Source organism: Archocentrus centrarchus, chromosome 15 (assembly GCF_007364275.1).
Source record: "Archocentrus centrarchus isolate MPI-CPG fArcCen1 chromosome 15, fArcCen1, whole genome shotgun sequence".
Lineage (NCBI taxonomy): Eukaryota > Metazoa > Chordata > Actinopteri > Cichliformes > Cichlidae > Archocentrus > Archocentrus centrarchus.
In genome coordinates, this window is record NC_044360.1 from 14,532,556 (window position 1) to 14,583,854 (window position 51,299).

A 51,299-nucleotide genomic window follows, 5' to 3' on the forward strand; every position below is an offset into this window, starting at 1 on the left:
CAACAAATTAAAGAGGAAAAAAGTACAACTGTGTAATACCTCTATTAAAACGCTTGAGATGAAGGCTGAAGCCTTAAACGGAGGCTGAACGTGCCTGAAATGAAGAGTAATGCTTTTCGCATTAAACGAACCCTTCTCTCAATATTTCCTTAAATTTAACATTCTGAAGCTTTCTTTTCTTTCTGAAAGTCAAATCGACGCGCGCGACTTTTTTCCCGGTTTCCCGTCTAACGTTTCCCGGGAAACGGGAAATGGTTCTGATCGCATTTCCCGGGAATCCCGGATCCCGGGATTAAACCCTAACACACATTAAGAAAGCCCTCAAAACATGCGGTTACCCCAATTGGGCCTTCATCAAATCAGCTAAGATGCACAGGAATGATGGCCAAACACAAACTACAGAGAATGGGAAGGACAAGAGGAACAACATTGTCATCCCATATGTGTCAGGCTTGTCAGAGAAACTCAGAAGAATTTTCTCCAAGCATGACATCTCAGTATACTTCAAACCAAGTCACACCCTAAGACAAAAACTGGTGCATCCCAAGGACAAACCCGCCAAACACAAGATCAGCGATGTAGTGTATGCTGTTCAGTGCAGTGAAGAGTGCTCGGACCTCTACATTGGTGAAACCAAACAGCCTCTTCACAAACGAATGGCACAACATAGAAGAGCCACCTCGACAGGACAAGATTCAGCAGTACATCTGCATCTGAAGGAAAAAGGGCACTCTTTTGAGGATGCCAATGTCCACATTTTGGACAGGGAAAACAGATGGTTTGAAAGAGGAGTGAAAGAAGCCATCTATGTCCACTGTGAACAACCATCATTGAACAGAGGAGGTGGATTACGTCACCAACTTTCCCCCGCTTACAGTGCTGTCCTGAGCTCCCTTCCCAGACGTCTCAACCCCCATTCACACCTTTGTTCCAGTGACCTCAATAGGCCACAGGAAACAATGGAGCGGAGTCCTAAGTTGGTTTCAACTGAAACCACTGATTAAATATGACCCACGCCCCCTTCACACCTGGGCACATGTGTTCAAGCACATGATCAATAGAGGGTCATAACAACCTCCAGGGGACTACGCCCACAGGGGTTTAAATACCTGGGTCTCTCCACCATTTGGTTGAGAACTGAAGAAGCCTTTCGGATGAGAGGTGAAACGTCTTCAAGAAACAAAAAGAAGTCCAGTCGCCTTTTTCAAGCTCCAGAGACTACTATGACCTGGATAACTGAGAATCTACACAGACATATGTGTCTGAGTATACAACATAATAAAGGGCATGGTGAAAGCTGAGAGGAGAGTCACGCCTAGAATTCCTATTAATAAACAAGACATGCATGATTAGTATAATCAGGAGAGAAATGTTAAGAAAATAAGTTCTGTTTTAGTATGATAATCATTTAGTTATAATAATCATGCTTATGTAAGTTGTTGTCAGAATTGCTGTTGGTGAGCAGAAAGTGTCTGCATGAGGAGGAAGAAAACCTTGCATGATCTTTTAAAAACTGGCTAGAACAGACTGTACATCACCAAGGACTACTTGCAGCTGGTTAAACTGTATCACCTGCGAGCTTCTTTTTTTTTTCTGCGAGCTTCTAACTCATGTGCATTCCTTCTGTCATACAAGGTCATGTGTTTGCACGTAATCAAGTGTATAAAAATGCTCCTCGGACCTTCCCTGAATGAGCGTATGCAGACAATTTCTTTGTGTATGTATTCTGCTCCTTTCTTGAAAGAAATTAAACTTTTTACTATGAGAGCTGTTTGTGTGTGCCTGGTCTTTGATATCAGTACACTGTGGGTGCTTTGGAGCTAATTTCTCTACTTACTGCAAGTGCTTTGGTCTGTTTGAAACAAACAAACAACGTGAAGACACTGAATAGGGGTGTACTACAAAGCAAGACTAGTTGGTCTGTTGAGCTTAGTCGCAGTTTTAAGTTTAACTTGGCTAGATCACTTTGGCTGCTTATACTAAGGTGTAACATAGTAAGGAGCAGGTTATGTTTAGTTTAGCTTCAAAGCTGAAATGTGCAACTGTCAAGTTAGAGGAGAGCACTAGCAAATAAAAGATATTAACTAATGAATTTACAAGACTAGTGATTTTCTGCCAGCACTGCAACAACAATGTTGCATTTTGTTGTTGTATTTTAATGTTCTCATTTGGTCCGTTTTGGGCTGCAGATGAGAGAAAGAACACATCAAACGCCCTTTTAAGAGCCTGAAGAGGAAAGACTGACTTAACAGAGAAAGTTAAGCTAAGCATTACAAAGAAGAACTTAATCATCAACCATCATAATGATAATGGATATGATATAATGATGTGTTGACTGATACACAGCTTCAACTCACGTTCTGAATAACACACAATACCACCTTAAAAACTGTCGGTAACTGCTGGTTACATTTAGTGGCACGTTGAATTCAATTTCTCATTATTAGCTTTATTGTATGCTAACCAATGAAGATAAAAGGCTTCTTAACATGTAACGTGAAACTGCTAAACGATAAAAGTTCACTAAAACTCATTACAGTGTTTAAGCTTTCTCTCATATGGTCTGTGGGCTGGGAGCCAACCCAAAGGAAGCCATCCCAGTTACAATAAAAATGTGCCACCACTTCATTGTGCTTGTTGTTTTGCCAAACATAACCGATTTGACAAAAACAAAAAACATTTTCTGTACATGTTTTATTTATTTTGTTTCTTAGGTGCACACTGTTGTTTCAGTTGGTAGATGAGCGCTGCTGTATAATCTGGTGCATCTAAGCATGTATTGCTGATTAGATGCATCAGATGTCAGCAGAATGAGAGAAGGAATGAGGGAGATAGTAGCTTTGGCTAACAGCAGATCAGTTGTTGAATACTGTTTGTCTTTAATGGGAGTTTATAAAATTAACCCACATATATCACAGTTATACAAGGTAAACCTTTTTTTTTTTTAAATACTGTATACCTTGTCCTGAGTGTGCTTGACCACAAATGGTAGCACATTTAAAATAGCTTTCCATTGCAGAAAGCAGGCAGCCTTTTATGTAAAACATAAGTGTTTACACTGCAAAAATTATTTTTTTCATTAATGCATGTAATGCAGTGATGAAAGGTAGCTTTGCAAAAAATATTTATTATACTATGTTAACTTGAAATTGAAATTCATTTTGTAGGTTGAGGTCACTGGCTGTTTAAGAGACACTAGATTGTTAGAGTAAAAATCCTGCCGTATTGCTCCTATTCAGAAAAAAAAGGACCACGTTAAACAGTGAAATATTCATGATTTACACAGCAGACATATTCAGACTCAGATAATACCATATAATATTGCCTTCCTTTCTAGAAAATACCCTGCCTGCTTAAACTTCAACAGGCTGCTTGAAAAGCTGACATTCAGTCTCAAAGTCGCAGCCTTGAAGCAGATCCTTGTAGTGCTCTAAGACATCTCGATAGAGCGGCATGGAGGCCCGATCAGTCAAACCGGGGAAAGTTACAGACTTCTCATTGAGCAGTGGCTGCAGTCTGAGGTTGCCTCCCCCGCAGTCATAGAGCACCAGGAGCAAGTTAGCTGCATAGGGCAACATAAGGCTGGTGCGGAAGGAACGATGGGCCTGTGTAGCAAAGTTGGTTGACGTCAGCGTTTCGCTGTCCTTGAAGAAGCCCAGAAGTGTAAGCAGTGGCAGGAGCGTTTCCGCATGGCCCACCTGGACTGTAACAGCTTCGGCCACCTGTTGGCCTGACCTACAGAATATACAATACAGTTTCAGAATGAGCTCTGTGTAAAAACAAACAAAACAAAGTAAATTATCCATACTATCAGAGGACAAAAATCTTCAAAATGTAGTCCTGATCATTTCCTGAGCAATAAAATATAGTACTCAAACAGTTAGTCAGTTAATCACTTGGTTAATTATTTGGTTGATTGCCAGAAATCTCACACATGCAACAATTCTGACAATCTCTTAACAACTGATATCTATTAGAACTTATTAGAACTGGCTCCAGCTTATCAAATGATTGTGATCCAAAGTGGTTCGAGTGACCGGCTGACATAAGTACATTAAATTTGGCTGTAGCTAGTTTTTTGGTAATTTGTAGACAGATCAATTGACTAATCAAAAAATGATGGTAATATTTGCAGTTTTTATTTAGCTTAAGGAGCAAATTGAAATCTGGGTTGGAAATGAAAAGCAAAGTGTCATTAAAGGTCTTTTGCAACCAGATGATAGATTTGGGTTGATACAGATAAACTGCAATCTTTTCTACAGCTCACTTAAGATGATACCACGAAATGTATGATGCAAAACTGTAGACTGTCTGTACCTTGTACAAACCTTTTACAAGGTAACATTTTGAAGTGTCTGATATGACTGTGGAAGGTTAATTTAATACTCATACTAGTAAGGCATTAACTAAGGAAATATTTAACCAGGGTGTTTCACACCTGCTTGATTAAGGAATATTGAAAACTAAACAATGTCTCCATAAACACTGAAGTTTCTAGAACAAAAACCAAACCACCTTAGAGCAGAGATGGGGGAGGCAGGGTATACTTCATAAATGGGCACAGGGAACAAGACATATAAAGACAAGGACCAAAGATGTGGAACTGATGGAATGCTGATTAAATGAACAGCAACAAGAGCAACATCCACACTAACCACCTGATACCTCAGAGCCATCACGTAATAGCAAGGTACACTGTAACAAAATGGGATCAATACAGAGAAGCAAAGACATACAGAGCCTATAAAACTGTTTAAAAATGCAAAAAAATCACTTGCTGGGATGCCAAGGATGTACAATGCAAGATTTAGTCTCTCATATTTAGGCTAAAACTTGTTTCCTGTTACCAGTGTGTCTCATTGAGAGGCTGTTGCCTGCTCCACTCTTGTGTAGAAGGCGGGGTACACATATAAACAAACACATACATATACAAACACATACATATTTATTTATTTCTAAACCTTTTAAATCTAACTTTAACAATCACAATCAAGAGCCAAACTCTTACTGAACCCTGGTGTAAAAGTAATTTTACTTTTATCCCTAAAAGTCTTAGCCTTCAAACAGGCTTTTGATGTGCTGTGAAAAAAGGAGGGCAAGGCCAGAAAGCAGTTCCAGTTTTAAAACAGGAACTTTACGATTGCATGCTTGTGACACGTAACAAAACCACATTAAAATGCACCCTATTTAAGCAGGCTCTTCACTAGTTACACTCAGCGGCCACTATCCATGTGCTTCATAACGGCAATCTCTTATTGGCCAGTCACATAACAGCAGCTCATTATATATATATATTTTTTTTTTTTTTTTTTTTTTTTTTTTTTTTTTTTTTTTAGCCTGTCATGTCTGGCAGTTTTCGCACTCAGAATATGATCCGAATACGCTGGTGTACCAAACATATTTGCTTTTCCAAGAATAGCTCTTTAAGTTTTACAATAGGCTACTCTTGTTAGCATGTATTTAGTTTGTATTTTGATTTTATTTTATTTATTTATACCAGGCGTGACAGGCAGAAAGGAAAGGGTACAAAAAGGAGTGAGAAAGAAAAACAAAAACAAAACAAAGGTGAGAAAAGAATAATCAAAAAATGATATCCACATATCTACACCTGCACACACATACGCATACACCCATACACACACATAATCCTGCTGTTGCTTGCAAGTAATGTGTGTATGTGCCTCTGTCATGGAACGTACTCACCAATGGAGGCAAGAAACTGCAATCCTGCCCCTCGTGATCCAGAGGCGAACGGGAAAGGACCCAGGGGACGCGGCCTATCCACGGCCCACCAGGACATCAGAAGACGAGAGGCCACACATCCCGATGGCAACTGCGCACACACCCCAGAGGAGGAGGGAGGGAGACCCCAGACGGACCCCCCCACGGCCAAACGGCAAGAGTCCAGACAGCCAGAGGCAATGAGCAGCCAACCCCCGCCGCGGGCCGGCATCCCCCGCACGAGCCGCGAATGCGGCCCCAGGGCCCCCGGCGCCCGAGAACCGCCCGACACCCAGCAGAGCCCCCCCCCACGCCAAAGAGGCCCGAGCCACCCCCAGGCCACAACTGCCAAGGGAGCGGGCCAAGAACCACGCCAAGACATCCAGCCGCGAACCCCGGGACCCACGGGCACCCGACACTCCAGGGGCAGCAGTGGCAACCAGCAGGAAGCAGCAGGAAGCGATAGGGAGTGATAGGGAGGGGGGACTCCCACCCTCCGCAACCATGTCCCACAGGTGCCAAGGCTCAGTGAACCACAGGCCCAGGCCCTGCTGTCCATACACTCACACACATGCACACACACACACACACACACACACACATGTACCACACACATACATACGCACACACACGCACACACACACACACACACACGCACACACATGCACCACATGCACACATGCACCACACACACGCACACACATGCACCACACACACGCACACACATGCACCACACACACACACACACACAAATGCACCACACACACACACACACAAATCATATATTCATACTCACACATATGACTGTCACACATTCATGCGCACACACACACAGAACTTATATGGACACCAAGTGTGGGTGAGAGGGCACCAGCACAGAGCCAGTGGCACCCCGGCGAAGCAGCCAACCCGGCCCCAAACGACACTACCTGAGTATTCTTGCTGATCATGTTCATCCCTTTGCGACCACACCGTACCCATTTTCTGATTGCCGTTTCCAGCAGAATAATGTGCCATGTCATAAAGCGCAAATAATCTCAAACTGGTTTCTTGAAGATGACAATGAGTTCACTGTGCTCAAATGGCCTCCACTGTCATCAGAGCTCGATCCAAGTGAAGCTCTTTTGGGATGTGGAACAGGAGATTTGCTGCAGATTTGTCGGCTGCACATTCATGCCGCAAATGTGTGATGCTATCGTGTTGCAATGGACCAAAGTCTCAGTGGAATGTTTCCAGCAACTTGTTGAATCTGTGCCATTGCCATTTTTCCAAATGGTTTTATTAAAATGAGGAAAAATATACATGTAGCGCAACACCATTTAAGTTGTACTTACTTGTTTTCTTCGACTACTTTATCCAGACGGCTGAACACATCGTGGAAGAGAATACAGCTTGACTTGCTGTTAATGTCATAACCATAGCCTCTTTTCCAGAAGTGCTTCAAATCATTTGCATACTCCAGTACCTGTTGAACCAAATAGTCAGTATCGATGTCAGTTCATATAGCATATTTCATTCCACATGAACTCAATGTGCTTATGTAGGTGTACAGTGCCTTAAGGCAATAAAAACAACAAAATCTTAAAATAAAATATAACACACACACACACACACACACACACACACACACACACACACACACACACACACACACACACACACACACACACACACAGAGGTAATCCCAAAGAACAGGACCACAGTAACAGAAAACATCCTCAGCACCATCAGGAGTCAAAAAGCATCCAGTTTCACGAAATTACGCTGTATATGCATATAGTCAATATGACAGCTATTACCATGGCCACGACCATCTTAAGTTGATTGGTAACATTACAGATACATGTATTCTTTGATCTTTTATCAATTACAAATTATATTTATACATGTCATAATTATTTAGAATAAATTTATGTAAATAATGTATTGTGGTCATAATGACCACATATGGGAGTTCTAGGTAGAAACACTCATAACTCTCTTGTGTCTTGTAATTTTTAAAAAATTACAATGTTAGAATAAAATATACACATATTTAGTAAAGTCAGGGTACTACAGTTACATGGGGTTAATAGCAAAAAAGATATTGCACTGCTAAATTTGAAAATGGTCAAAATGACCACCATGGGAGTTCTAGTGTTAAAGGGTAATTCTTTGTTGGACTGGCAGCCAATGAAGTGATTTCAACACTGGGGTAATAGTGCAAAACTAGTCTGCATGCAAAGAGAACTTTGTCACTTAAAAAAAACAAACAAAAAAACCGTTAGAAACAAGTTGATCTTTCACTGTGCATGTGGCATTTCAGACTGAAGTCAGATTGCAACACCAGCCACTGTGTTTGGGAAGACTGTGTGGTGAGGCAGGGGAAGCATTAGGCAGGACCCGTGAAAGTTTGGCCCATTATTTGACTATATTTATTCATTTATAAAACAGACTACACAAATTGTATAGCAAAACTAAAAGTAACCGCTGTAATACAGGGTGTCTCTTTTAATTTGACTGGTTTTCTTCTTGCTTTCTATTTTATTGGTAGATTGGAGCCAAATTCAGCAAGTTACTGCCATCAACTGGATAAACAGGTTATATCTTTATTATTACCCCGCCCCCTGGAGGGAGGAACCGGAGTATTGTTTTTGGTACGTCTGTCTGTCTGTTAACAATATTACAGCAAAATCACCAGTCCAATCCATGAGAAATTTGCACGAAAGATGGCCAGTGACCCCCCTAGATTGTTTTGTTAAATTTTTGGCAGTTACTTCACCTATTTAAGCTTGAGTTTGTTAGTTCAGGTCTTGCCTTATGGTAACTAAAAGAGGTGTTTATAGCCTTTGATGGAAAAAAAATTTAAATTTCTAATAGAATTTAATCTTTAATTTCCAAGAAAGCATGGCTAAGGATATTTCATTTGAAATTGCCTTTCCTAAAACATAGAGTCTTTCTTAATTAATACAGAGCCACATCATCATCATTAGTGAGACTCCATCTTTTCATTCAGTAATATATCAATATATCATCTATCTCGGTGCTTGCTAGCACTAGTTAAAAAAAAGGAAGCTGTAAATAAATTTGCAAAGTATAAAAATTGAAAAGTGCTAAAGATGTAGCAGTTACTATTTTTGGATTCTGAAACTACGTGTACTTGTGGGGGGAAGCATCATGTTTTCCCCATTGTGACCGATGATTAACACAAATTAATCTGAAACATGTTTTCTGATTAATGTGCCGCCCTAATGATTGGATCTTCTTTTTTCGTGCTCTTATAGACATGCGATACCACTGCCACATCAAGTCTAGCTGAGGCCCACACCTGTGCGTCGACCTCATCGAAGAGACGACACCACGGAGAGTTCACAGTCTTGATGGCAAACTCATAAGCGCACAAGTAAAATGCAGCTTCAGCCATATCTGCAGGAGAAAAATTTAAACAAAATGTTAATAATCTTTCTTTTTCCTTCTCCTTTCCTCTCCTTTCCTTTCCTTAAATAAAAGATATGAAGTTGTAAAATTATTACCAGACAGGAAAGAAGAAAAAACAACTTTTTTTTTTTTACTTTCTATAATCTTATCTTGATAGATACAGGTTTTATTACCTCTGGAGAGGAGGCTATGCTTTTGGTAGTGTTTGCATTCATGAAAACCATCAGTTGACTCTTTTTTTTTTTCACATTTTCATGTAATAACAAAGTTAAAGTACAGTCCTTCTCTGGGAAATATGGAAATGAATTTTCCAACACTGTCCTTGGGATTGTGACTCTGTTTCAACCAAGCTGGGAAATTTCTACAATAAGCATCAAAGCTAAAGCTCAGTGAACTCATAATTTGATGGAGCATTATTGTTTTTAAGTTAAACAACAGCTCCACCTAATGTGCAAATGATTGCTTTAATAAGTCCAATAATATGTCATAAACAGCATTCCCTCTAATTTGAAAGTTTCAAAATGGATGGATGGGAATTAGAGTCTAATAAATGCCCCTCTCATAGTTTACTGTTCCATGACTTCTTGTAATTTCCTAGAAAGGGACTGGTATGTAACTGTGAAGTTACAGAGAGGTTCCCAACCGGGACTATGTTTGGTAATAATTATTGGTTACATGTAGGCAGTATTCAACTGGTAAACCAGTCAAACCAAGATTTGAAAAGCTTATAAAAATGAATTGTAATTAGATCAGATCTGTCTGTTCTATGCCTAACTCAACAGCTGTCATCTGATCTACCTGAAACTGAGTGAATTGATAGTTTGGGATGTGAGGAAGTGTACTGCTGAACTTTCTGATGAGTGATGGATTCATTTTTGTGGCCACAGTCCTCTGTGACTTTATAAGGATGTCACCAGTTCAGATGAGGGTAGTTTATAAATGAACCTCCACTGAGTGTGACTTCTACATTTGCGGGTGCCTGTAACAGCTGGAACTACAAAGGTAATGTATAATGACATAACACCAAGACTGGACTTAGTGTGTAAGGTATTAAACATGCTTAAGTTGTGCTTTTTGTCAATTTCATTATTTGTGAATTTGCTTGTAAGAAAAAAAAAAAAGTCAACTTGGTCTTGCCTTTTCATGTAATTTTAGCTGCACGTTGTGCATTTTCTGATGCAAATTTACACACAGAAAACCGAGGGTCAGAAAATACGCCTGCTGCCACGTTTAGATGCTGTGTGCACTGAAATCAGCTGGTGCTTAACATTTAAAAATACCTTAATCTGACTGTATAGGACACACTCTTCCTTGATTTAACACTGTCTTAATATTCTGTATACTTTTATACAACACTGACCATCTGTGATGAGACTGTATGAGATGTTGAGGTGGTCTGCGATTTTCTGCTGGACCCTCCTCATCTCTGGGCCCTGCTTGAACATGTCCACTTCTGTCATAGCTGATGGGTTGTTATCAACTTCCTCCACAAACCTGGTGCACGTGTCAAAAAACCTCATGAGAGCATCGTTCACTGCATGATCAAACTCCATATCTGCACAGAAGAAAGTCACGGGTTACAATGATCAACAGGTTATGCATGTAAGTGGTCATCACCATCATGGTCATACCTTTAATATTCCAGTGCTCTGTCAGTCCTGCCTTGAAGGACAGCGTGCTGTTGACACATCTGTGCTTTGAGCTGGTTATGAATTTGATGAATCCACCCCGCAGCTTCTCCTCTGAAATCAGCGAGGGGAACAACTTTGACAGCCTGACAGCCAGATGCTTGTGATCGTTCACACCTTTCTGGACGAGTCGGCCGTCCATGTCCTCAGTGTACCACATCGTCCACTGGGTCTGGAGTTCACGCAGCCAGCTCTTTTTGGAAGGGTTACTGCTCCGGACCAGGTCGTAAAGCTTCTGCATTTTTTTGACGTTTTTGGTCGTCGGGTACCTCGTTCCGTGTCTTATTATGGCTGTCAGATGGATTTCGCGACATTCTGCAGATGGAGGCTGTAACATAGATCTGTTTACAGCAAATATGTCCTCTATGAGGTACGGGTTCACTTCCTCATACCTCCCTTTTGTGCTGAAATATTTGGCGATCGCTGGGATGTCTCGGTTGTCCTCCGGATTCAAATCGTTGCGAAAACAGCTGGAAATGCCCGTTATGATGGTGAAATAAAAAAGAATGATTTTCCGTAAAGTGATCTTCATGATCAGTTACTTGCGAGGCCGTGCGCACACCCGAGAATGACGTCGTTCATGTGGGACTGTTACAACCAATGCCTTACAGAGGGAGCCATACGAAAATGACAAGCTCTGCTTATTCATTAATATTCATGATGATCAGATACCTTAAGACGATGACATGTCACTGCGTCTATCACAGTTTCCAAAAGTTATGCGATATATTTGGACACATATACTGTAAATCGATTTTTTCAAATGAAACCCTGACAAATGTAGCTCACTGTCTCAGACTAAAGCATGTGAACGTATGGATAGATGTTATGTGTAGCTTTAGGTATAGCTAATGAAGAATCATTTAGGGTAGAGGTCCCTGATCTGAAGTGCCTCCGTTTTCTCTTCTTGCCACCTTCCCCCATAATTCAAAGCAAACTCTTTATTTACTCCATTAGGCAGGCCTCAGCTTAGCATATAAATAAATGCAATCTTTACACACGACCAAGGTAACCTACAGTTTTAAAAGTGACTACAACTTTGTTTCATTATTTAGAGTATTTGTGTTCAGATATTCTGTAGGAATTTGTGTTCTCCCTTGCCAGGCAAATTCATTCATTCATTCATTCATTAATAATAATAGAAAAGACATTATTGTATGCTATTGCAAACTTTTATGCTGGATTTATGACTTCACAGATGGCAACTCCTATTATGTTAACATGGCTTATTACAGTTGGGGCTGCTCTAATTTTCAATGAATCATACAGTATCTATAGTCATGGAACTTTCCAAGCTTAAAACTATTTAGTGGGACTTTATTTTAAGAGCATTTCTTTTTATTTTGTAAAACAAAATAGGGCACATTTACTCCTTATGAAAACACATTAGTGCTTTTATAAAATTGCGATCACTTTAAAATTTAACACTCAGAAAGCTTTTTGGGTCAATTGTGTTTTCACTGGAGGAGCCTATCATTTGTTCCACTGTGGAAATATAAGATAATAAGTCCACTGTAAATGTCTGTTTAATCTTCAGCTGGCTGTTTGAACACCTGACACTCAGTTTCAAAGTTGCAGCCTTGAAGCAGATCCTTGTAGTGTTCTAAGACATCTCGATAGAGCGGCATGGAGGCCCGATCAGTCAAACCGGGGAAAGTTACAGGCTTCTCATTGAGCAGTGGCTGCACTCTGAGGTCGCCTCCCCCGCAGTCATAGAGCACCAGGATCAAGTTAGCTGCATAGGGCATCATGTGACTGGTGCGGAAGGAACGATGGGCCTGTGTAGCAAAGTTGGTTGATGTCAGCGGTTCGCTGTCCTTGAAGAAGCCCAGAAGTGTAAGCAGTGGCAGCAGGGTGTCTGCATGGCCAATCTGGACTGTTACAGCTTCAGCCACCTGCTGGCCTGACCTGGCATATACAGGACAAAGATAACTTTGATAACTGGTTTGTATTTCTGTGACCATAACTATTTTATGTATTCCTTTAATCGAGGGCATCAGCAACCTACATTTAAGGAGACTACAAGTCATTAAAAGGTCACCTACATGTTCTGGGCGGCCACTTTGTCCAGTCGGTTAAACACGTCATGAAAGAGGATGCAGCTCGCCCTGCTGTTAATATCATGACCATAGCCTCTTTTCCAGAATTCCCTCAGGTCACTTGCAAACTCAATAACCTGTTATTCAGAAAAAATATATATAAAATAAACCAACTTGAAACAATAAGTTTAACTATTTGACCCACAGAAATCTCCTGGTTTCTGTAATCACCCTCATAAGCATGTACACTATATATATAGCTGATCACGACCTCCTACCTTTGCATCATCCTCATCAAAGAGCTGACACCAGGGGGACTTCACTGACTTAATTGCAAATTCGTAAGCACACAGGTAAAATGCAGCCTCAGCCATATCTGCAGGATAAATGTCAAGTGGTTTAGTCACGCAGGCTGTGCAAACATTGATTCTTCTCTTTGAGAGAGATGGCACTCTTACAAAAATGAACTAGAAAGCACTTAGAGAGCACTTCATCTGGTTGCTCAGAATACCACTGAAGCACCTAGGTAGATAAGGTTGCTCAATTTAGTAAATGGTTCTAAAGCCCATAAATGACAAGGCTTGCTGCAGCCAGTTGCAGAGGAGTCATTACTTCCAAATGAGAAAACAGCTCCATCCATTGTAAAATACTGTATGATCACCAAGATGTTCAGCACACTGTCCTGCCCAGCACTGAATACAAAATATGCATTAGATTGGATTAATAGCTAATTTACAACAAAATAAATTATACTTCATAAATTAACATAGAGTACTATTATAAGCAAGAAATTGCTTTGTTAATACAGGAACCTGCAATAGACCCGGAAGACACCTCTACCAGTCATTTTAGAAGGCTTGTTACTAAGAGTGCACATAATACAACCATATGTGATGAGACTGTATGGGATGTTGAGGTGGTCTGCCATCTTCTGCTGGACCCTCCTCATCTCTGGGCCCTGCTTGAACTTGTCCACCTCTGTCACAGCTGACGGGTTGTTATCAACTTCCTCCACAAACCTGGTGCACGTGTCAAAAAACCTCATGAGAGCATCGTTCACTGCATGATCAAACTCCATATCTGCACAGAAGAAAGTCACGGGTTACAATGATCAACAGGTTATGCATGTAAGTGGTCATCACCATCATGGTCATACCTTTAATATTCCAGTGCTCTGTCATTCCTGCCTTGAAGGACAGCGTGCTGTTGACACATCTGTGCTTTGAGCTGGTTATGAATTTGATGAATCCACCCCGCAGCTTCTCCTCTGAAATCAGCGAGGGGAACAACTTTGACAGCCTGACAGCCAGATGCTTGAGCTCATTCACACCTTTCTGGACGAGTCGGCCGTCCATGTCCTCAGTGTACCACATCGTCCACTGGGTCTGGAGTTCACGCAGCCAGCTCTGTTCACCTGAGGCATTGTGCAGGATGATATTATAGAGCTGCTGCATCTCCTTAATATTTTTGGTTGTCGGGTATCTTGTGCCATGTCTTATTATGGCTGTCAGATGGATTTGTTGACACTCTTCTGATGGAGGCTGTAAAATAGATCTGTTTACAGCAAGTATGTCCACTCTGAGGTACGGGTTGACTTCCTCATACCTCCCTTTTGTGTTGAAATATTTGGCGATTGCTGGTATATTTGGGTCATCTTCAAGCATCACGCAATAAGCTAAAAAGCATGAGATGTAAAAAAAAAAAACAGTAAATTTCCAAAGAAAAGTCAACATGCTGCAAGCTTGAAGAAACTCGTTTGAAGGGACCAAAACAAAATCCATGTGATTTCATCAAAAATAGGACGGAGTAAAGTCCACTGCAGTTTATTTACCTTCATTTCCTCAGAGCACATTCTGAAAGTAAATATGCTTTGTGTAACACAGTCACTGGCAACATAAAAAGAGTGGAAATTGAAAGAATACATATTAATCTTGTCAGTATCTTTAAAGCATTTGCCTCCTTATATGTTATTATTTTGTAAAAAGCTTATTAGAAAGTCCCACCTTTACAAACAAACAAAACAAATAAAACTATAGCTAATGAGCTCTTAATATTTCAGTGATCTTTCAAGTGTCTTACTGGAAGGCCCTCCTACCACAGCCTTCCGGTTTGATGACACGTATTATAGGCCTATGTGCACACAGCTAAACACTGAGCACTGTTGTGCAATTTCATGAACTTTCCATTTGCCTTTTATTTCCCAAGTGACTTCCGGCCATTACTGATGAGTCACTGTTTTGTTTTGGGGGTTTTTTTTTTTGTCCCTCCTTATTACAATTCATTAAATACTCCCCCAGTACTTGTCATAAGATATTAAAATTTTCAGTTTTGAGCAAAGAGAAATGAAAAGCATATTCACTGTTTGTTGAGATTTTTATGACTTGTTGGAGCTTAGAGCAAAAAAAGTGCTCCGTTTGATATTAGTTGTATATAATTGACAACTATGCAGCCATGCTTTGCATTTTACAAATTAGGATTAGGTTCTCAGAGATGAATAAAAGACATTCATTAGTATAAAGAAAAACTCACAAATCTGTTAACACAAAGTTTCTTATAAAATTTCTGTTTAAGGCAGATCAGGATGAAAAGGCAGTAAATGCCCTGCCAGGCTAAACTGGAGAAAATCTATTCATTTACTATGCCAAAAGAAGCATAATTAAAAACCATAATGAGAGCCAGTACGTATCAAAATATGCTAAGTCTAAGGCTCCCATATTGGGGCTTTATAATCCTTCATCAGTGGTAGAATTGTATCAGGGTGATTATTATTGTTTATGTTCTTGTTTTAAGGGAACCAGCTGGATCAAATTATTATTTTTAATCAGATTTTAATGCATTACTGATGAATTTGATTTAGCTTTTTTTTTTCTTATTTATGTTTTAAATTATGATAAACTCTAACAACACTACGCAGAACTCCACCGCTAATCCAGTGAGCCAATTTTCAAAACTAATCAACGATTTTGACACAGAATTTTTTTAAAATTAACCGTGGCTTATTTTCAGAAGTAGTGTCAGTGTTAAAATATTTACTGCGGTCAAACTATTACCAATAGATGGCATCAGATGAAAAGAAGTGGGTTTAGCGTGGTCTTGTGTACAATATCGCAGTTTCACATAGTGTAGTTGTGTTCAAATGCTCCCACTGACATGGGAAATCATACAGTAACCAAGTAAACACGTCTTGTTGTGCATTTTTCTGGTAAATTAAAAAACATAGAAATGTTCTGTGGCTTGCCCAGTTTTGTTGTTGTTGCTTGCTGATTGATGCTGAATGGGAGTCGAGTGTGTTGCTGAGTCTCACATCGTAGGTGACGTTGCTGTGGAGACATGAAGCGACATCTCCCCAATATGTGGAAATTTCTAGTGGTCCGTGAAAGCAGCACTGGTGAAGGCGTGTCGGGAACTCCCTACTAACCCGCCTACCCCACAGACTGAGGAGGGATTCATACCACATTGCGGCATAAAGCACTGCGACTGAGAAGTAGTCCTTAAAATTTTCAACGGTAAGGATTTTGCAATACACATATCTATTGTAGAAAACTGACCTAGCTATCAACAGAGTACTCTCTGTTCTGTATGTAATTGTTAACACTTTGTCTTTGAGTCGTGTGGGGATAGCCGTAAGTTAATGTGTTAACTGCAAACTCCGAGATAAACACCGCTGTATTGCAACAGCTGCTGTCTTATGTGCGACCACTTCTTATCTTTCCATGTATTTCCAAACGTAGCATTAGCTCACTAAGCGCTCCTTGGCCTGGCGTTGAAACATTTTAGCGGTTCCCCTCGACTAAACGCGTCCCGTAGTCTTTTATCTGGATCCGGGCTACACTTGGAGTGTTAATTTTAACCCAGGCTGGTTATTGTTGTGTAGTTTTCACACGCATATCCACGCTCTGCGTTTGCTGATTGCTAACGGTCTTCTCAGACTCACGCTTTGAATACAAGAGTGAAGCTAGCATGTTAGCTAGCGAAATACTAAAGACGCCAGCTTGTCTATCTATTTTAGGTGGTCAGACTATAAGCTTTTAAGCCACACTATATACAGCGGCTGCTAAGGCCTCGGTGTGAATGAAAGCGGTGTTTTTAGCACACTAAGCCACCTGAGCCAACCGTTATTTGGATGTAAAGCGAAATCTCTCAGATGTGTCCGTTAACGTTACAGGGATGTATTTCCAGACGATTTATATCTCACTCTTTCTGTGTAAAAATTAACCGAGCGTAAAAGATAGACAAACATTGGTTTTAGCGCTTCTTGGCTGAATTAACAGTCTCCTCTATTCCGTTTTTCTATCAAGAACAGGGCGGACCTGATATAGCACTGTTTTCCAGTTACAGAGGCGCCTCATTCATTTTAAGGGGAGGACGGGAAAAAATTAATCAGAGGTGTTTAAAATGGAATTTATTTGCTGCCAGTATCTACCTAGGACACAGGGAAAAGCTCTTGAAGACTTTCAGCAGTCAAAAGGGACAGTGAACGAAGTCAACAGGGAGATGTCTGTGCCAAGAAACTGTGGAGAAAGCAGCCCTTCACTGGCATAAACAGTGTGACTGCAGCCAGTGTCAATAGGGCAAAATGTTAAATGGGGTTTATTGTTGTCACTGTACGCTGAGCCTTTGCGGAGAATGCCTCATTGCACGAGGGAAGCTTGCTTAACACTGAACACCCATTTGACAAGCAAGAAACAACAGCATTTTTTTCTTCCTTTAGTGGGGAAAAAAAAACCGATTCCTCCAGGCACAGCCATGAAAAACAGATTGCCCAACAATATCTTAGATCATCAAGTTCCTCATTCCTCGAGAACTGGGAAGGAAACGGTGTTTCCATGCTGTCATTGTCTATTGTCTGTCACCTCTCTTTTTCAAGTTTTTCGTTTTTAATCTAGAAATTCACCAAGCCGTTATTTGACAAACATGCGCAAATCGTTCTTTGTTTTTGTTTATTGAGGTTCTCGGTTACTTCCAGTGGCTGCAGATTACAGGATGCAATTACAGGTGTAATTTATCTATTTATTTATTTTTACTTTTTTTTTTTTTTTTTTAATGACTGATGGCAACGTTTTTCTAGGCTGTCACGTTTAACTTTTCAAATCTAACTGACAACCTTTATGAGTGATGTTTGCACATGCCTGCAAGTGCTGTTAGTGGAAGCTTAGGGGGATTTTTGGTCTAGTCTTCGAAGAAGAGAGAGAAGCGGACAGCAGCAGGAAATGAGGGAAGAGACACACATAAACGGGGCAGGATGAAGAAGACGAGTGAGACATAAACTCCAAGACAAGAAAAAGCAGATGGGGTGGGTGGGGGAAATAAACCTACATGTGCACTCAGTACAGCGTTTTTTAAATAAAGGCTTTTGTGAAAGATATATTGGGAGTGCAAGCAGTGTATTTTCAGTGTGTAGTCATCTGGGTGGATTTGTTTTGTTGTAATAATCTAAATATCAGTCATGCTTGCAAATCCTTTTTTTTTTTTTTTTTTCCTAGATTTAAATGACAACTATTTATCAGTTATTCTACATTTAAATCTGTATCCATTCGTCAAAAATATACCTAATATAATAACATTAATGTGTAGAAGATTAATATTAATACATGGAGTTAGGGTTGGGCAACGTGTTAAAGTTTTACCACCAGTCCACATCACTCTGTCCCCACGAGTCATTTCTGGTGTATTTGCAGAAGCAAATGAGGTTATGAGTTAACAGTTAACCAAGCCGTGACAGTAAATGCCTGTTATTTTTACTTTCTCCTCCAGAAATACAATAATTTGCTGCTTGTGTTTAAGTTATGGGTAAACTTTCAGTTGGGCCAAAATGCATGTATCTTCAGCTTTTCAGAGGATCCTCTTCACAAATTTTAATGTTATCTCAGACCAGAGACTATTTCATGGCAGAGTTTTGTGTCTTACTGGGATAAGTTATAAGTTGGAAGCTTGTCAGGTGCCACAGGCCCTGTGTCAGTGCTGGTGAAGTTACATTAAAACTGTGACACATTAGTAATAAATGGCCTTCTTTCAGAATAACTAATTGTGAGGGACCACAAAAGTTTGTTTTTCATGGGCTTGAAAATGATTAATGGGGACTTGCTGACGTACTGGCTAAGTAAACACAAACGGGAAGCAAACACTAACACCTTGAATAATTGCAAAGATAAAAAACCAACACTGATATTATGAGTCATTGTTTAAAAATATGTATATGTGCACAAACCAAGGTAACTAAATATGTTGTGAATGACTTTATACATTGCCTGACTACTAGTCCATCACACTAATAACTCACGTTAATGCATATTGGCTAAGCCTAGGGATTACTAGGCATGGATATTGAGCACTAGTATTAAATTCAGGAGTATTGCTAAGTGCCCTGATAAATGGTACCTTTCTGTCAATATTTATATGATATTTATTGATTCTAAGATGGCTGACGTTTTCAAATTCATAACTGCCCTGGTGTTGCTGTGTGTTTATGTCCTGTGCTCTCTGGCCATGATTCACAGGCTGGACTGTTTACCCTTCTTATCTGCCTGAATGATCTTTTTCTGTGGCTGATTTTAAGTTCAGTGTGACTTTGTCCTCACATACCCTGGGAATCTTTGGTAACTTTTGACTCACCTTTCACTTTGGATGCTCATGCTTTTTTTTTTTTTCCAGAATCAGAAGGTTTTATTGCCATATGGGTGAACAGGTTCACAGCATTAGGAAATTGCTGCGGTACTTCGTGCTTACATAAAAAACAATAAGTATAAAAACTATAAGACAATGTTACAAATATACAAATTACAAATATACAGAGGTATTAGAACTATAACTATAACACAATATTACAAAATATACAGTGCAGAGAATAATTAAAAGATAAAAGAATGTAAACTAGTCCAGTAATATGTACATCAGTGCAAACAGACAGGTGCATAAACATAGGGTTCATCAGCGTTTGTGGAGGGTGGTGGTAACAGTCTTAGGGTTATTGTTCATGAGTCCAACAGCAGAGGGGAAGAAACTGTTCTTATGGCGAGAGGTTCTGGTCCGAATGGACCATAGCCTCCTGCCTGAGGGGAGAGGGTCAAAAAGTCTGTGCCCAGGGTGAGAGTGGTCGGCTGTGATCCGACCTGCACACCCCAGTGTCCTGGAGGTGTATAGGTCCTGGAGAGGTGGCAGCCAATCACCTTCTCAGCAGAGTGCACAATGCGCTATAGTCTCTGTTTGTCCCTAGTGGTGGCTCCAGCGTACCACACAGTGATGGAGGAGGTAAGGATGGACTCGATGATGGCAGTATAGAACTGCACCATGGTCCTTACTGGCAAGTTGAATTTCTTCAACTGCCGCAGGAAGTACATCCTCTGCTGGGCCTTTTTGACGACAGAGGTGATGGTGGGCTCCCACTTGAGGTCCTGGGTGATGGTAGTTCCCAGGAAGCGAAATGAGTCCACTGTGGTGATGGGGGTGCCAGTCAGGATGATGGAGGGTAGAGGGGCTGTGTGCTTCCTAAAGTCCACTATAATCTCCACTGTCTTCTGGGCGTTCAGCACCAGGTTATTTTTTTATCACTTAAAAAAAAATATAGGCAAGTTGAATTCCATTGTGTCACACTCTGAGTTGGAAATTATTATTCATGCCTTTATTTCATCACTTCTGGATTTTCCAATTCACCGGTTCACTTGTCCTAACAAAACCTCTGCAAGATTGTTCTGAACACTGCTGCGAGGCTTCTGAGCAAGTACAGATCACACAATTGTTAATTCAGTTGCACTGGCTGCCTATCAGCTTCAGAGTCCACTTTAAGATTCAGGTTTTGACTTTTAGAGCTCTGTATAGACAAGCACCACCGTGCATAAGTTAACTTTTACATCCATACGTCCCCTGCCCCTCCCTGAAGTTTTGTGATCAAGACTGCAGCTAAAAACTCATCTTTTAAAACTTGCTTTCTGGTAACTTTTTTTTATGTTCATTTTTGTTTTGATATTTATCTTGAAAGGTGCCTTCAAAATAAAATTTGACATACTTGCTTACTTATTTTTCCTACATTTAATGACAAAGCAGCTAAATACAATGTAGTGTATATGAAATGGTAGTTTAGCATGGGGGAAGCAACACCAGCAAAAAAAAAAAAAAAAACAGGTCATTTGTTATGAGAGGCATGCTTCAGCATATTTTACTGCTTTAGCAAAATGCCTGCTTTACCAGCTATTTCAGCGCAGCCTCTCAGCTCCAACACTGCTTAACTAAAAATGCAGCTACTTTGACCTTAAGATCTGTTGATTGCTATCAGTATCAAAATAACTCAGGCTCAGTTGGCATGGGTTTTTAATACTCTTTAAAATCTTCCTAATTAGGGCTTCATCCCTGCTGTGTACTCCCTATGGGTAGTTACAACTTAGTTAGCCTAGTTTGAACTTAGTGTAATCTGTCCTAATGGCCAGAGATAATTAATTCTGTGTTGTGAACTGTTGTCAGTCTTCAAGTTTTATTTTTTATTTCATGTTTTTTTTTTTTTTTTTTTGTCATGCATGCTTAAAAATTGATAAGCATTTGATGGCTGGAAATAGGATATATGTGCCTCAATATGCAAACTATCATGGTTTAATGCTAATAGCTAATGGCCTTGGCTTGTTTGTTGTTTTAACATATTATTGATCCAACTGCCATTGGTTATTTGAGTGTTGTTTTTTTGTTCCTCTAGAGAGGGGATGTACAGAGGGCTTCAGTACTGTTTCTGCCATAATTAGAAATGCACAAAATTTTACCGCCACTCATATGATGTCCCAGTTTCCTGTGGCCTACAACAGCTTTTACAGATCTGGGCTAGTAGCGCTTTGCTGTAGCCTATTTTTCACATGTCAGAAAAGAAACTATGTCCAAATACAAGATGACATTTTAATAAGGCTGTGACAAAAGGGCAATGCATAAGTTGTGTAATGGTGTCTTACTAAGTTGGTTTTAGTTTTTCATTAGGCCAGATGATGCATGTAAATGACACATGCATGTGGACAAGTGTGATGGGTGGGACTCTCGGTAAGGAATTTGAAGTAATAAAAGCTACCCCCGAATGCCTTTGAGCTGCTATGTTGCCTGTTTATTCCTGAACTAGGTATTTCCCTTTCCCAGTTTGTTTATGGTAGCTCTGATTTCTCTCTGAATTACACAAATGCTGTTATAATCTCTCTTTGGTTTGCAAACAACAAAAGCCACTTATATAGCACCCAATCACAACAGTCACCCCAAGGTGCATTATGCCATAAGGTAAAGATTTACAGTGTGAAAGAAAGCTCACCACAATCAGGTGATCGGCTATAGACAAGTGCTAGGCGACAGTGGGAAGGAAAAACATCCTTTTAACAGGAAGAAACCTCTTGCAGGGCCAGGTTTAGTGCACCATTGGTCATTGCACCACTGAAGCAGTCACCTGACTCAAAACAGCTGGGTATAAGAGTAAAGAAGAGAAAGAGGAGAATATAAATGATGTGGAATATAATCACCTGGGTGTGTGGAAAGAGGTGAGTCAGTAATTTCCATCCACCCTTTTGCTCCTCCTGTCATATGGAGTGCAGCTGGCAAATGCACCAGCAATGCTTGATTGATTCATTTGTTTAGTTTAGGGCTGCACATCACCACCAGGAGCCATCATAGTCTCATTCTGCTATGATGGTGCTATGATTTTGCATCAAATAGTAAAACAAATTTGCTGTTTCCATCTTTAACAGTACCAGTTTTCTTGCATGTTTTGCAAAGTATTGTGCTTTGGAGTTGTTGAAGTGGCTCCTTTTTTAGGTTCTGTATTTTCATTGGAGGCTGGCAGTCTCAAACAAGAGCTTGTGTCATTGTTGTGCATACTAGCAGTGTTAATTTTGACAGCAAATTTTGATTTAGTTTTAGTCATAGTCTTTTGACGAAGATGTAATTTAGTTTTAGTCATAATTTAGTCATCTGAATAGTTTTAGTTTTAGTCGATGAAATTATAAGAATTTAGTTGACTAAATCTACAGTCGATTTAGTCGACTAAAATATAAAGGTTGTAAATTATAAATGCTTTTTCTTCTTTTCCCTTGAATTAGTCATTATACACACTTAATAAAATTAAAATTTTTTTAAAAGTTATGCAATATTATTAATAATAACACGAGCGTTTCACCTGCTACCCACACACCTGATCATTAACACCACCTTACTGAGATAATATGAGCGTTTTACAGCAGGACGCACTCTGAAAGGTACAGGGCAGTGTTCAGGACTAAGATTAGGAAAGGCTGATCCACCGCGGTGTGGAGATTTTCTCTAAACACAAACGCTAAACTGGGAAAAACACTTTACCCTGCATGACATTAAAATGCTTACCTTTGCATGGAGATCTGGGTGACTGGTTTGCAGATGTCGTTTAAGATTTGTCGTGTTTTTACCCGAGATAGTCGCCCCACATGGTTTACACATCGTTTTGTTTGTCACGGCATCAAAGGACAAGTGTGTCCATACATCGGCTCTTCTCTTTCTCCCTGCTGACATTGTTTACATAACTTAGTTCTATCGGAAGTAACGACAAATCACAGGCTAGTTTGGTCTTCCCGGGTATAGGGCAAATTTGTGCATCTGTGCGTTTGATTGGATGTTTTCCTAACTTGTCCCGCCCTTTCACAAAATTAAACAAGTTCTGATTGGATTTCTTCCCCTCCAAGCATTTTTGTCTCGTTTTCATTCGTTGATGAAAGTGTCAGTTAATTTCGTTATCGTTTTCATCATTTTAGGTAGTTTTTATTTAGTTATCGTCTCGTTATCGTCATGAAAAAAGGTTCGTCGACGAAAACTATGACGAAAATATTTCGTCAACTAAATTAACACTGCATACTAGGGAAGATAAATGCATGGCATTTCTATATTGTTATCACAATATAACACTTTATCACATAAAAATTTATTATATTATTATGGACAATATGATATGGCACAGCCTTATTTTAGATTTTAGCCTATTTTGTATGGAAAAATGAACACAATGCTATACTTAGGGTGGCTAGTGTATCAGTGGCCAAAGGCAGACTAGTAGATTAGTGTTGCAATATATTTAAAAAAAAAAAAAAAAAAAAAAGCGTAGCCACAAAGTTTAAATGTGAAGCAAAACTGGGCTAGGAAGTCGTGTAAGAGGTAATTTCTTTACATTCTTGTGCTTACAGGGAACCTACATCTCCTTTAGTTTATGTCAGTGCCAATCTTAAATGTAGAAAAGCCACACCACACTACTGTGGAAAAGAGGAAATGGTCTGCAAAGGCACAGATTGAGCCTACATGGTAATGGACTTTATGACTAGACATACCTGTACAACTTTTTCTGGTTCTGATTGTTGCCTGGTTTCACATGACTAAACCTGTAACTTACACTTGCGGTTAATGGATTAAGGAGGTAGCACACATGATCTAGACAAAATAATATGTTAATATGGAGCAATAATATGGAGTAGTTGTTTTCTCCTCCATTTTCCCTTTCTTGCCATGGAACTGTAAGGTTATTAAAAGGGTGCACTGATTGCCTCTTCACATAAAAACTGTGGAGGTCAGAGTAACCCAGACAACAAGGATCCGGAGGACTCTTGAGTTCAGCATGAGTAAATTGACCTTAAACACATCAGGGTCCAGGCTAGGGGAGAATCATCATGTTAGTTTGTAGTGATTTAAAGTGTAGTTCATTTATACCCAAGAAATGTGTATATTTTGTGAGTTGTCAACATTACATCCTCTGTGATATGCCCTCAGTGTTTCAGCGTTTTATTCAGAAGTGCATTAAAGCATATTTCTCAGAGAAAATCAATAGTTTCACCATCTTTTAGCAATCATTCAGAAAGCATCATTGGCAAGTTGGAATTTGTCTGCATTTGTAGTTAAATTGTTGATAAATGCAAACATGAAGGCAGTGCTGGGCACCACACTAATTACTCCCTGTTGACAGCAAATTGTCTGTGTGCTATCCCAGATATAATTTATGTGTGTACACCACACACAGTTGAAACTAGCATCTAGCTAATTTGTGTGATGCTCCTGTGGGGCTGTATGGGTCTGTCATCCTCATCAGTGACCCATGAAGCCACAGGTGGTTTTCTCATTAGTAGACAGAACCTCCCAGTAGCTTGGTTGTTGTGACATTCAGCTTTCCAGAGACATGTGCAAGCAGCATCCCTGTTTTTATGGCCTCTCATCATTACCCTTGGTCAAACGCCCTTGCGCTGTCAATTAACAAATTGGAGAGAATATTATTGTGTGATAACTAGGAGTGTGTGATATAGACAAAACATATCTCAATAATTTCTGTAATCTTGACAATAATGATAAATGATATTTTGCATTATTTAAAAATGTCTTCCTAAAAGAAGTGCAAGCTAGTAAAATATAAGATTTAAATCAGCGTTATTACCTCCTTTGGCAAGTTTTTCAAAAGCAGACTTGACAGAATGGGGGGGGGGTCAAAAAAGAGGCTGCCCCCTACATTATAGCAAAAAAAAAAAAAAAAAAATCATAGAAAATGCACTCCTTCATCTCATCAGAAACCTGCTTTTTGGTAGACCACTTCAGCGTATTATGAGGCTCCAAATGGGTGAGCTTTGAGAACGTTGCTAGGTTATGACGCAGTGATTGTAACATATCTATTTCTGTAACATACCTAAGTTTGCTGAGTGTGTGTTTTGCCAGACACCTTAGCTAATTTAGGTTTGTCTGGGGCAGCAGGTTCCCGGAATGTTTCATATTGCTCATACTCGTTGATGATGGAACAGGTTCATCGTCGAGCTATCCGCTTTCTTACAAAGTCTGCAAAATGCCGTCTTTTGATCAATGTCAGTCTTTTCAACTCCAAACCACCTCCTTGCCTAGGAATTAAATCTAAGGCAGTAGACTCCAAGTCTGGCGATGTGTGAATTTCTTTCCCTGGGGCAGTGTGTTTCCAGCTTTAGGTGTTTTTTTTTTTTTTTTTTTTTTTTTTTTGCCAGCTATGCTAGTATGGGCACTCTCAAAGTGCATGGTGCAGTAGTGGTGTGCGATACTGCATGATTTGGTATCAATGCGGTACCAAGTAAGTATATGGCCAGTATTGCCGATACTGATACTTTTTAATAAATATGAAGAATTTTCACGAAGTTTAAGTGTTCTGTGATTTTTTTTTTTTTTTTTTTTTTTTTTTTTTTATTTTAAAAAAGATTTTATTAAAAAAAATTTTTTTTTTAAACTTTGGATCATTTATTAGTTAAAAACCAGAATAGAATTGGGCAAAGTTTATAGGTAAATAGAAAATACTTTATCAAAATAAAAGTTTTTGTTCTGAAACAATAGAACAGTAACAAAACATGTCTGGATTTTCTTCTTAAATAAAGTGTACAAAATGATCATTCAAGAACAAATTAAAAAATAATTTTTTTCAGGTAGAGTATTCAGAAAGTATAATAGAAAAATGTAATAAAAAATGTCCCTTCATTCACTAATTTTCTGGATTTCTTTCTTAAATAAACAAGCAGTACAAAATTATCACTCCACAACATTATAAAACATTTACACTGCCCGCCCTGCCCCCCACTTCCGGGATCCGATTTGATATAAAAAAAAATATAAGACAATTTTTTGCCCTTTTAAGTTACTTTTTTGACATTTCACTAACTCCTCTTAATTGGAGGGGAATGCAAAAAATGAAAACAGTAACTTAAAGGGCCATGCAATGTGTGTCTGCTCTGTGCTGTGACAGGAGCGACACTCAAACAGTCAGCTCGCATCTTTGATGAAACCACATACAGGAAAGAAACTGAGGCTAAAGTAAAGATCTTATTACGCTACTATTGATCAATATCAATTCCAACGTTGGTATCGATATTATCGATATTTGGATTGATCCTCCTACCATTAACGCGCAGCAGCCTATACTAAAGCATAAAGTAGTGAACATGTGGAGCCATGGTGTTTTGTTTGGTTTTTTTTTTTCTGGTTTTTTTTTCCCCCAGGTCATGAGCATACCCGATAATGTCTGCTTGCACATCGTTAACACGGCAATTACGATATTATCGTAGACGATATATATCACACACCCCTAGCAAGATAACTAGGGCTGCAACGATTCATCGACGTAATCAATGACGTCGACTACAAAAATGAGTCGATGTGGAAGTTCAGCGTCAAAGAGTCACATTTTAAAATCCATCCATCCATTTTTTTCTGCTTATCGTATGATTTTTGTAATTGCAATATACTACAGGAAGATATAGGGGGAGTATTACCTCCATTGTCTGCCAGTAACAACAGTATCAATGATGAATGTAGCTTGAACAACATAATGATGGTGGAACAGGGAGGAGGGTGGGGAAAATGAAAGAAAATGGAGACAGACTGTCAAAGGTGTTGGGAGCATTTCACAGAAAACAAGAATAAAGCTGAATGCAGACAGTTCAAAGCAGAGCTTTTCTTCCACGGCAGCATCACTGCAATTCTGAGTGTTTGGTAAACTGAAACTGTGATGTCAGCTCTGGATGGGTACATTTAAGAGAGTTAGTGCATCGTTGATACCCTGTTAATGTTTGTAGAGTAATGTTCTGTTAGTTTACCTGTTGGAAACAAGGTCTCATCATGGATGATGTTTGCTAAGCGCCACCATTTCAGTTATGTTAGCTAACAAGTGAGGGACAATAAGAGCAGCCACAGTATCCCCCCTCTTGTTCTTGTATTAATATTAGCATTCATTCTGAATAGTAAACCTCTTCATGAACTGAATCGTATGTAAATGTTTAAGGTGTCTTCGATGGAAAAAATCTTAATGATTTAATTTTAAGCCTTATTTGAACCTTTGAACAGAGGCCATTTTTTATTTATTTGCACATTATATTTTCATTTAAAATAAAAATTGCATTCACTTTAATATGCATTGTTTATTTGATATTTATTGTGATGGTTACAATAATGTTACAAATACATTTAGTTTCAAACTCATTTTATGGGTCATTATTTTAATTGTTAAAAGAGACAAGGTGATAAAAGGTGAGCAGGCTTGAACAGGTGGGACAAGATTGAACTAATCGACTAATCAATAATTTTATGGCACTGTAGCTTTCATAGTACTGTGCTCGTAACATTGCAGTAAAACTATAACGACGAGTATTCAATATTTCAACATATAGTGTCTTGTTCTGGCTGTCATGTGGCTTCTGACCCTAATCAGGCCATCTTAAGAGACAGTGCCTGCGATTTTTAGTTTTTGTATCAATTTTTGGGAGCATCTCAGAAGATACATACTGTTCTGCAACAATAAATAGGCAGGCTTGTTTTAAGGAAGCCACATCAAGCTGTAGAGTAGATGAGGCATAGAGGATCTGTATGGCATAGAGGATCCAGTCAGTTTTCAAAATAAAAGGGTGTGTGTACTCTAAAGGCTCCACCTCTGAAACCCTGTTGGATGTAATTTGAAGCCATTTGAAGGACAGAGACATCAACAGAATTCCTGGATTTCCTTTTTCATACCTTGTACTGTACCTGCTGGATTTCTTAACAATATTAAGCATTGCTAAGAAATCTCAAAGATCCACTGTGCAATAGCAAGAATTTGTCAGTACTGTGGTCCACTGTATTTGACTATCCAAACTTGCACATGACCACTTTACTGTTATACAGAGACGTGTATTTCTCACTTGTAGTGCCATTGCTTTTTTAACACCAGCTATACTTTTTAAAATTTGAGCTAGTAACAGAAATGTATTTGTCTTTATTTTATTTAGGTGTGCTGCCTCTTCTGTAAAGTGCTGCAGAATTCCAAGCATATTCTGCATCCCTGAGCGTTCACTTAAAACAAACTGCTGACCTCTGAGGTGCTTAAGTTTTCAAGTATAGTACCAGGTGTGTGAATGATCCTTGAAAATGGGTTTCTTCTTATGAATCTGTCCTCCTCAGCGGCTCTGTTTCTTAGAAGTGGCACCATACTTCAAAGACTTCAAATGAACTCATTCCAACAAGTAGGACTCTCAGAACTATCGTGCAATTCACAGGAACATGCAGGGTTAAATTTTATCTATAATATTTCACTGCAACCAGGAAGCCCAGGTATGTAAATATTAGCCTTTCTTTGTCTCTTTATGGGAGTGTTTGTCTGCCTGTAGTAAAGTGATACAGATGAGAATGTCTTGTTCACTCATTGTTATTTTGCCTCAAAAGGTTAATATAAAAAAAAAAAATGTAATAGAATACAACTCTTTCAAAAATTGACAAAGAAAGGGCCTACACCCTTAGCTTACAGGAAGAAGGCAAACAATTCAGTCCTTTTTAAAAGCAGTTTATTGTGTGGGAATATTTGTTTGCTTCTATTGACATAAAATGGTTTTGTTATTAAAATGACCATTTTAAAAACAAACAAAACACAACATACAAATACAAAAAGGCCATCTGTTAAATTTTTCTTTTCACATATGACAGAATGTCAACATCAGGAAATTCTCGTTGTTTTTTTTTTTTTACCACCTACACTGGTCCGTAAATGACGCAGCGTGTCGGCCTTAAGTTGCTGGAACACCTTTCATAGGTGTTAACTATTCATTGTTCACTTTTCTCTACAGTGTTTGTTCTGCTGTGGTTCAGAAAGTTTATAGAGGTGTGAAGTCATTACTGAGATGTGAGAGTCTGTGACCATTTAGATTATGAGACTCCAACAGTTAAAAATAATCTTTGGCAAGAGTGCTAACAAAATTTAAAAGGAAGGTGGAATTGGTTTGTTTCCTTTCTGAGTATATCAGAAAGGAAACAAACCAATGTTGTTGTCAGCTCATGAATGTTGTCAGCAGCTGACAACATTCATGAGCTTCTCCAGTGCAAGAGAGTTGCTTGCATATAGGCATGTGACACAAGAGCATTAACTTTGTTATTTCTAAATTGTGTTTGGGATGGAGACGGGATTGATAGGCATCTAACAACAAAAGTAACTGCACTTTTCTTAAGACAAGTTAGCTGACATGCAAGGTCTATAAGCTATAGTTTAATAACTGATCGATTTACCAGATTTGTGTGTGTATGGATGTAGCCTCATGCATTATCGTGGCAGCTGCCAAAAAAAAAAAAAAAAAAGCAGCCGTAGTCATAAAACTCTAACACATTATTTTACTTGATGCACTTTCAAATCTCCTGCATATTGCATCATGTTGAGCAAGTACTGTGGCTTCTCTAACACCGTCATAGCTATGTTTTAATGTAGCCATGAGGAACATTAATGTAAAAATGACCTGTGTCTCAATGAGAAATGGCTAAATATGTAATGTAAAATCTGATTGTGTACCTTAATTTAGGCTGCAATTACTAGCTGTCATTACCAGTTAGTCTTCCATCGTAATAGTTTAAAAGTAAAGGGGTAAAGCAAACAACTGGGCTCTGTAAATAACCAGCTACTGAAATCCATATATATTTTTTTTGCTTTGCTTTTACTTCTTTGCTTTGTCCTGTGCTGGGGAGGCACACCACAAAGCATTCAGTTCTAGATGACCAACAGATGATCAGAGTGAAGAGGTAAAATTTGGACTTAACTGGTCATTGTCGCTTGTTACATTTGGCTACATGTTGCAGATCTGTATTGTCTGTTCTCCTGATTTGACAAAGGTGATTAATCACAGCAGGAGATTGATGCTCTCACAAGAGGCAGCTGTTTATTTTTGAAAGCCCCCCCACCGCCACAAAAAAAAAATCAAAATTGATAAAGTGAGATAAAATATAAGCAAAACACGCTGGCTTCTGATCATTCAAACATGGAGGGTTGAAAGAAGGAGGAGGTGGCAGTTAAGAGTCAGAAAGTGGTGACAGAGCAGAGCCACCCTGTTTTTTTAGAAATGCTTTTTTTAAAATCCCTAATCTGAATCGACTCTGCGTTCAGCTCTATTGTAAATGAGTCACATGGTCCCACTGTTGCCTGACTAAACAGGCTACGGATGGTGTGTGTTTACGTTTGTGTCTGCAGGACATATTGTTGCTTATGGGTGGGATCGTTTTCTGGTGATGTCACATGTACTGTACTTGTGCTAAACCACCCATCCGTCCCCTTCCTGCTCTTCTCAGCCCCAGAAAACTTTCATAGGGGAAAGATTTAATGTAGAATCACAGTTGTGGTAATATTTGACTACAGTGCAGTCCCACTTAATCACTTTTTCCAGTGAGTGCAGCCCTTTTAGCTGTCTTTCTTCACTTTCTGTTACCACTTTGATTTGTTATAATAGTTCTATGCTTCATAAGGCACATGCAACAGAGGAAGGTTTTTGTAAATAAGAGGAAGTGGTGACGGGACCTGCTTCACCAAGATACTTGAGGTCTTGATGTTTTGTAATGTTTTTTCTTCTTCTTTTTTTTTTTTTTTTTTTGATCTTTCCCTCGCACCATAGTCTTGCATTTGTAGCTGTTAAGTAACAATTAATTATTAATTTATAGTTAAAAAGGAGGCCCACATCCCTTGGGGCTGCTAGCCTTTGCTTTACACATAAAGTTGAATTCCAAGTACTTGGCTCATTTAGTCTTCATGGCTGCGTCCCTCATTGGAAAATACCTGGTAGTTTGCTGCTACTGTCATTTACTGGCATGAGATGGTGGTATAGTGGATAAAGGCTGAGTTACACCAGGAAAATAAGGGTGTTTATTCACCATTTTAATACCTGATAAGCCACTCCAGATGGGGGATTGAAATGCTGACTGTATTAGTCCTCAGTCAAAAATTGGAACACTAGCAGACAGTCTCTTCTGAAAAGGCATCATAGCGTTGCACTCAGTTGTTCACACAAAAGGTGACAGCAATAGTTGGCTGAAAAATGAAACAGGAGAGCCAGAGCGAGAAGTTTAAACCCTGTCTTCTTTTTCACGTCTGCGCAGCTGGCCACATTGTGACGTATGTGTGAAAATCATTTTACAGTCACAGCTTTTCAGTGTGGGTTTCTGGAACTATTCAACCATCCAATAAGGACATTTAATGAATCATTTAGGCACCTGCTTAACAAAACCAATACTCGGTGAGTAATCAGTTTAAGAAGACATAGTTAAGTGATGACAAAATGACAAACCTGTAACAGTCTTTTGACATCTGAGTATTGTTTGTATCTCTCAAGAAGTTAAATTTGCACATTTAAGTTCTTCTTAAATGTGCAAATTTAACTTGTTACCATCTATACATTTAATTATTTTCAATCTATGTCTTGGGACATCCGTTCGCCTGATTGTCACTTTGGTAGGTGTGAAGTTTAAAGATTCAAAGCTGGCTGATAAAGCTGGTCATTTTACAAAACTAAAAAAAAAAAAAAAAAAAAAAAAACAAAAAAAAAAACAGCATGATGTGTATGTGTGTGTGCAATGCTGAGTGTCTTTGACTTTTTTTTTTTTTTTTTGGACAGATAAAAGCCACTCCTGGTCAGAAAATAAACAGGACAAAAGTCATTGCTCAGTAAAGAGTCTTGATGATGAAAACAAAAGCTCTTTGTGCTTCAGTGGCATTTTGCACATCAGCCCTAACTGATTAGTTGTGTTCCTCTGATGTTATCTAAAGTTCTGAAGAGAAAAATAAAATAAAGGATTTCAAAGTCAGAATCCTTTCCTTTTAAAAATTAACAATAGTATGAGGCTGAGGTATTTTGGTTGTTCTTTGCCTGCAGACTACATTGCCCAGAGGCAATGCTGAGTCTAATTTCTGTTTCTGATCTGTCACATTAAAAAAAAAAAAAAAAAAGTCTGCATCATAAATTGATAATTAATGGACTGGTTCTTATATAGTTCTTTTTTATTGTACTTGAGCACTCAAAGCACTTTATATAGCACGTCTTCATTCATTCATTCATACAATCACTCTTTTTTTTTACACTTCTGCATCTAGTCCTTTCTATCTAACTTTCACGTACACAGTCACACTCCCACAAACGTATTGGGAGCAAATTGGGGTTTAGTATCTAGGCTCCTTAGGTATGCAGGCTGGAGCAGCCAGGGGTCAAACCAACAATCTTCCAATTTGTTTAAAACGCCGGTGTTGTGCCAAAAAGTGATTGTCTGCCAAAAAGCACTTTCTTTCTTCGATGGGCCCAAAGTCCGTGAGCTTATTAGAGACAAAGACTTTACAGCTCAGACCCCTTGAACTAAGAGCATGGGAATCATGTGAGTTCAGGTGGTACAGAATTTCATGGGCAACCACAAAGCCACAAACTATGAAGAACTAGTTAATGATATGCTCATATCAAACGCATGGGTTGCAGAATGTCAGTTAAGATTCACTTCCTTCACTCTCATCTTGACTTTTTTCACCCAATTTGGGTGATGTGAGATATGAGCATGGTGAAAGGTTCCATCAAGATATCTCTGAAATGGAGACCAGGTACCGGGGCGCTATAATGCAGACATGATGGGTGACTACTGCTGGTTTCTACAGTGTGAAACATCTGTGAAGTGCAAGAGCATTTGACACATTTTTGAACTGTTTCGGCATACTAATTGTAGACTGTATTAGTTTGAGATTCCTCATATGATTGATTTTGGTATCTGTCTTTTTTTCACCTGTTCACGGTGTACTTTTCAATAAAATCATTAATGTTGAGTTTGACATTTATTGGCATAGTTATGTAACTCAAGATCCTGATGTGCTAGAGAAATTCTGCATATTTGGAATCAGCATAGCCAAATTAGTAAAAATCAGTTGACAAAAAGTTTTTTGTTTGGAGGCGTGGACAACCATGTGAGCGATGATCTACTTTAAGTGTCAAAGGGAATCAGTGTTTTTTTTAGAATCTAAGGGTTTTTTTTTTTTTTTTTTATTAAAAGCCTGATACACACTCCAGTACAGTAGGTGGTGGTAATGCAGCTCTAAGCTGGTTTGTCTACCGCCATTAAACCCACAAGAAGAAAAAGACAACCATGGAGAAACGCTCCATTTACACGAAGATACCTGGTCGCTGCAGTTTAAATGAAGCATCGAAGCAGCAAATTTGTGTCGAGGATTTTTTTTATAATCGAATTATTCGAGTTACTCGAATCATTGCAGCCCTAATAGAATCAAACAGTTACTGCAGACTTGTTGGCTGCGCATCCGTGATGCAAATTTGTCATAACACCACATCCCAAACTTGCTGTACTGGATTGAGATCTGGTGACTGTGGAGGCCATTTGGGTACAATAAACTCATTGCGATGTTCATGACACCTTTGTCACATGGCACATTACCTGCGGGAAGCAGCTATCAGAACACTGTGGTCATAAAGAGAACACACTATACTCATAAAGAGATGTACATGGTCAGCAGTAATACTCAGGTAGGCCGTGGCATTCACACATTCTGAATTGGTACAAAGGGCCTCAAAGCATGCTAAGAAATTCCCCCACATCAAGCAGCAGACCAAACTGTTGATACAAGCCAGGATGGATCCAAGCTTTTATGCTGTTTATACCAAATTCTGACCTTACCATCCAAATGTCATAGCAGAACTGCTGCTTGGTGGATATTTTCTCTATTTTTGACCATTCTCTGTAAACCCTGGAGATGGTTATGCAGCAAAATGCAGCACAGAAATGGCGGTTTCTGAAATACTCGGACCTACCCTCAGTCTTCATCGGTCTTCCTCACTCTGATCCTCTGATTGATATTCAGCTAGTTGTCTTGGCCATGTCTACGTACCATGCATGAAGTTGCTACCATGTGATTGTCTAATTACATATTTGCGTTAAGGAGCGGCTGAACATGTGTACCTAATGAAGTGACCGGTGAATGCACAGGTTACTTTAGTAGTTTCAGAATTGGTTTGTTATTCTCCTTTTCCTGTTCAGTTGTGAAATTGTTTCCGAGCAAGCTGTAAGCTGATTCATAGACCAAAGGTCCTTAACACACAGCTGACTCAGTGACAGCTAATCTCTGATCAGTCTTGGTTGTGAACTGTTAACACATTGTTGTAAGTGCCGTTGTCACCGTGTTTCTCTTTATCACAGCTAGATACTGCTCTCCTTTGCTCCCCACATGCTATGTTGTCGTACACAGCTGGGATGTCACGTAGCTGGCGCATGCTGCGCCACCAGCATTGTCTTCGTATGTTTGTTTTTTTTTTTACGCTTGTTCTTTTAGTTGTGTTTTGTATGTTACATTGGAATTGTTGGGTGATTGGGTCAAATTGTTCCCCAGACTTCAGCAGGAATAAATCTGATGCCAGGTGTTATTGCTGCTGTAGACAACCCAGCTTTACAGCGTGTTTGTTTGGCCCTATTTTACTGGCCTAAATGAACGGGCCTCTGAGCAGATCCGAGGTGAGGTGAGGTACTGATGTGCAGTTTGTTGTCCTGCCAACCATTCCAGCCTGCCAGTGTATTTTAGCTGCTGTTGGCCTGGGCTGATCTGGCTGTGCTAGGGCATGACTGCTGGCTGACAGCCCTTCTGACAGGGGTGGGGCTGACTTAGTGCTCAGCTCTGACCTTCACAATGATTTATGAGTTCCTCTTCTCAGCCTGTTTTCCCTCCCATCCTCCTGCTTTGTCGTCCTGTCCACGTTGTAGAGCAGAACTCGTCTCCAGCTGTACATCACTCTCCCTGATATACAAGCAGGGCCTCCCTATGTCCACTGCCGACATCACGGCCTATAAACAGACGAATGATATGCAGCAGATGTGAGTTCATCTTGTTGTTGGTGCAAAGTTTGGGCTGTTACTTGAAGTTTCAAGTAGACGTGCACACTCTAGAAAGCAAACTTAAGTTAAAGGTAAAAGGCATGATTTATGGAAGGCCTGGCAGAATGTTATTTTCTGAGAGTGTATGAGCCTTTGTCATATATATATATTTTTTGTCTTGATTGATATGTTTGTAAAGCAGCCTGAATTACTTGGTCAGCTGACTTGACAGTCTACTCCATCAAACTGTAGAAATTAGGATTTATCTGTGTTTGGCCCTGTCTCCTCTGCTTACCCCATGAGCAATGAATCCCTGCCTCACACTGTAAATGTTTTCTTTTCTCCTTCTATCCATCCATCACTTTCTGTTTCTTTACATTCTGCTCTGGCCTGAGAGCCTTTATCTAATAATAGTGATTTTAAACCAGAAACCCCTTTTTAAGTGTTGTGGCTCAAAAGGTGCCACTGCATGACATGTTTTGTGTGTATTTTTTTGCACTTCTTAGCAGGTATAACTCATATTGTTGCCATGTATGAATGGAAATATTGATTTGAATCTCATGCTTCTGCAGTTATCTGGAAAGCTTTAAAGTGGTGTGAATTATTCATTTAATCTTTCAAGTCTGAAATTAAGCTTAAGTGGTTTCATCTCTGATTTTAGGTAGTTTAGAGCTGACCATGCTGTTCCATTAAACAGAGCACACACACACAGGCTTGCAGGCTTATCCAGGCAGGCCACACCCAGTAGCGGTTTCAACCCAGTGTCTGTGTAAATTGACTTAGTACTGTTCACTTGCATTATGAATCATGCTTTACCTTCTCTTTGGGTGGGGTATTAGGACATTCTTATCAACTGCAGTCTGATTCACAGCATTTTATTTTTCACAGGAGTGAAGTGTGTGGAAGCTGCTGTGACTCACTGTTCATCTATTGGTCCTAACCCCGAGAGAACTTGCTTCCTTCTTTTTTTTTTTTTTTTGTTTTTGTTTGTTTTTTTTCTCATCACAATAAGAGGAGGCTGGGCTCCCTCTGGGTTCAAGACTCACCATGTGCCAAAACTGGAGAAGACGTACCACTACCCCTTAAAAAGCCAAACCTCTTTTGACTCTTAGCCTCTAGTCTGGGGACCATCCTAATCCTCCACATTGCCCACTGGCCAAGATGAATAAGGTGGCGGCATGGACAGCAGAGGATGTCTTGAAATGGTTGAGCAGAGAGGGGATGCCAGAGTACATAGATGCCTTCGATCAGATGGATGGCCCTGCTTTACTCCGGCTCACAAAAGCAGATTTCCAAAAGCCTCCCCTCTCACGGGTGTCGTCTGATGGAGGACAGCAGCTGTTGGAGCGACTGGAGACGCTAAGGATAGAGACACATATGGAAGCTCATAAAAATGGCCATGCAAATGGGCATGTTGGTGGAATATCCAATGGAACTAGCAAGTCCTACAGAAATGGCACACTGAAGGAATTCCAGGACATGATTCAAATCCCCATCCCTACAGTGGAAACTACACGCTCTCCATTCCCTACTGAGTGGGGGAAGACGGGCATAGCATTCCTCTATGCGTTGGTGTGCTTTGTTACCACAACTGTTGTCATTTCAGTTGTCCACGAGAGAGTCCCGCCAAAGGAGCACACTCCCCCACTGCCAGATAAGTTCTTTGACTGGTTTGATAGGATAGAGTGGGCTTTCTCCATCTGTGAGATAAACGGTATGCTCCTGGTGGGGCTCTGGCTCATACAGTGGATTCTTCTCAAGCACAGGTACAGTCACTATCTTTCTGTTAGGTGTAGTTCAGTTTGCCTGAATAACTTTGTCAAAGTGAAAATTTCATTTGAATGGAAATGCATTGTTCTTTAATTTACTTTGTTTTGTTTCCCTCTTCTTTCTCTGCAGGTCAATAATAGGCAGGCGGTTCTTTTTTATTGTGGGCACACTCTACCTGTACCGGTGTATTACAATGTACATCACTACTCTACCTGTGCCTGGGATGCATTTTAAATGTGCTCCAAAGGTATGATATATTTCTGCATTCCACTGTTAGCTATTTGTTTCTTATTTAACTGCTTTTGGAGCAAGTGTACTGAATGGGGAATATTAGGGGGGAAAAAAAACCTGTGTAAACTGAGAACTGCCCTCCACTGATCACTCACTGTATGTGTTCATTCATTTTGTAAGAGGAGATTCAAGTGGTTGCTCCACTTTCTTTTGGTTTCAGTGGTGCAAATGCCCTTATTGGAATCCTCTAAATCCTGGATTTCTGTCTTGTTAATGTCGTCTTTAACCTAGCTGAAAATATCATTTTAGCATAATGCTACTCAAGTTTAGGTCATGTAACTTAAACTGCTTATGTCGACATGTTTGGGGTAAATGTGAGGGTTAAGTTTATAGCTATTTAAAAGAGATGAAGTAAAGGTAATGTATACGAATACATACTCTCTATCCTTATTTTTGCTGTTGTGGAAAAATGGTAAACCATTTCCTTCTGTCTTGCAGCAGCGCCTGCAGAAGTCAGTCTTAAAGTAACAAAGATCTGTTTCTTATTTGATTCTGAATTACAAAAGATAGCATATAATTCTTATAATATTATAGACTTAAAGTCACTACAGCATTACAGTACTGCTGTTTCATGTTTAAAACAAAAGGGAGTCATTATGTATACAGTAAATTATGATTCAGTGGCTTGTAGAACTGCCTTTAACAGCAGTAACTTGAAGTGATTGTTTATTGTATGACTTTATGAGTTTGTGATATCATTATGGAGGAACTTTGGTCCACTCTTTACAGCGTTGCTTTAGCTGAGCTTTGCGCATATTCGTTTATTTGACAGCTCTTTTAAGGTCTCACAACAGCATTTCAGTTCGGTTGAGGACTGGGCCATTGCAACACCTTGATTCTTTTCTTTTTCAGCCATTTTGTTGATTTGCTTGGGATCATTCTCCTGTTGTACAACCCAGTTTGGGTCAAGATTAAGCTGTTGAACACATGGCCTCACTCTAGAGTACTTGACTCTAGAGTACTTTGGTTAACAGAGGAATTCATGCTCAACTTGATGACTGCAAGGTGCCCAGGTCCTGTGGCTGCGAAACATGCCCAAATCATCACCTCTCCACCACTGTGCTTGGCAGTTGGTATGAGGTGTTTGTGCTAAAATTCAGTTTCAGTTTCTAGTTGTGACATGCTGAGGCCTGTTAGTTTTTCACAGGACTCCCTAGATTTCTGTGAGAACTTCCTTTTTCACATGACTGTACACTGTGCTGGTACAGTTGGTTGAAGTCAAGATGCAAAAGTATTTTGCAATGTTTTACCTGGTCGTGTCTTCATTATGTCATTGGTACACCTGCTTACCTACATAGCTTTTCATTAAATGATGCAATTTGCAATCTTTATTTTGTTAAAGTGAGAATATGAAAGAAAAATTTGTCTAAAACACTGGAAGGGGAAACTACACATACAATGGAAAATTAGCTAAAAAGCAATGGAAAACTTTTACTGCATACTTTTTATGTTTAATTAGCACACACCGGTGATATCGTTATACTCTAGAGGTGATTTAATGAACCACTGCGTTTCTTTCAGCTTCTTGGAAACTGGGAGGCACAGATGAGGAGAGTAATGAAAATGATTGCCGGTGGAGGCCTATCCATCACAGGCGCTCACACTATGTGTGGCGATTACCTGTACAGCGGCCACACTGTCATGTTGACACTAACGTACCTCTTCATCAAAGAGTGTAAGTTTAACTTTGTCTGTGCTACAGTTTAAGGAAAAATGTGTTGTAATGTTTTACTCCTAAAGTCAGTTCCCTTTCTCAAAGGCATGCTTTCCGGTTCTATTAAAATTAGCATTAAGCTGGACTTACTACAATACATGTTTGTTTTTATAACTAATGTATCTGTTTTAGTGCCTTTAGGATTACATTTACAAATCACACTGGATTAGATATTGCGACATTTGTCTAGTACAGGGGTCGTCAACCTGTAATCCGGAAAGAGCCATTTGAACCCGGACGCATATATTGAGAAACGAAAATAAATAAATAGAAGATAAATAAAATGATTTTATTTTAGTATTTCAAGATCACAATAATGTTCCAATTTAAAACTACAACAAAAACTGAACTGACAAAAATAAAATGCACTTCAATTGGATACTTATAATTTACTTCTGCGAGCCGCACAGAGCCGCAGATTAAGCCTGAATGAGCCGCTGGTTGACGACCCCTGGTCTAGTAAAGGGAAGAGGAAGAGTTTCACTCTCCACAGTTTTTATCACGTTAGTTTCAGTTTGTTTAGATGTTGCTTCATTACGCAACTGCACCTTCAGTTCTTCAGCAGGCATTTCCATTATCTAACTGTTTTTTGGGTGGTTTTTTTTTTTTTTTTTTTTTGCTTTTCCGGCCCACTTGGTTTACCAGCAAGCCAGAATGTGTTTGAGATAATGTAGCTTTTTTTAACTGCTTTGTCAGATTGTGGTGATGCTTTTGATGAAATCTTGTTAGAAAAGTCTTTCTTTGACTGTTACATGATACTGCAGTGCTAATTGATATAGTGGTGACATCTAGTGGTGAAAAGTAGAAAAGCTTGAAGAAGCAAAGCAGCAGTCCTGTGTGTGTGTGTGTGTGTGTGTGTGTGTGTGTGTGTGTGTGTGTGTGTGTGTGTATGTGTGTGTGTGTGTGTGTGTGTATATATGTGTATGTGTATATATATGTATGTATGTGTGTGTGTGTATATATATATATATGTATATATATATATATATATATATATATATATATATATATATATATATATATATATATATATAAAATAAATATATAAAATAAATAAAACCATGACCTTTGGCTTCTTTTCTGATAATGAGGTGGTGACTGTTCTTTCTTTGCTCCAGGTATATTAAACTTTTTGTCTTTGTTTGGCAGATTCTCCTAAGCGATTCTGGTGGTATCACTGGTTTTGCTGGACTTTGAGTGCAGTGGGAATATTCTGCATCCTTTTAGCCCATGACCACTACACTGTGGATGTGGTTGTGGCTTATTTCATCACTACACGTCTCTTCTGGTGGTACCACACTATGGCCAACCAACAGGTGAATGTACCATTTATGTTAGTTTGCTGCTAGTTTTACTTTAGTGACATTTACTTTCTTAAAGATTAATTTAACTTGCCTAATCTTACTATTAAACTTTATAAATAATTTGCAAATTCCTCCTACACAATTGTTGTGCAACCAAAACTGGCACAGAGGTACACCTTAGACTGCTGTAGGTTCTTATCTATATCAGATAACATGATGTCATCATGTTTACCAACCACCTACCAATAGGCTAAAATCAGACTTCAAACAGTACTGTAGCATAGACATCTATGAGTATTCGTAATGCAGTTTGGTTTGCAATGATCAAAGCTGAACCTGTGTTTCAGTACCTAAATTGTAAAGAGTATTTGTGGATTACAGCTAACATTTTTTCTGAGCTGAAACAAACTTGTATTTGACATTAGAAGGTATTAACCTGCCAGCTCCCTCAAAAGAAGAACATCTCTAAGTAGCCACAAATATTTTATCAGTAGTATTAGAATCCAAATTCATTTAGGAAAGTAAGCATAACAGATGCGTCAAAACTAAATTTTAACAGGTAGATCAGTTGTGAACCCACTTTTTTTTTTTTTTTTTGCTGTGTTTCAGTCATTGAAAGAGACGTCACAGAGTAACCCATTCTCACGGGTGTGGTGGTATAGACTGTTCCAGTACTTTGAAGAGAACGTGAACGGCACAGTACCCCGGAACTATCAGCTGCCATTTTCATGGCGAGCGTTGCAGTGGAACCACAGTGTGAAGTACAGCAGACTGGACATCCAGTGACCCCTGTCATGTTAAAGCAGACAAGGACTGTGACTTGTGTAAGTGCTGTTTTTAACCAAGGAAGATGGCGCTGTCCAATGTAGCACTGTCCTTTCAGCTCTAGTAACACCCCTGTCCAAATGGGTAGCACTGTGACCCACTTAGTGTTTTCTTTTCCCTCTTATCTTTCTGTTCTGATAGTATTTGTTGACACAGAGCACTAATTTATTTGTTTTTGTTTCTATTTCAAGGGTAACATGTTTCTGCTTTTATAGTAAGTCTGTCAAGCATTTCAACACTTTCTTGAAACTCAAATTTGTTAGTCGAAAGGACACACAAGTTTTTTTCCCCCCTGTCAGCAGAAAATAAGTCCATGTCACCATGCTTTTCAGTTTTTAGTGCAAATGGGTCAGTCAAAGGTTTAAGAACCAAAATGCCATAAGTATTTTGTTTCCTTTTTTATAGCAACTTACTTTTTGTAAACTATCCTTGCGAAAATGAGTCAAAGGTGCAAAAATAATTTTTCTAGACATTTCAAACTTTATTTTTCAGAAACAAATGATGTCCAGAGAAGATTTTTAGATTTTTATCTTTTTCAAGATGGATAACTGAGAGCATAAGAATCCAGTGTGGTATAACATGTTTCCAGTGCCTTCCTTTGATTGATTGTAAAAGAGTTCAAGTACTATATGTATTGTGTCTGTCTGCAGCGGTACCTCTTCGTACCGTGGCGTGGCCACAGTCTCATTCCCATGAATGTATAAAACAGCTACGCCAGCCTTACCATAAGATTGGTCTTCCCAAAATTAAGTGCAGAGAGTGAAGTATCCAGTTTGATTATCAGTGCTTTTTGATGTCAGTTTGTGCTTAGCTGGTTAATGCTGTTCTACCAGAAACAATGACTGTTAATTGTATTTTGGTCATGTCTGAAGCATTTCATTTTTGCCATTGGTGAATCGCCACCAGCCATGTTCCAAGCCCAACCACTGATGCTCAGTTGCCTGTTGCCATCGCATCTGCTTGTTTTACTTTGCAACTGTATCTGGAAACAACTCCCTAATTGGACATTGCATATGAAATGTCTCTGAGGTATTGAGTTAAGTTATTCTGGGCCTGGACATGTCTTGTGCATCAATGCAGAATCTCTTTCTCAGGAGATAATGAGCTCCTCTCTTGTTCCCCACACAGAGTTCTAGTTTGAAATCAGAAGTAATCTCATTGCAGTCTTGTCGTGTAACCTTCTTGGTGATAAAATGTAGAGGGAAAGGTTCAGTGTGACACTTGCATTGAGCTGAGGATATGCCAACAAAACAGAAACTTGAATCAAAGTTTCCGGCCATGTTTGTAAAGAACTCTGTGCGTGTACTAAATCAAGCTGCTACTCAACAGTTTGAAGAGTGCATATAGTGCAACACCCAAACAGTCTTCTTTCTAGAAATCGCAAGCAATCAGACTTGTTTGTGGGGAACAAGCTGAACCATGATGCATGTAGCTGGTGACATTTCCATGAATGTGAAAATGTGTCCATGTTGATTGAAATTATGAGTATTTTCATCTGTTTTTTTTTTCTTTTTCTTTGTGTAACTGTGATGGAACTATAGAGTATTACACGAAAGTTCATTTCTAGGGAATGATTAAAGTTATTATCTGAAACTTTAACTTCAAAATAAGCTCAGTAGCTCTGAAGAAAGACTGCTCTATTTTTTTTTATAACACACAAGCCCAAGTAAATACTGTTCCTGATGTGATTAAATTCTTTAAAGTGTCAAAGGAAGGAGGCAAAAAAGTACCATTATTTTCAAGGTGATTTCATGGAGCTAGTAGAGTTCAGTCCTAATAAGGGTCTTGTTTAAGACAGATTTCAGCACAACACCACCTTCCTGTAGCATTGTCCAATCATTTCACCTTTACAAACAATCGTCAGCTTGTCAGATTTAAAGAGCACAGCAGCTTCCTTGCCTATAGCCATATTTTGATTTGAGGTTATACTTGGTCCATAGTTCTCTGATGTTTGAAAGCTTGGATAAGAATGAAGGCTGGATTTAGTGGTCATTTAGTTTGCCAATCAAGTTATTTTTTTGTCTCTAAGAAAATGTTTATCTTGTCTCTTTAAATGTCACACCCACTTTTTTTTTTGGTGCATACCAGATATTTGTAAGATACTTGGGATGTTTTTGAATAAAACATTTTATTATAATGTATTTGAGTTATTGTTTGTGCCTTTCTTTGAAAGAAACATTTTTTTCCCTACACAACATTTGTTTTCTCATTGTAAGAAATCATTGTATCCAGACATGGTGACATGCAGACCCCCCCAACAGCCAGCAGATGGACACATTGAGCTGTATAGTGAGAGCTTTTAGAAAGTGTTGCTGCTTTTAGTACACAGTTAATTTCTGCAATACTTTATCAGTAAAGTTGCATGAGGGGTTTAAAATTCTTTCAACTTACCGGATTTCGAAATTGATCATCTGGGTCATTATTGCGTAAACAGGGCAGGAACATATCCCCCATATGCTTATTATAGGTCCTTGTTTTTTCTAAACCTTTCAGACAAGTCTCTTATGTTTGAAGCTTTAGTCACTCTGTAACCTGTCCTGCCATCCACACAGCTGTGTATTGTCAGCCAAAGCAATAAACTGGGCCTCTTTGAATAAATGCACATTTTTAGCTGAAAAGGGCTGATAGGGAAAAAAGGACATTACGAGAGCTGCAAGAGCGAATAAGAGCACCTGAACAGCTCAACAATGAGCTTAGACTGGCAAAAAAAGATGCTATATTAAGCTGAAGAGACCCACAAATAGGTGAGAATCTGTAGGCTCATCGTTTGAATTAAAAGTATAAACTGCTGTTGCTGCAATACACACCTTAAAAACACGGTTTAAAAGGGTTTTCCATTCGCATCAATACTTTGTGTACCAGTCAAAATATTTGCCTCATAAATGCACATCTTTGTGTTACATTTTTGTTCAAATGTTGCTACATCCTTTGGAGAACCATGGGGGGTTGTGGGTTAGAAAAAAAATATTTAAGCAGAAGCAACATATTAATAAATCTTTTTCCTACCATATAACATCTGGAGCACTTAACAAAATGTGTGACTTCATCTTTTTCCAAGCAACAAAGCAAAACAAGTGTCTCACATGAAATCTGTCTGGAATGTTCATGTTGGCTCGTGATTTCTCACAGTGAAAACCTAACTGATAAAGTAGGTTTTCTGGGGCGGTAAGACAGCCAAATGTAAAGTTAGCTTCTGGCTTTCACCCCGTTTTACTCAGAGTTGAAGTTGTGGGTGTTCTCTTTTGAACTTTAAATATACATAACCCCAAAATTTTGTCAAGCGAGTGATCCGGTGTTCACCTTTGTTGATTCTGTCCACAATAGCCTCCAGGGGTGCGAGAGATCCAAATAAAAAATAATTAGACCACAATCAGAGTTGTGCATAAAAGATCACTGGGGGATTTTTGTCACCTCTGGAGTTTCCTAGTGATGCCTGCTAAAAGAGGAGGTTTCTCATAACTCCTCGGTTGAAAAAGGGGTCGCATATTTATTTTTGAGCCAGCTCCCCAGTACACTTGAGACTTTGCTAGCACCCTGGAGAGATTGGGCTGGTCAGCCAAGCTGAACTCCCACACACTACTACTGTACACAGTCAAATGAGGGACAGGGAGGGGGAGGAGTGAGTCTGTGCTCTAAAGATCTTCTAGTTTCAGCCAACTTCATTAAACAGACCACAGTGAGGCTCTCAAAATGGTATGCAGCTTAATGTGTCTGAAAAGGTAATGTAATAATGCAGGTGTGCAGTCTGTAGTGTGGACAGAAATCCTGTAGTGTGCTTAATTACTGTCACCTTGCATTTGATTTGAGAATTTGGAGGGGTGATATGCTTGCTGTGTGGAACTGCTTTTTGCCGCTTGTAGTTAGAGTTGTTAGGCATTATTTAAATCATATTCTGTAAATGATTTTCCAGCAGTGTAAAATGTGAAAATGCAGGCTCTGGCATCCACACTGCAGCAGCATGTTTTCCAATCTGTCTGCTCTCCAAGATCTGTCCATCAGTAAAAAGTTCCTACTCACTGTACTCTCAATATGTGAAAAAAATATATATATTTTTAGCACTTCATGACAGCTCCATCACAATACACCATCTACTAATTTAGCCTAACCTCTTTCAATGACATTGAGCCAAGAGAAACAAGAGTTTGATTCATGGGTTCACAGGCAAATTCTATTCTATTCCCAACAGGGATGTGGTCTTACACCATAATGCCATACTTAGTCTGTGAAGATAATGTTGTTGGATTGTAATGGAGTTTTGTCTATTAATGGATGGCTTGGAAAGTGGGTGGTATGAGAAAAAATTATCATAAAACTGCCACGGTAAATACAAAAATATTTAAGACCGCAGCCCTCGTTCCCTTGTGCTCATACAGGTGGTAGTCAATAGAAAGAAAGATACACACATGCCTCTGTTCTTTTTCAGTGATTTTCCCGGGGCATCGTGTTTTCACACTGCATCTGAATACCGATGCTCATGATTTTCATTTCAAGTTTAAATCCGAGAAACTAGATGTCATCAAAGCACTCCCGGTCAGGATGAATGTGGCTGCTGCTGCTGCTGAAGCTAGTCACACTCGTACTAACAGTACTTATTGTCATCACACACCATTATCACTGCTTGTGAGATATAATGTCATTCACTCCACCACCAGGCCTCCACTCTGGTCTCAAGAGGCCATGGTGAACTGTGCTTAAAGGGACGACCTTATCACCCCTCCACTTCCCTGCTGAAGTTTATCCTCACTTCAAAGCTTGCTCATTTTGCCACACTCTGTCACTTCTGCCAACACCACCCTGAAGACTAGGACCACTTGAAATTGCATTACATTTTCAGTCGCTCCACCACTGGAGAGGTGACTCAGTAACAGGCAGTCATTACAAGCAATGTGACAAAGTGGTGATTTTCAGTGGCAAGGGTCACACCGCTATCTGAGGAGGTCCGAGGCTGGAAGTCCAACTCCTGCTAGACTCTGTTAAGTTGAGATGTCCAATGCGACTTTGTTTCCTCTACCTTCTGTAATCTTGGCCGATCTGGAGTTGTCTCAGAGAATGACATACTGTGTTATGCAACAAGTCAAAAGTCAGTTCATGCCAACTGAAGGGACACTCTCATGACTGATGGAAACAGTTTTAGTGCCATCTGTGATCAATCCTCACCAACATTTCTGGCATATATAATACATAATACAGACATCCTCAGCCATCTCGCCACTCTACCTGGGAGGGTGATTTTGATGCATCATCCTTGTGCTGACAATTTGATCTCTAGCTGCTGAGTAGCTTTTGGAAGTGGGCCATGTAGCGGACACGTTTGGGTGAGCAGATGGCAGACAGAGTCCTGTCAGGTCCTTTTAGCTGTTTAGTCATTTAGAGAGAGACCACACTGCTGTTGGATGGTGGCATTACTAATGTCTGTTGATCACTGTAGTTTGGATTTAGTGTTTCCTCCTCTTTTAAACACCACAGTAACATGTGTCTTACATTGAACTGGCTTTAATGATTTCATTTGACTTATTATCACCCCATAAATTTGCCATGGTAAATGTGATTGTGTTAGAAAACAGTTGGGCCCTACATATTTTCACACCCAGCAGAGATGGAGCAGTATTATCACACATTTGAAGTTGTTTTTCTGGCCACCTGTTGAATGCAATATTCATTCTCTAGCCCTCTGGGTCAGCCTTTTTTTTTTCTAGGTACAATGTATTTATTGATTATAAGTTTTTTTTTTTTTTTTAAGAATAGAAGATTAAAAAACACATTTTATCCTTTAGGGCATCTAGTTACCCTATAAAATGCCTCAAAAATGGCAGTTGATATCCTGTCCACTCAACCACCCATGTACCCACGGGATTACAGGTTGCAGTATACAGGTGCTGGTCATAAAATTAGAATATCATGAAAAAGTTGATTTATTTCAGTAATTCCATTCAAAAAGTGAAACTTGTATATTATATTCATTCATTACACACAGAATGATATATTTCAAATGTTTGTTTCTTTTAATTTTGATGATTATAACTGACAACTAATGAAAATCCCAAATTCAGTATCTCAAAAAATTAGAATATTGTGAAAAAGTTAAATATTAAAGCCACCTGGTGCCACACTCTAATCAGCTAATTAACTCAAAACACCTGCAAAGGCCTTTAAACGGTCTCTCAGTCTAGTTCTGTAGGCTCCACAATCATGGAGAAGACTGCTGACTTGACAGTTGTCCAAAAGACGACCATTGACACCTTGCACAAGTAGGGCAAGACACAAAAGGTCCTTGCTAAAGAGGCTGGCTGTTCACAGAGCTCTGTGTCCAAGCACATTAATAGAGAGGCGAAGGGAAGGAAAAGATGTGGTAGAAAAAAATGTACAACAATAGGGATAACCGCACCTCGGAGAGGATTGTGAAACAAAACTCGTTCAAAAATGTGGGGGAGGGGCACCTGGGTGGCTTAGTGGTGAAGCCAGCGACCACATACATATGCCGCGTTGTGGTGCAGGCAGCGCGGGTTTGCGTCCCAGCCTGCTGCCCGTGTGTCTTCCCCTGTATCTTTCCCCCATTTCCTGTCTCTCTCTATTGTTGATAAAAATGCTGCTGTGGCCAGAAATGCAAAAAAAAAAAAAAAATGTGGGGGAGATTCACAAAGAGTGGACTGCAGCTGGAGTCAGTGCTTCAAGAACCACCGCGCGCATACATATGCAAGACATGGGTTTCAGCTGTCGCATTCCTTGTGTCAAGCCACTCTTGAGCAAGAGGCAGCATCAGAAGCATCTCGCCTGGGCTAAAGACAAAAAGGACTGGACTGCTGCTGAGTGCTCCAAAGTTATGTCTCCAAAGTTAGGTCCCAGTGTCTGGAGGAAGAGAGGAGAGGCACAGAATCCACGTTGCTTGAGGTCCAGTGTAAAGTTTCCACAGTCAGTGATGGTTTGGGGTGCCATGTCATCTGCTGTTGGTCCACTGTGTTTTCTGAGGTCCAAGGTCAACGCAGCCGTCTACCAGGATGTTTTAGAGCACTTCATGCTTCCTGCTGCTGACCAACTTTATGGAGATGCAGATTTTATTTTCCAACAGGACTTAACACCTGCATACAGTGCCAAAGCTACCAGTACCTGGTTTAAGGACCATGGTATCCCTGTTCTTCATTGGCCAGCAAACTCGCCTGACCTTAACCCCATAGAAAATCTATGGGCTGTTGTGATGAGGAAGATGAGATACGCCAGACCCAACCATTCAGTAGAGCTGAAGGCCACTATCAGAGCAACCTGGGCTGTCATTACACCTGAGCAGTGCCACAGACTGATCGACCCCATGCCACGCCGCATTGCTGCAGTAATCCAGGCAAAATGGATTACTGCAGCATTGCAGTAATCCATTTGAACATGAAAAGTATGAGCATTTGCAGCAATGCTGTAAATGCTCATACTTTTCATGTTCATACTTTTCAGTTGGCCAACACTTTTTTTGGTATTGGTCTTAAGTAATATTCTAATTTTCTAAGATACTGAATTTGGGGTTTTCATTAGTTGTCAGTTATAATCATCAAAATACATGCAGTTGAGGTAGGACTTAAAGACATTTATGGGGTCCACACTTACCATTAAGTGTGGACCCCATTATAAAGAATTACATAGAAGTGTTTTTTTTTTTTTTCTTCATTATTTTACCTTTAAGAAATACATAACCTCTCTAACCCAGTGTGAAAAGGATGGAGGAGCATGTTATGCTTACTTTAAAAGCCTCAGAAAGCTTGAAAGGAGTGTGGTGAAAGCAATGACAACATATGTTTTCTTTGGTTTAAAAAAAAAAGCCCAACATTTCTTTAATATTAAACCAAAGAGAGCACTGGGTTCAGTGCCTAATTGGATCCCAAACATCTTAGTGAAAGCTTAAAAAACACAGAGGTTTAGAATGTGGAGAGCTTCAGGCGCAGCCAGAACATCAGTTATTAAGTCACACATTAGGAGTGCTGGCTGGCTTCTACATCGAGCACAACATGGCTCAAGGTTCTTTTCCAGTGTAGCGTTAGTGAAATGAACTCTGTGCACACTTTCAACTGGATAAATGCATGTTTAGTGTGCGAAGATAATGTGTGTACAAAGTCTAAGACAGAGTGCCATCGGCGATCTATTAAACCTGCTCCAAGATACAAGAATGATCTTGTCAGCTTGGAATTGGAAAACTTTTGAGCATGTTTTTTTTTGGTAGGTACCAGAAGAACTGATCATTGGTAAGTCACAGTTGTTGCTAAAGTCTTCTATGTATAAAGTGTGGTCTTTTATCCCTCTATCAAACCATTAAGTAAAGGTTTGTACGGGAGGGAATAAACATTTTTGTTGGACTTAATATAGGAAAGGATAGAGATTCCTTGCAACCTGTAAATTCTTCTAATTTGAGTCCACCTCCTTTTTGAGTGATTAATATTACATTTTAGGAACAATTATTGCTAAATACTAACAAACCACTGAACCTGGATTGTTATACCACAATGAGAGCTCTCATTAGATCCTATCTGTCTTTCTTTCAGTTGCCCTCAAATTAGTGAATTAACCACGGCAAAGTTAGACCTCAAGAGTCCTTTGGTCTTTAGAGCTGCTTCCTGCTAATCCGACTGGATTTATTCCCCCGATATGAAAAGGATCGCAGTGCTATCACGCATGTTAAAAGAAGGACTTCTTAATTGGAATGGGAATATTGTGAAAAATATATAAAAGCTTTGACAATAGAATCATTTAATAAGGTTTGATAGGCCCCACTAATGATACTGATAAGGAGCCCACTTAAGTAAGTAGTTGGGAAAGAGTGAGTAACCTTGGTGCCAAAAGTCTCGTACAGAGTTTCGAGTAAAAAGTGGGAGTTTTTGCTCAGCATATCAAGAATTCAGGAGACCAGTAAAGCTGCCATCAGAGGTATACATCAGAGGTATCTATCCTTTACCTTTGAAGTCCCACCAAGTGGCATTACCATCACTAGGGGCTTAATAGGCAGAGCAAACAAGCAGAGTGAGTGGCCATCTCTGTTTTTTTTTTCTCTTCTAATAGAGAAGAAGCCAAGAAATCAAAAGATATCAACACCTTTGGGCACTTTGATTGGGGTGCTCAGCTGTTTAATCACTACAAAAAGCAAGATGTTGAAATCACTTGTTGGATTTACCAGATGCTACAAGCATCTTTGAATAGGATCCAGTTCTCCTTAACGCATCCACTCTCAGGGTATTATGAGAAACTAATATTGGCCTTCATGGAATGACCTGCTTGCAGGGTCAGAACTTCCTGTAAATGCTCACTGCAAAAAGTGGATGCGTCTAAATCTAGAAAATATTCCTTTTTCCATCAGTTTATGATGAGTCAGAATTCAATCCTGGCTTTGAAAGGTCCATCAGCAGGGAATCAATACAGAATGATTTTGAAGTATAGCAGCCAACTGCAACATAAACGGAAAGCTGCTACTGTAGCTCCCTTGTTCCTCTCTTCTGGTGATTCTCAGCAGGCTGGTATATATGATGCTTCTTGGCAGTTGCTTTGTATCAAGCCCACCTCTCAGAGTGAATACTACACATGGATCATTTTGAAACACCAAAAGCCTTAAATAAACCGCACACACAGAGAGAGGGAGGGAGCTCCCTTTGATCCAAGATAACACTGTGACTTTTTAGTTTTAGGATGGCATTTGGACAGTATAAAAGAGGAGCAAAGCTTTGGTCAGCAGACGGGTAAACTTGGAAATGTCAGCAATAAGCAGAGACTCCATGCAGCCTTACGTAACACTGAATGTGACTGTCATTTTCTGTAAGATGCCTCATTGGAGAGACAAAATAATGACCATATATAGAGACTGCTGAGACTATAAAAGCAAGTAAGCATCTGCAGTTTCAGATTCACAGAATGTGGCTCTGTAGCAACAACGCACACGGCTAAGGAAATCGAAATCCAACAAACAATCTTC

The 51,299-nt window shown here is 39.5% G+C and overlaps 3 protein-coding genes across 4 annotated transcripts; 1 reads left to right on the top strand and 2 right to left on the bottom strand.

The window, feature by feature from the left end:
* Nucleotides 1-2,839: 2,839 nt before the first annotated feature.
* On the bottom strand, nucleotides 2,840-11,409 carry LOC115793144 (multiple inositol polyphosphate phosphatase 1-like). The gene is made up of 5 exons (XM_030747965.1): nucleotides 10,770-11,409; nucleotides 10,499-10,693; nucleotides 9,029-9,126; nucleotides 7,056-7,186; nucleotides 2,840-3,735 (listed from the first exon to the last, which is right to left on the bottom strand). The coding sequence occupies exons 1-5, from the start codon at nucleotides 11,356-11,358 to the stop codon at nucleotides 3,354-3,356; spliced, it is 1,395 nt and encodes a 464-aa protein (XP_030603825.1). The 5' UTR covers nucleotides 11,359-11,409; the 3' UTR covers nucleotides 2,840-3,353.
* A 585-nt stretch (nucleotides 11,410-11,994) lies between these two features.
* LOC115793446 (multiple inositol polyphosphate phosphatase 1-like) lies at nucleotides 11,995-14,636 on the bottom strand. The gene is made up of 5 exons (XM_030748445.1): nucleotides 14,022-14,636; nucleotides 13,751-13,945; nucleotides 13,144-13,241; nucleotides 12,872-13,002; nucleotides 11,995-12,734 (listed from the first exon to the last, which is right to left on the bottom strand). Exons 1-5 carry the CDS (start codon nucleotides 14,596-14,598, stop codon nucleotides 12,353-12,355), a joined length of 1,383 nt encoding a protein of 460 aa, XP_030604305.1. The 5' UTR covers nucleotides 14,599-14,636; the 3' UTR covers nucleotides 11,995-12,352.
* A 1,629-nt stretch (nucleotides 14,637-16,265) lies between these two features.
* LOC115793273 (phosphatidylcholine:ceramide cholinephosphotransferase 1) lies at nucleotides 16,266-43,503 on the top strand. Of its 2 annotated transcripts, XM_030748172.1 has the most exons (7): nucleotides 16,266-16,371; nucleotides 36,347-37,224; nucleotides 37,358-37,475; nucleotides 39,041-39,194; nucleotides 40,383-40,549; nucleotides 41,147-41,361; nucleotides 42,013-43,503. In XM_030748172.1, the coding sequence occupies exons 2-6, from the start codon at nucleotides 36,620-36,622 to the stop codon at nucleotides 41,321-41,323; spliced, it is 1,221 nt and encodes a 406-aa protein (XP_030604032.1). In that variant the 5' UTR covers nucleotides 16,266-16,371; nucleotides 36,347-36,619; the 3' UTR covers nucleotides 41,324-41,361; nucleotides 42,013-43,503. The 2 variants fall into 2 exon arrangements, with proteins under 2 accessions (XP_030604032.1, XP_030604031.1); XM_030748171.1 differs by having other exon boundaries at nucleotides 41,147-43,503.
* Nucleotides 43,504-51,299: the final 7,796 nt, after the last annotated feature.

Excerpts from the sequence above, each read along its gene's own strand:
- LOC115793273 (XM_030748171.1), top strand. The coding sequence starts at position 36,620 with ATGAATAAGGTGGCGGCATGGACAGCAGAGGATGTCTTGAAATGGTTG. Across the intron at positions 37,225-37,357 it reads TGGATTCTTCTCAAGCACAG|GTCAATAATAGGCAGGCGGT; the intron begins GTACAGTCACTA and ends CTTTCTCTGCAG. Across the intron at positions 40,550-41,146 it reads ACACTATGGCCAACCAACAG|TCATTGAAAGAGACGTCACA; the intron begins GTGAATGTACCA and ends GCTGTGTTTCAG.
- LOC115793446 (XM_030748445.1), bottom strand. The coding sequence starts at position 14,598 with ATGTTGACTTTTCTTTGGAAATTTACTGTTTTTTTTTTTTACATCTCA. Across the intron at positions 13,242-13,750 it reads ATACAGTCTCATCACATATG|ATATGGCTGAGGCTGCATTT; the intron begins GTTGTATTATGT and ends TTTATCCTGCAG. Across the intron at positions 12,735-12,871 it reads AAAGTGGCCGCCCAGAACAT|GTCAGGCCAGCAGGTGGCTG; the intron begins GTAGGTGACCTT and ends TGTATATGCCAG.
- LOC115793144 (XM_030747965.1), bottom strand. The coding sequence starts at position 11,358 with ATGAAGATCACTTTACGGAAAATCATTCTTTTTTATTTCACCATCATA. Across the intron at positions 9,127-10,498 it reads ATACAGTCTCATCACAGATG|ATATGGCTGAAGCTGCATTT; the intron begins GTCAGTGTTGTA and ends TTTCTCCTGCAG. Across the intron at positions 7,187-9,028 it reads TCGATGAGGTCGACGCACAG|GTACTGGAGTATGCAAATGA; the intron begins GTGTGGGCCTCA and ends TTGGTTCAACAG.